At 37.5% G+C, this 72,089-nt stretch overlaps 1 protein-coding gene across 3 annotated transcripts; it reads right to left on the bottom strand.

Moving 5' to 3' along the window:
• Positions 1 to 12,059: 12,059 nt before the first annotated feature.
• On the bottom strand, positions 12,060 to 48,991 carry ZBTB10 (zinc finger and BTB domain containing 10). 3 transcript variants are annotated; one of them, XM_021688211.2, is made up of 6 exons: positions 46,982 to 47,959; positions 35,952 to 36,837; positions 22,376 to 22,474; positions 17,768 to 17,944; positions 17,384 to 17,556; positions 12,060 to 17,122 (listed from the first exon to the last, which is right to left on the bottom strand). In XM_021688211.2, the coding sequence occupies exons 1-6, from the start codon at positions 47,957 to 47,959 to the stop codon at positions 16,817 to 16,819; spliced, it is 2,619 nt and encodes an 872-aa protein (XP_021543886.1). In that variant the 3' UTR covers positions 12,060 to 16,816. The 3 variants fall into 3 exon arrangements, with proteins under 3 accessions (XP_021543886.1, XP_021543888.1, XP_021543887.1); XM_021688213.1 differs by lacking the exon at positions 46,982 to 47,959 and adding an exon at positions 48,893 to 48,991 and having other exon boundaries at positions 16,719 to 17,122; XM_021688212.1 differs by having other exon boundaries at positions 16,719 to 17,122; positions 17,768 to 17,872.
• Positions 48,992 to 72,089: the final 23,098 nt, after the last annotated feature.

Genomic DNA, 72,089 nt, shown 5'->3' with positions numbered 1-72,089 from the left:
TCATAGCACTATCCTGATGATAGTTATACAATAAATAAATTATGGGCCAGAAATTTATGGAAAGGTTTTAAGAAATTTTTTTTCTAACAGTAGGGCTAAGGAAGAACTTTATCTGTAACTCTTATTTCGTTTTTGTTTTTTTTTCAAAAAAATGATGGCCTTCTATTAATCCACCACATGGGACTATTCTGATATTACAGTATTTTAACTTTAGCTGTTAAAGGAACTTTTGGTATTGATATTAGGACTAGATCATAGTCATTCTACTAAATCATTAAGAAAAAAAAAATAACTATATTCAACTTAGAGTAGGGTATTTGCCATTGATACATATATATATATGTTTGTAAGTTAACATCCAAAAGGACTTTTTATTTCTGTGGAATATTTTTCATGCAGTTAGTATGTGGTAGCATCAGATAACTGCAGAGGTATGGTTGTTTACTTAAAACACACACACACACACACACACACACACCCCAAAACTTCAACTTTTAATGTTTAGGCTTAGATGCTTTAATAAAGTGACTTAGAGTTATGAAGGAGAGCAAGCTTTTGAAACACACATAACTAACCCTTTCTCGCCAAACCTTAAGTGCTACCAAACCCCATTTAATATAATCCTGATATCATCTCCAGTCTTAATTTATACTGTTTCTTTCTACATTTCTAAAGTCTTTTTTTTTTTTTAAAGATTTTTATTTATTTATTTGATAGAGAGAGAGATAGCGAGAGCAGGAACACAAGCAGGGGGAGTGGGAGAGGGAGAAACAGGCTTCCCGCTGAGCAGGGAGCCCAATGCGGGGCTTGATCCCAGGACCCTGGGATCATGACCTGAGCCGAAGGCAGACACTTAACGACTGAGCCACCCAGGCGCCCCATTTCTAAAGTCTTATCTTAGAATCACATAGTTCTTTTTAGCTGGCTTTTCTCTACTTCATGTGTGCTACCAATCCTAATAGTCTTTCGTGTGATTGAGTCGCTGGCTTTGGTTGACATTTTCAGCAAGCCCTGATCAGCTTCGCATAGGGCAGCTTACAATCGGCTATTCTATTTTCTCATTTGACAAAAGCAAAAACCAGGAGAAGAGAGGCTTGTGGAGCTCACTATATGCTGCAACCAGAGAACTTTCCAACACCCTCACCAGCAGAAGGTGGTTCTTTCAACTCTCTTCAGAGAAATTCCTAGTTGGTGGCACGAGGTGTCATGTGGACCAGTCACTCTGATTCATTCCCCATAGCACTGCTCAGTGATTTCTACTTTTACAAATAACTGGAAAGAGAATGCATCGGAAATGGCTTTTAGGAAGAAATACTTTATTCATATAGAGAACATTTAAGACATAATACTCAAACAATTTTATGAACAAGAATTTAATGGGTTGCATGATAATGGTCATAGGAAGATCATTCCAATATACTAATGTGTTTGCTGAATGAATGTTAAATAATTTCACAAAAGGAATTTCCATCCATTTAAGAAAATCTGGATTTCAATACCTGTTTACAACAACAAAAAAGTGACTTAAGATTTCTTCGTGTATTGAAAGTTACAAATTACTTGCTACTAACTCTCCATATATACTGTATTGAAAAAAACTGGTTGAGATTGACAGGTAATTTCAGAGAGAAGTTAAATATAGCCTTGGGCCTCTTTGACCCTGTCTTGAGCACAGGAACTACTATGAGTCATTTAAAAAGTATTGCACCTAACGGGAAAAACTTTAATTGAGCCCAGCTTTCCCTGGTACGAATGGGCACAGCTCAGGAACTATTGGTTACCTCCTGGCAAGACCAACTGAAAGATCAGCTGGGGGTTGGGTGTGTATGTGTGTTCCTTTTTTAAGTGTTTGGGCATTCACCCAGTCCTGTGGCTATGACATTCCTGGGCTGGGCACGCTGGTAGTGGAAATAGTGAAGGTTATTCAAACCACTAAATTCTCTACAATATGGAAACTGGCAGACTCACCCCCAAGCATAAGTTCTCCACCCTCTCCCTCCACCTCCATCCCACATTTAAAACATTAGTTCTCAGAATATTAATTACTTTAGGTCTTTATTTCCGTAGGCACTCAAAGAGAAGCTTAAAAAATCCTAACTGTTCTAATTATGAGGATTGTATATAGTGCTTATAATGATCAATTTACACATTTATCCAAGTTATAAATATATAAATACAGAAATAAAAATCCTCTATTAGAAGTTGATAAAAATGAGGATGATATAATTAGGGATTTGTTCATAAATAGGTTGATCATGAAAAATTAACATGTGGATCAAAGATAATTTGGTGTTTTTCAACTACCAATATTCAAGCTGCCATTGGCAACACTTTCAGACTTTGGAGGAGACTTTTTCTAATCACAAGTGTGAGGTCACAGATAGCTCACCTTACAGTGGGTAAATAGGTCTTGAGTGCCAACACCAATGGATCAGGAGTGACTACCCATAGCACCTCATGGGGAATTCTAAGGCTGTGTTGGTGATCCGTGAGAAATATGGTTTTTAGCCACTGTCCCTGTCAGCCTCAAGTATGGGAGAGTGGGCCGGGGGGGAGGGGGGGATGGGGGCACACTGACCTTACATTTACCATTCCTGACTTAAACTAAGACGTTAATCAGCGCACCAAGATTTGAGTCCAAAGTCTGTCACCTGTTAGCCGTGACTCCTTGGGCAAACTAAAATCCTTAAGCCTCAGTTTCCTCATTTGTAAATAGGGATAATAAAATGCTTAATCTTATGGGTTATTTTAAGGATTAATGGATTAATGTTAGATAATAATTAAAGCAGGGTCTGGCATATGATAAGCACTCTATAAATAAAAGCTACTATTACTATTATTATCCATGAATATTTTAAGATTAAGTTGGCAGTTACAAATTTTTTTTTAAAAACACTAGGCCTTGAAAGCATAAGGAATCAGATAAAAGTGAATCTGTTGTAGAGGGTTGGCTGAAGGCCCAGGGCCCCACCTACTCTACACCAGCTAGCCCCACACCCAGAGAGGCATCTTCAAAGAACCCCTACAATCCTAGAGCACAGTTTGAAAATCCCTGAAGAAGGTTATTTAGAAGTGAAAACAATGCTTGTCTTTTGAGGTTTGCTCTGCATTTGTTAGCCAGTTAGGCTTAACTAAGAAAGGTCATAGTCAGGGCAAAATGGTAAAATTTAAGGTAGAGAGAAACACACTAGGCAGTAAATTTACATGGTTACCATTAGAATAAAAAAGTTTTAATTGACACTATTTTTGGCAAATAAAATTAAAATTCACTTCAGGTTCGTTTGAAGATGAAGTAGATCCTTAGCTTTTTATTTATATCTAAAACAGAGCTGGATATAGTTGAAAGAAGTTAGCCAAAGATCGATGAAGTTGTAAACAAGGAGCTAAAGTAGGGAACTCAGAGATGAGGGTAGAGAATGGGGGACTGCCCGTTACGCACAAATGCAGAAAGGGAAAATAAATGTTTAAACAACGCATTCACTTTGAAAATTCACATTATAAATAATTTTACTAGATTATTTATTTACAAAATGAATATTGTTACTAGCAATTATCTATATTTTCTCTTTAAGGATGGATTTTAAAATAGAAATGCCTTGACATATTTGAAGAGTTCATGCTAATTAGTCACTGTATATCTGGTAATTTGGATCACTGTAAAGAAAAAACAAAGGGTCTCTAATAGAGCTAAAGAAATATATCTGATCTGATAATAATGATCTCAAATACCAAATGGACACATTAAACGAAAACATTCTTTAATTACTCACCAAATTTACCTGCTCAAACATGTAAAATTCACATGAAACTCAATCGCTTATTCTGAAAACTGTCTAAATCTCATCTACAAATCATGAAACTTTTGCTTGAGGAATTCTCTTTCCAATACCTCGTGAGGCTTATGTAAGTCCCTTCTCCAATGTCTACGAATGAGAGAGCCACAGAAATGAGTTACAGCTTTACTTCTTAGAAGCCTCGGAAAGCTTCCAACTCTGAAACTAAAATATTAAAGGGCTTAAATATATACCATATTCTCATTTTTCATCCCACAATGAAAATACTTTAAACATACTTCAATTATTACAATGGAATGCAATTATATAGCACATTAATCTTTAGTTTCAATTGCTTAAGGCTCTGCTTTACTGTCACGCTTAAGTTTGGCTTTCTGTTTGTACCTGTGGCTAAAAAATAAAACTGACACTTTTTTAAGATATACAAAATGCAATTGTCTTATTGATCGTCTTCAACAATGAATTATGTTAATAAAGGTGAGACTATAAGAAAAAAGATTCTAGGGGCGCCTGGGTGGCTCAGATGGTTAAGCGTCTGCCTTCGGCTCAGGTCATGATCCCAGGGTCCTGGGATCGAGTCCCGCATCGGGCTTCCTGCTCCTTGGGAGCCTGCTTCTCCCTCTGCCTCTCTCTCTCTCTCTCTCTCTCTCTGTCTCTCATGAATAAATAAATAAAATCTTTAAAAAAAAAAGAAAAAGAAAAAAGATTCTATTAAAAAGCAGGACATTAATGACAGTATGATATATTGGGAAAATGCTCAAATCAGATTTTTCAAGTTACTTCCTTTTGCAGAAAACAGACTTTTACAGTGCAAAACAAGCTAACTCAATTTTATTTTTCACTTGTGGAAAATATTACGCCTGCATCATTTATGCTCAGTTTCCCCAAAATGGCCATTCGGAGGTCCAGATTAGAGTCACAGTAATACTATAAAGTGCTTACATTAAACCTAAAAGTTGTAACAAATTGGTATATCAGTGAGTGATAAATGCTTAGAGTGAAAACATATCCATAAATGGCTGAAAATGGCAATGACATTCATCACCCACACGTAGGCAAAATGTCCTCGGATTCTCAAATCTAGGATTTTTGCTGAGACAAAGATGAAGGATATGATGTAACTTTCAAATAGCATGGGGTAACATGTGATAAACTTCACAAAACGTGTTTTTGGTAATTTTTTATGGAATTTCCTGATTCGTATTTTTAAAGTTGTGCACACATTGAGAAAAAATATTATGCTATGGAGCATTCAGCAATTTTTAGGATTTAATGGCTACCCTAATAAGGACAATAGTCCCATTCTTCCATCTTCGTGACATAAATGCAGTAGGACTGTCCTCATAAATTTTTTCAAAATAAGTATAAAAATTAAAGCAGCCATAATTATAAATCTATCCTGTTGCTTAAGGAGAGGAGTAGTCTGGGCCAGAGGGACCTGAAGTTTTATAAGAATTCAATAAAAATGAAAAATTTCTCACCTCTTTTAGACTATGATCTAAAATGCAATTAAAGGAAAAAGTAACCCTCATCTTCCTTGTAATAGATGTTCTAAAGGGAGTTGAATCATTAAATTTACACATATTAAAATTATACGGCATTTAAAATCAGTTAATTATGAAATTCTTAAAAGCCTAGGATTAAGCAACATTTAAATTTTTATATCAAGCTGCAAACTTAATCTTACCCTGGAGAAGCAAGTTTAATGTTACATTAAATGTTCTATACCAGTGCCAGCAAATTAATATTCTACTTTATAAGAAATATTTTTGGATGCTTTTCTTTAAAATCTCTTTTTGGTTTTTTATATTATTTAATTCTTAGCCTTAAGAGTGAGACATTAAACTGGAAAAGGGTGAGCAGTATGGGTTTCTGATACTATATTTACAGGACTGAAGACATACAATATTGTTTTCTAGGAATGGAAAAAAAATTTTTTAAGATTTTACTTATTTGAGAGAGAGAGAACAGGGGTGGGGAGGGAGGGACAAGCAGACTTGGCACAGAGCCCTACGTGGGGCTCAATCCCACGACCCTCAGATCAGGACCCCAGCAGGAATCAGGAGTTGGGAGGCTCAACCGGGTGAGCCCCTGAGGCGCCCCTAGGAATGGAAAAATTTTAAGTCCCTAAGTACTCCTCAAATATACTATACTCACCCCTCCCCCCTTCCAGTTTCCACTGTTATGTAGACTATTACATGGAAGGATGAGAATCTGTGTGGCATTAAGAGATGAATAATCGGATTTCAACTCGACTCAGTTTAGAGAATAGAGAAGCATCTCAAGCTAATAGGACCTGCAATGTGAGGTAATGAGCTAGAGATGAACATTTATGGAATGAAATCAAGCAGAGGCTGGGTAAACATGTGTAGAGTAGTTGTTTCTAAGGTTACTTCAGTTCAGATTCTATTGATCCCTATAATTAACAGAGATACATACATGTTGATACGATAGCTAGATACCACCTCACCAAATAAAGTGTTAACCTGATTATTTGCATTAAGTATCTCCAGAGAAACCAGATTATAGTTTTAATAAAGGTGACTTTATTAAACCCCATATAGTAGAATGTAAATCTAAATAGACTCTTGAGGTCATCCAAGAGAAATTAAAGAACTGTGACCCAAATTAGGATTTGAGTGAAAGTCCTTTGTGTTTCAAACAACAATGCATGGTGTCATTTAAACAAGTATTTGTAAACTCTGAACAGAGGTCAGTGGTGAGAGTCCCCAAGGCTTGTCGTTGTGATCATTTGGGCTGAATAAGAACACCAAGGGGAAGAACACTGGGTGAGTGCCCGGCATAGAATTAAGGCAATACCAATACTTATGGGGCCAAGTAAGAAGAGAGTTGTATGAAGGAAATTAGTCCTTAACAGAACCAAACACTGCAGAGATGAGGATTTTGCAACTAGTCATTAGTGGCCCTTATGAGGATAGTTTCAAATACTGAAGTTGGGGCGCCTGGGTGGCTCAGTTGGTTAAGCGTCTGCCTTCGGCTCAGATCATGATCCTGGAGTCCCGGGATCGAGTCCCGCATCGGGCTCCCTGCTCGGCGGGGAGTCTGCTTCTCCCTCTGACCCTCCTCCCTCTCATGCTCTCTCTCTCTCATTCTCTCTCTCTCAAATAAATAAATAAAATCTTCAAATACTGAAGTTGCAGTCGAGATTGCAGTGGGTTCAGTGAATGGACTGCCCAGACAGCAACCCTGCTGCATTCTTAAGTGACTATGTTCTTCTCAGAGTTGTATCATATGTCCTTCCCGAATATATCTGATGCTCCTGATGGGATAGTATCTTACTAGAAGAGTGACAAAACTTTCTCTAAATTCCTTAGAATCAGACCTCTGTTGATTAACTTGGGCCTTAATAATAAGAAAAAAATTCTTGAAACTATTTTAAGTCAACGTTGAAACTTTTTTTTAAAGATTTTATTAGAGAGAGAGACTGCGCACAAGCAGGGGGAGGGGCAGAGGGAGAGGGAGAAGCAGATTCCGTGCTGAGCAAGGAGCCAGAACTCAGAGCAGTCCCAGGACCCCCGGACCATGACCTGAGCTGAAGGCAGACGCTTAACTGAGCCACCCAGGTGCCCCTGAAACTTTTAAATAGAAATTTTGACTATGAAGAGTTGTGTTCAATACTTGGTTCATTTGACATGTATTTAGTAAAACCCTACTATTTGCAGGAAACTGAGGAACACAAGACCACAAGGCTATCCTCAATAGGGCTTACAATGGGGAATTAGTGTCTGAAACAATGACAGATTTCCGGTTCAGTTTGGTAGTCTTTAGTCTTGGGAATATTTCCTCAGGCGCTTGATGGAAAGTATTTTTCAGGTCAGATTTTTTGGCTCATTTACTCACAAGCTTAGCATTTTCAAGCTATGTCCAAGATGACTGACAAGTCTAATTTACTGACATCTTTTATGAATGGAGATACTGAAGACTCCCAAATAGTTTACATTCTAAAGGTTATGGAAAGTCAATATTGTAGAACATGATTAAGGTTGAGGCCTGATGTAAAATAATCTTTTAACATGGGATAAAGTGGCAATAAAAGGGTCTAGATTAGAAAAGTATGTATTTTTATCAGCAAGTGGCATTTCCTCTTATTAAACACTGAATGTATTTCTGAATTGGATGTATTCTTTAATTCTCTTATTTAGGAACCAGGGAATGGGGTTGGGGGAGGACACCTCTGTACTGGGATATGGTATTTCACTGAGTTCCTAAACAGGTCTTACTGTCTAATCAGAGCCAAGATGGTAAGGTTTTTATCCTTCTCAGCTAAAATGGTGCCACCAAAGTGTTACATCTTGTTGCTACTCCAGGTCTGTAATTCTGGAAAGAAAATAATTGATATTAAGAAGGCACATCATTCTTTAATGTATATATTGCAAGGACAGAGAGAGTAAGTGAGAGTGAGAGAGAACGAATACATGTGGAGTGGAGTGAGAACTTATAGATCAGGGGTCAGCAAAGTGCAGCCTGGTGCCTAATCTTGGAAGTAAAGCTTTATCAGAACACAGCCACACGGTTCATTTACATACTGTCTATGGCTGCTTTCATGATACAACTGCAAAGGTGACTAGTTGTAATGGAGACCTTATGGCCCACAAAGCCAAAAATATTTACTATCTGGCCCTATAACGAAAAAGCTTGCTGACTCCTACAGTTAGAAGCCTGACCAAAAAGCAAACTGTAAAATACAAGGCAAACATGTGCGAAGTAAGATTGGAATTTTGAACACTTGATTAGATATTTGATGTTGAGACTTAGGTGTAAATATACTATGCTCAAGAAAAAAAGGCGCATCAAAATTGAGTCTGATACTTAGGCTGTTACTTTCCTTACTAATTAACTTGGAGTGGGGGCAGGGGGACTATAGAAGCTTGTGATTTCATCCTTTGAGAAAAGGTGATGTTCTTCCCCTAAGGCCAAAAATAAGTGGACTGAACATTAACCCCAAGGGCTTGCAATTGTACTGAACTGCTTTACTGGATAGGAAAACAACTCTAGGTCCAAGTAACTTCCTTATCCCCCTCCACCCCCAAATAGGAGGTAGACTCTGTTAAGGTGTCAGTTTCCCTGAGTACCTAAATGAATCTTCTGAAGAGCTCGTCTAATCTTACAGACTTGTCCAATATAGTTCTTGTCCTATAGAACTAGGAGGCACCTAGAAAGTATGATATTCCTATCCCAGAAAAAGATAAATAGCGGATATAAACATTTTCGTTTGCTGTATAAGGTCCATGCAAATATTTTCAAAGTAAAAGCATTTTCTCCTTCTATTATGTTGGGGACAATGCAAAGTGCCGTGTATGCATTTTCTTAATCTGTGCCATTTTATATTTTTAGTTATCCTATCCATCCACAATTCCCAATCATTCCTGCTTTTCAAAACCACTGAAATGAAGGGCCTATTTGTTCCCTGCTTGCTTAATTTTGAATCTCTTTCCTTGGCAAATGGCTTGTAATAATTGAGAACAGAATAGAGTGTGAAGTCATTATCCATCACAGGTAACCATTTTCTCACAAACGAGTCTTCGATATTTATCTGTTGAATACATACATAACCAAAGAGAGGAGTCCATAGGCTAAAAGGGGAGCTCACATTTTGAGTACAGAGTAAGTCACCAGTAGGAACAAAGAAGGGCCAGAAAATAGACGGGGTGCCAATTAAGAGTCAGCTGCCTTCAGAAGGCACAAGTAAGAGCCAAAGTTTAGAATGCCTCCCAAAAACTGCCTGAAATCTAATGTAGGATTCTAACAAACATTTTTTAAGTCTATGAAATGACAAAATCCTAAAAGGAGGCAAATTTAAGACTACCAATAAAAGAAAATCCATACCAATGCATAAAAAACTGTTTCAAATCTCCGTTGCCTTGGGTGACGGTAATTCCCTGGACTAGTACTCTTGGTGGACAAGGACTCAGTCCGTAGACTTACCCTTCTTTGGAATGACCTCACTGATTTAATGCTTTAGGTGACAATTACTTGAAAAATTACTGTGGTAAAATGTACTTCGGAGACTTTACCCACGTTGTCTATGTGAATGCCAACATCCCAGTTTAGGGATCCAGGTTTTAGCAAGAACAGGGAAGAAGGTGAGGGTGACGTAAGTACTAAGCTCCATCTTCCACACGAACACACATTTGTCTTTCATATGGTATAAATGCCCACTCAGCATGCCTCTCTAACATATACAAAACTCATTATTAGCGACAAAAGCATCAGATCTAAATGATCTTTACTGATGCATTGTTGTACTCTCCATCAAGGTATAAACTCCAATAGGGTTTTCTCTAGGTTTTCACATCCTCCTTATATACACTGAATATTAGACACTTAAGATTTTAGTGGTGACAAGCCAGCCATTATTTTCAAACAAGTATTTTGCAGCAAATGGCTAATACTTAAGCTTGTCAGTATTCCAAGTTAAGCAGATGGTGTAGGTTAAAAAAACCCTAAGGCTACTTGCATTGAGATCTCTGTAGTCATATTTGTTATAGCTTGGGTTTGGTCATTATGTCTTCAGATATGGGCACCTAGGGGTGTGGGGGGGGGAAAAGTCCCAAGGGATCCCACATAACCCTGTGCTTGGCAACACAAACTGCTTGTAAACCCAATTAGCTTGTTAACTATATGCCATTAGATACTAGTAAGCAAAATCCTAAAAAAGTTGCTGACATATTTTAATCATCACTTAGTAAACAATCTTGAGCTCAGATTTGCGCCAGGAATTGCACCTGACTATACTTTGTAGTCCCTAATTTCAGTTTTCGCAAATCTTAAATCACTTATCCAACGAGTTTTAGATACAGGTAAAAGACTGAAATGAAGTTCAGAAGTCCTGGATCCCAAAACGGACTGTAAAATCATTGTAACCTCTCTAGGAGTCAGTTCTTTTTCTCCCTCAAAATCTTAACGTGAAACATTCTACAATTATCTTGCAGTATTTTGTGTTTTCCTACTGAGTTGACTGTTGAGACGTGTGCCAAGAAGATTGTCTTTTGCTTATCTTTCACTAGTATTCTAAAACATACTTAACTATGCTTGGAAGATTAGTAATTTCTTATTGCCAAACTTTGGTTGTGTTGGAAAAAAGAAGTTACCTGGCCGGCAGGCAGAAGGTAGTATCACCAGCATGTAAAGGCACCAGCAGTCGGCCAGGCTGTTTTTTATTCACTTTAATTCAACTGTATAGATTTCTTGTGGTTCATTTATTTCCTTCTTTAGTTCAAAATTCAGAAAAGTTTACAACAAAGACTGTGATCCGAAGGACCTTTAATTTTCTCATCGAACCATGGATCCAGTCATTTAATTTCCTACACCAGCTTCCAAATACTGGTCCGTGATGATTTGCAAAGTGAAAAAGAAAAAAGCTCAAACAGCACTTTTTTCTATATAGTTAAGCATGATTTCTAAATGTCCACTGAGTCCTTTTTGGTGTCATGAGATATTTATGCGTGACTTTATCAATGTTTTTGCTAAGCAAAACAAAAAGCTGGTCAACTACAATGGTCCAAAAGCTTCTAAGCAAAAAATGAAACAAAACAAAAAAACACCTACAGACAGAAATGTTTGGTCAATATTACCTTAGCCAAAATATTACCTTAGTCACTATTACCTTAGCCAATATTACCTTTGTCAGGTAATCTTTCACTTTCTCTAGAACATCTCAAACACTAGGATATTTCTTTCTTTCTTTCTGAAGCAATCACATTTAATCTTCTGGTAATTATTAAAAGCTGCTTTTTAATCTTGAGCCAAGTGGTCCCAGTCTTAACCTCTCAAAACCATACAGTATACCTAATTATTCTGCCAGAGCTCTTTTACGATTTTAAGACACCAGGCCTGTGTGTTACATGGGCAGCCTTCTCCAAACAAAACTCTCATTTCCTTTGGAGAGTAATATCTAGTCATTTGTACGATTTCCTTTGTTCTATTACTTACAAAACCCAGTAAGTATGTTTTCTCTGTATTATTAAAGTTTCAAAGACTTGAAACATGTATTTACTTGTAATTCATTAGTCTGCTAATATGCAGTAAATATGGGATGAAGTAGTTTACCTTTGCTTTTCAAACCACTTCCAAAATTATGCACACATGTAAATTAGAGGGGAAGTATCTTAATGTTTTCTAAAACCTGTAGAGAATTCCCACAAGTAATAAAGATGAATAGATGAAATGCTGATTACAAATCACTGTTATCTATTAAAACAGCTCTCCAAGCATCACTAGGAGGTAGTTTGAGTCATTCTATAATTCAAACTTGTAAACCTTAAGTACAAAGGTATCTGAATTATACGTAAGTCAAAGTTTACAAAGATGTTCCCCTACCCCAATTAGTCTAAATTAGTACACTTTTAATGCAAAGAAATCTGAATTAAATGTCAGAGTCAACAAAATTCACAAAGCCAGAAGCAAGTTTAGTGCTCACAAGTTTATATTTTTAGGTTTGATAAAGATTCTTGTGTATTTTCTAAATACACAGACAAAACAGTTGTGGAAGTTTACATACATGTCTTAGGACACTTATACTAGGTAGGTAAATTACATTTAAAAAAATTGGTCTTCGTAAAAGATCTTCCCAAAGAGCTTTTACAAACAGCAGGCAGAAGAAAGCGTTTTTATGTTTACAGTGTTTAAAATGCCGATTCTCCCATTTCATAATGGCCTCAACCATCCCTCTTCTCCTCAACCCAAAATTTTGTTCTCAATAGCCAGTGTACTCCAAATTAAGTACCCAATGTCCTAAAATTCAGGGCTAGAAAACATCTATTAAAGTGTGCTTATCCCTAACACATTTTAATCTATCTAGAACGGTTCAACTTCACTTGAAAGCAGGGATACAGCAGGAAAAAAATTTTCCACTTTAAATCCTAAAAGTGACTACGAAAAAACACCTGTTAGTTCTAAGCACATATATTATGTACCATAGTTAAGTTTAAGGATCTGGGTGACTGAACGGCACAAAAACTGGGGTTCACGTCTAGTTCTTCACTTTAAAACCATCCTTTTAAAAATAAAAATGCCACAGCCAATCAATAGCATGTGCTACACTGAGGTCAGGTATCTTATTTATAGCCAGGTGACAAAACTGCTTCATTAGGAGGAAAAGAGTGATAAGGGTATTTGGGGAAGGAAAGATTAGACACTCAAATTCCTAACATAGATGGTTTACAGGGAAAATAGGTCTCCATACAAACTCCTTTAAAGCCCTGAAATTCTACAAAGTTGTTTAATGAGGCAGTTAATAGAGCCCCCCCTAAAAAGAGGATGGGCTTCATTCAAAATCAAATCTGGTCAAAACCCAGCTCTACCACTTAGTAGCTGTGTTATATCGGGCAAGTTATATTATGCAAATTTCTTGGAGCCTTTCTCTTCCATAAAATGGAGACAATAGCACCTACCTTATTGGGAATTAAGAGAAAATAATGTAAAGCTCAATGACACATGTAGGCACTAAAAAAAAAAAAGTTAGCTTTTGGAATTATTCAGAAAAATAAACTCTATGTTGACGAAATCCTAAAAATATACATAAAGCTTACCAAAGTTTTAAAATTTATGACTTTTTTTAAAACTCCTCTTCCACCACACTTTCCCCTGTCATCTTCAGGCCTTTTACACTTTATTGTATGACTATAGATTTCCCAACCCTGATCCTTTCATTTTCTGTTTTCTCCCCCTTTCCTCTTGGTTTGCATCTATTATTAAACTAAGATGTATTAGGCCTCTATTATGTACCAGTGTTGGAAGTACTTTACGTGAATTCACTCAATTCTATCTCCCTCTTCTCCATCAGGATGGCTCTACCAAAACCAGCTAGTGTTTTCCCCCCAAATTTCAAAGCTATTTATTAGTGTTCAGTTTCCCCTTCCTACAGTTTTTTTAAGCTCTTAATTGCTAGGGCACTAAAATTAGCAACATATCTAGTGAATATGAAAAATGAGGGCCAGGAACAATGACAAAGCAGGGACCATATGGAAGTAACTGTCTCTGAGAACCCTAAGAAAGAATACATGATCTTAATTTATAGGAGAGGGTCTGTTACTAGAGTGAATAGGAAAGAAACAGTTTATATTTTTCCTCTTCATTAAAATTACAGCTCTAAAATATGTTTCATTTAAAATATAAGTTACAAGAGAAAAATTCAGCAAATGTGTAACACATAATTCTGCCAGGGCTCCACAGACAAAATTATGAGTATTCCATTGTCACCTCTGAGACCAATCATAAGTTCTTAGTATCTATCAACTTCCTGAAATTGTACTGTAAGTCAGAAAAAGAATATACTTAAAAAAAAAAAAAAAAAAAAGAAACGTCCAGTAGTATACCTTAGTACTAAAACTATTTTTTTAAAAAAAGACCTAGAAGGGAAAAGGCAGTCCCTCGAGATCATGAAACAAATAAGTTAGGCAGTCAGCAAGTAGAAAAATCTGTCAATTCTGTTTCTGGTAAAATGTTTACTTTAAAGAAGAAATTTTTATATAGGCTGAGGCTAATATATTCAAGAGTATAAACATTCCTTTGGATTACCTTTCTAAAAACAAACTTTTAAAGTATATTTCAGTTGACTAAAAATATAGCCAAATCTGTCACAATACAACATAAAAGGTAATGGACAATTATAGAATATTTTAAATTAACAGTAACAAGCCATCTACATCAAACCTTGTTTCCAACTAAAACCAAACAAAAGCACAACAATCCCGTAGTGTACCAAGTGTGTATTCAATTTACTGTATGCAATCTAACAAAAATTTGGTCATAATTTACCAGATATACATAAATGATTTAAGTAGTAAAAGAAAATTCAGTTTAAAGAGAGTAAGTTCATATCTTGAGGAAAAGTAAAAGTACATTAAGAATGTAAAGCCAAGTCCAGTTTCTATGCAATAAGTGAACTGTAGTCTAATAAAGCAGATTTAGGTGATTTTCAGATATATATCTTTTCTCTTTAATATATATTTATATATAGACAGATCTACCAATTGTAAACTATGGTTTATTTTAAAGGAGGGGGATAAATGGGATGAAAGAAATCTTTATACTATACTTACATATTCACAAAGCAGAACATTTTACGTTTAAAATACTTTTTCATTCATAGTATCTTTGCCCAACTAACGTCTACTTTGGACCCCACCAGAATTACATTATACTCATTTGTCTAGAACACTGAGAAATAAGATGTACTCTTCAGTCTTAAACAAAAATCAAACCAAACTATTCATGTCAGTTTTACAGTTATGTAGAAACTACAATAAAGTTCAGATGACAAAATATGTATCTAACCATGTCACTGTACTTTTTATCTTTGATTTATCCAAGCAGAAACATCAATGTCTAACATTAAACCATTATACTACCGAAATTGGAGACAATGAGAAAGCTTGTCTCTTAAAAAAAAAAAAAAAATCAACCTTTCAACTTTGATCAGATGGAGCACCAAAGGATTATGTCTGTCAAAGTGTACTTAGCAATTTTTTCCACACAAATAGCATAATTTAATGTGACCTGATATAAAATAGGAAAATATACTCAATTTCTATTTAAAAGAAAGCTGAAAATATGATATCCCTCAATCTTATATAATATACAATATGTTCCTGATAAATGACATGCATGTTAATATTAATTATGTGAAATGCTGCTGTGAGTTTATCAGCTAATTCATCTGTCAGACTAAATAAATCTGACAATTTCAATTTAATATATCACCCCTTGTACCTTGAAGAATTTAGTTAACAGAGTAATTGTAAAGCCTCTCAATATTTTATTTGTAAGATTTTTGCAGACTGTTGAATCATGGTGACTACCAGAAAGACTATAAGATGTAGTAAAATGTTGAGGAATTGAAAAAATAATTATCATAATTTCAAAACACTCAATATCCCAGTAAGTATCAAACAAAAGAGAATGCACTTTTTGTGTTTTTTTTTAATGATAAAAAGGGCACAGGAGTAAAAACCTGATATTTCACTTATATCGCATAACAAGCTAACCAAACTGGACATGGAGGTCAAATTAGGAAACAAATCATTTTACTTATTGTTTCTATGACTTTTCTTTTGATTAGATTTCTGTCTTTTCAAATAGGACTGAGGTATAGTACACTGGCAAAAATAAAGAGGCAAACAAGAATAGTGCCAAAGTAACAGATACCCAAAACCGAATACCATGTCAGAAAACGTCATGTAATAACCATTTATCAGATTAGAGCAGCAGGAGGAAGTTACTTCTAAATCATAATCATTTTAGTGGTATTTGTCAACTTCGCCATGTTAACTTTGCAACATCATTTCTTCATTTGTGAAGTAGTAAAATTCATGTCAAAAAGGAAAGGGGGAATGGAGGAAGTCAGTTCATTCCAATAAATTACCTCTCCAGTTCTTATAAACATGCCCATCAGCACAAAATTGAGAAATAATATCTAAGACTAGAAGAGACTTGGTTTAAGTTATGAAGCAAATTAAAATGGAAAAATACAGAAAAGTAGAACCAATGGGGTTGAAAAGGCCCCTCACTGAAAATCTGTATTAAAAAAAATAAAATTAATAAAAATAAAAATAGAAACAAAACTCTACTAGTACAAACTAGCCTGAGTGGTTTGATGGACAGGGTAATTGGGTCAGCTGTCACTGTAGTCTTAAAAATGGATTTTCTTCATTCATGTTAAAGTGGCACATGAACGTAAGCTCTTTAAGGATAGGTACAATATATTCGTAGGACCCAAGTAGTTACTGTATATCCTATAAATAAAAAATATTTTTACTTTGATAACTGACTGAAGATGTGGGGACTCCATGTAATCCAACCACAAGGTTGTTTGCTGTACAGTCCTGTGCAAATATAAAAAAAATTTTTTTTTTGCTATAAGGCTTTTTGACCCTACAGTTTTCACAGCAACATAACTACCATCCAGCATGTACCATATTTTGCAAGCCTTCAAGTTCAACAATTCAAATTGTCGATTCATATTATGTCCAAATGCAGCATCCTTGAGGAGTATAGGTCAGTTAATCATCTAGAGACATACAAACATCTCCTGATTCATCCCATCGAGATGGATCATTCTGATCTTCTCCATCATCAACCAGCTCTTCATCAGCTTCTCCTACTTCATTCTCTTCATATTCTTCATCCCGAGGGAAATCTGTATCCTGTCCCTGATCTACACCTTCTTGCCCTCCTGGCTGTGATTTATCTGCACAGTCTACACAAACACCATAGCGTCGAGATCCATGTCTTATTCCAACACTGGCTGCTAACATGAAGATCTTCTTACACACCATACATTTGTATTTTTTATCCTTTTTATGCACCTAATTAAAGGGGGGAAAAATCCAATATAAGGACAGTATAGACAATAATGCATTTCAACCATTCAATTAAACCACCCATTTAATAATGAGTGAATGATACCCTTGTTTTTCTGTATAAAGTTCAGTTCATAAATCACATAATTTGTTTAAAGCAATTTAATAATCAACCTTCCCTAAATTTCAGGTAACAGTGTTAAAATACCTTAAACTTCACTGACATATATTTTATCTCAAAGATCAGTTATATTTAAAGTTACTTACCAGGGAATGTCTTTTCACATGTTCTCTGCGAGTAAACAGTTTTCCACAAATATCACAGCTAAATGATCTGACTCCCGTATGAATGAGCAAATGCCTTTTTAGTGTTCGTCTGTATTTGGCTACATAGCTACAATGAGGGCATTTTAACTTGTTCATGATTAGAGATGATTCACCTTTGAGAATAAAAAAAAACCAAAACAAACACACACAAAAGCAATTATATACTGAACAGAAAACTTGCTATCAAAAGCTTGTCTATCCCTAAGAACAGGGATTATTATAGGACTACCAGTAACTTAATTTTTTAAAACTCAGAACATGGAAGCTTTTAACTGTGAAAAATCATTTTAAAATTTCTGTAGAATTTAGTTGACTAATACTTGCCATTTTCCCAAGTTTCTTGTTTTGGCCAAGATTCAGGCAATAATCCATACTTGAAATCATTTGAAGCACCTGGTATCAATCCATACTTGAAATCATTTGAAGTACCTGGTAGCAATCCATACTTAAAATCACTTGAAGGGCCAGGCATCAGGCCATACTTGAAATCATGTGAAGTACCTAATACAATTGAAAAGTGATTTTGATGTAATGATGGTAATGAAAATCTGTCTATTAGAATAAAAAAAAACCCAGAAAATAAATTTATTATATCTTATGAGCATTATGATAGAATAGCTTATTATAAATAGCTAGATAAAAATCTCTACAGTGTAGTCTGAAACCGAAATGTCTTCATACTTCATTTAATAGTGCATGGAGACCACATGAAACTACTCTTTTATACTGTACTTCAAAGATATTCAAAACAGAACTCTCTTAACTGTCACCCTGAAGCCCAGCTCTGGAACAGGATAGTCTCCTTATTGTCTCCAATCACATAATCTTGTTTCAAGACTTATCAGTATAGAAAAATGGACTAAGAATGAAGAATATAAACCTCTCTTTCTAACTCCATCCTTAAATGAAAATCCGAAAGTAGAATCAAAATAGTCAATGTCCCTTAAGGAATTTGTGCCTAAGGATCTTCAGACTAGCTAAGATAAGAATTACCTCCTCTGGATAGCGTTCCCTCCCCCGCCCTTATTTTTTTTTTTAAGATTTTATTTTTAAGTAATCTCTACACCCAATGTGAGGCTCCAACTTACAACACTGAGATCGAGTTGCATGCTCCATCATAAGCCAGCCAGATGCCTCCTAGACAGGATTCCTTCTTGAATATGTATGTCTTTACCTGGCTCCAGGAATCCTTTGGCAATGTAAACATACCCAGTGTTCTCCATAGCTAGCTATTGCCACCCTGATCCGATCGACCATTAACTCTTGCCTCTGGATTATTTTCAATAGCCATCAGAGTTTGTCTCATACTGTTGCCCTCTTAGAGTTTGCTCTCAACACAGCCATTATAGATTCTTTCAGAACTTTAAGTGAGAGCCTGGCACTCAAAAGCCTGCAAGGACTACCCATCTCACTCATATAAAAACCAAAGACTTACAATTATCTTACACAGCCTTACCTAATCTAGCCCTTGATCTAACCACCCGCTTGGGTTCCTCTATTTCAGCCGTACTGGCTTTTGTACTGTTCCTCCATGGGAAAATGGCTCCCTCTGCAAGACCTTTGCACTCTTTCCTCTGCATGAACACTCCTTTCCAGGCTATATGCTAGCTTACTTGTGCAGTAATTTGTTAATTTTCCTTCCATGAAAACCATGGATTTTACAAAAGAATGCTTGCCAAACTGGGTATTCTAAAAATTCATTTTCCTCCATCTATCTGCCATATATACTACTTCCCTAAAAATTAAAATAACCTAGTATTCCTCTTTGGTGAAAGTATCAATACCCAACAATGCAAAAAGGTCCCTAAGGTATTTAAAAATTTCATTACTAATAATGTAAATTATTTTATACTTGGAATATATTCACCCATTTTTTAAATGTCAGGAAAGCCTGCTGTTTCCATAATTACATAATTAAACTATAATGTATTTTTGTTTGAGGGAAAGTTTTCAGAATCCTAAACTGGGACACCATTTTTGGGGGGGGGGGGGGGGGGGCAGGGCAGGGGATGGAAATTAGAATGGGGGTGGTAGCCTGTGAACATGAATCTATCAATTTTCAGCTTTACATTTCTAAATAAAGTTTGAGCTTTGACTCGTAGTTCTTGATCAAATCAGTGCAAAAAAAGCAGCTCTGAGAGCAAGGACTGTGCCTGTTTTACTCACCTTTGTATTTTTTTTTTTTAGGAATTTATTTATTTGAGAGAGAGAATGAGATAGAGAGCATGAGGGGGGGAGGGTCAGAGAGAGAGGCAGACTCCCTGCTGAGCTGGGAGCCCGACGTGGGACTCGATCCCGGGACTCCAGGATCATGACCTGAGCCGAAGGCAGTCGCTTAACCAACTGAGCCACCCAGGCGCCCTCACCTTTGTATTTCTAATGTCCAAAGCTTACAACAACCCTTCAATTATTTCTTGAATAAATGTATCTTAGCAAATACCAACATGTATATATTTTTGATTTGCTCAAAATACTTGCAAACTATTATCAGAAATCATGTTAGGTATGTTAATAACCTCAAGTTAGTACTTTCATTACACGTAAGAACAAACTAGCCCTAAAATAATTTATAGGGGCACCTGGGTGGCTCAGTTGGTTAAGCGTCTGCCTTCAGCTCAGGTCATGATCTCAGAGTCCTGGGATGGAGCCCCACATCAGGCTCCCTGCACAGTGGGGAGTCTGCTTCTCCCTCGCCCTCTGTCCCTCCCCCCCACACAGGCTTGCTCTCTCTCACTCTCAAAAAAATCTTTAAAAAAATTTATAAACCGGTAACCCAAAATTCAGAATTAGAACACTTGAAATTCCATGTTTCAAAAAATAATTTATAAATTGATGACCCAAGATTCAGAATTAAGTTTTTAATACTTGAAATTCTGTTTCTCTCGATAACCTAAAGATTAATAAAAAGCATCCATGAAGACAGGAGACACCATATATCTAGAATATCAAAATGATAATTCAAATTAAGAAAGCCTCATCCCAAACTTCTCTCATCTGGCCAAATTAGAGGTTACTTATAGAAGTATATGAGCAAATTAACAAAAGGTAGTGCTTCTGTAATTCAATCACTGAAAGATCTTTAAGGTCATTCAAGATCTACTTGAAAATTGTGCTCACTGCGCTCAGTAATATCCTTCAGGGTGCATTTTTCCATAATGGCAAACTAAGAAGAAAGCATTCTTTTGAAGACAAAGGCTGATCTCAGTTGCAAAAACAAAAATGGATCAAAATGTCCCCTAAAGAGAAATGACTCTAAATTAAGAGTTTACTTTTTTGAAAAGGAGATGTATTATATGAACCATTCTCCAATGAAGATGTTTATGTGCAGAATTGAAAAATTTACATATGAATTCACATACCCTGTCTAAACCCATTCTTCAACCAGATTTCTAAACCAAATATAAAATACCTTGTACTATTAGTGATTTTTTGTACAAGGAAAAAGTCTTCAAAATTCAACCCATATGATCTGTAAATGGCTAATTTCAAAACTTTCTGTAAACTCTTTTCAGTTAGGAGAAACCACCTTAAGGCAATTTCTTTTCTTCAAAATTACATGGCTTAACTTTGGTCAGTGCATACTATACTCAGAAACCTGTGAAAGCTTTATGTAAGAGTACCCCTAGCTGTCCCCCTCCCCATCAGTTTTTTAAACAATTCCAAAGCTATGAGAAGTTGAAATCAATGAACATCTATATCCCTTTGTGTACCTTTGACAGATGTTTGTTTTGCCACGTGTGCTCTCTATAAACACACATACCCACCTTTTATGTATTATATATATAATTTGGAAACTTGCACATCATTGCTTCCCCCTCAATATAGCACGTACCTTCTAGAACTTTCTCCTACATAACCACAGTACCTTTATCACACCCAAGAAATTTAAAATTGTCTATTTAATCCATACTATACATTCAAATTCCCAACTGTTCCCCAAATGCCCCTTTAGTCATTTTAGAACCCTGATGTCATCAAGATTGACAATGCATTTAGTTGGTTTGCTTGAATCTAGTGGTTCCTCTGCTTGTTTTTCATGGCATTAACATTTTAAAATCCAGAGTAGCTGGATTTGTGTAGATCAGTCTGATGTTCTCCCCCCCTCATGATTAGATTTGGGTTAAACATTTGGCAAGAATATTACGTAGGGTTGTGTGCTGGCTAGTGCATTCCGACAAGAGGCATGGTGTTTCTGCTTCTTTTATTATAAAGCAATCTTTCCTCTTTGTAACTGAAGTAATCTGTGAGATGATATGGAGACCATGTGAATATGCTATTACAACAGCCTTTTGCCCAATCATTGTGAGATAAGCCCATTAACAGTGGCTTAACATCCACGGATAATCTTCAATTATTTCCTGTGGGGTATTTTTTCAATTGTCATTCTGTATTTATTAGCTTGGCATTCTTCTCTAAAGAAAGCTTTTTCCCTTCCTAATTTATTTATACTCATGTTGTTCTCTGGAATATTTATGGATTCTCTGCCTCTATGTGTAGGAGGATACTCCTCCCAAAGTACGAAATATTACTATTTAGAATTAACATTTTCTATCACCATTACCAACCATACTATTATTTTACATCAATGCTAATTAAAATACATTAATCAACCATTTGGATAATTACCATTTTCATTCTATGTATATACTAGCAAGAAGCCACCAGCTCTATTAACTTAATTACTTGATATTTAAGATTTTAAAAGCTCTAAATAAATGGCTCCCTCAGACAATAATAAACACCCATCCATTTGTATTTACCAGGCTTCCGAAGTGTTATCATAAACATAGCTACCACGGATTGAAAGTATTTACATAGAATACTCTCTTTTAAAGGAAAGAAACTGCAATAGGTCCTTAAATATGTACACAAACACTTCCCAATCTTCAAATCCTCTTTAACATACTCTTACTAAAATCCTACTGTACCTACCAGCATCACCTCCATCCTGACTGGAGCCGGCTTCAGCCAATAAATTTGTATTCACATTCCTATCACAATCTGGCCCTGAGAGTAGAGCACCATCCAGATCTGAAAAGGAGATGTAGAATAATCTGTTATTTACAACCACACTATAGCTATCACCAACCACTCCCTTCTTGGTATTGTTTCTTATGCTGACTAAATAGAAAGATATCTGCGAATTATAATATCTACTATGTGCTTAATACTACACTAAGGCACAAAATCATAAGACAACTACAAGAACAAGTGCACACTCAACAGTAAGAACAAGTGCACACTCAACAGTAAGAACAGTGTACTAAATAGGAATAAGCTTTAAGAGGCAGAGTGAATTAGGTTACTGGCTATGTGAGCATGTGCCTCAGTTTCCTCATATGCTGCCAACCAGATCATAGATATTAAATTAGATAATGCAAGTCAAGTGTTACAAATTATGGCATTTGGCACCCAATGACAGCTGCTACTGTTAGTACTAAGTACTGGTTGTGTAAAACATTACTGTTTCTGTATGGATTCAGAAGTGAAAAGGACCAATTAAAAAACTATAGTAGTAAAGGAAGACTTTGAAGGAGCTAATTCCTTCATCTTGAAATATGGAAAGGATGTAGAGAGGCAGCTTAAAAGAAAAGACATACTAATGAGATGAATACTGGTTCTAATCTGTTAATTTCTTTTAAATCTATTCCATCCCTTCCATTTTTCTACCACTGCCTTAATTCAGTTACCCACCACCGTTCTCTTATATTAGTGAATTACTGAAATAGTTTCTTGGTCTCCTTGCTTCAAAATATAATGCTCGTACTTCTGTTCATAATGCCAGAGAGATTTTCCTAAAACAGAAAGCCTAAATTGCTCCCTTACCTTAAAATCTTCAGTGGTTCACCAGAGCTTTTTCAAACACCTTAGTTTAGAATATAAGGTCCTAATGTTCGAGTTCCTACTAGCACTAGTGAATCCAGCATCATCCCACTGATACTATCTACTCTCCCAAATTAAATCTGAAGACAGGGCACCTTAGGTAGCTCAGTCTTAAGCGTCTGCCTTCAACTCAGGTCACGATCCCAGGGTCTTGGGATCAAGTCCCATGTTGGGGCTCCCTGCTCGGTGGGGGATCTGCTTCTCCCTCTGCCCCTCCTCCCACTCGTCCAATCTCTCTCTCAAATAAATCTTTAAAGTATTTGAAGACATTTAAAAAATGCCACTTTTTATGGACAATCTGTCCTCTGTCATTTAAGACTCATCTTTGATATCGCCATCCCGTACTGCTCTGGCTTCCCCCAACACTCAAGATAAAAAAAAGAAAAAAAAAGAAAAACACAAATTCCTCTCTACATAAGCAGGTAACTGATTCAAAAAAATTGATGGTGGGCAAATAAAACTGTGGTACATTTATAGAACAGAATACCACCCCATAATGGTTCTAGTGCATAGTTATAAAACCCCAAATCACTGAATAGATCTAGTACTTATGTTCTAAGAGGCTAGTAGGATTATGTAATTGCATAATGAAGGAGAGAAAGAATAGGAAAAAAAATAAAATGATCCTCAAGCAGGCATAGTTAGGTCATATAGAGCACTGCACGCCATAGTAAAGATTTCAGCCTTTACTCTAAAAGCAGTAGAAGGATTTTAAACAAGGCATTAATCTCATTCACCTTTTAAAAAGACTATTCCTGGTATTGTATGAATGAATTAAAGGAGGGCAAAAGGAGATATAGGGAGATTAAGTTAGTAAGCTATTTTAGAAATCCAGATGAGAACAGACGGTGGCCTTGACTTGGTTGATGGCAGTAGCAAATGGAGGAAAGTAGTTTGTGGAAGAACCAACAGTGCTTTGTGAGACTGAATATGGGAGAGGCAGGGTTTGAAGGTAATGAGGGAAGTTTCCATCCTATACTAATGGCAGTTAGGGGTCTCTGGCAGAGAACCAGTTTAGGACCAGTTTTAGGTAGTTTTGAGTACTGAGTCTGAGATACCTAAGAAAGAGGAGTTTAATACGTCTGGAGTGGGAACAGTGGGTTAAATGGGTAAACTCTAGATACTGCCTGGGACCAATTCTCAGCTCTGCCACATCCTAGCTGTGTGACAGTTGTGAAGCAGGTTATTTTACTTCTCTAATAAAGTGGTTCTCAAAGTGTCGTTCCCAAATTAGCATGGGCATTATCCAGGAACTTGCTAGAAATGTAGAATTTCAGGCTCATCCCAACCTACTGAATCAGATACTATGGAGGTGAGGCCCAGAAATCTGTATTTTATAAAGCCCTCTAGGTGATTCTGATGCTTACTAAAGATTGAGAAAGGTTTTATTATACAAGTAGAGAAATTATCAGGAAAAGAGCTATGTACTTTTCATTTATTATTGTCCAAGGACCAAATGACATAAATGAAAAGTGCTTAGGGTGCCTGGGTGGCTCAGTCATTAATCGTCTGCCTTCGGCTCAGGTCATGATCCCACGGTCCTGGGATCGAGTCCCACATCGGGCTCCCTGCTCGGCGGGAAGCCTGCTTCTCCCTCTCCCACTCCCCCTGCTTGTGTTCCCTCTCTCGCTGTGTCTCTCTCTGTCAAATAAATAAAATCTTTAAAAAAAAAAAAAAGTGCTTAACTCTTTGCTTGCCTGGGATATAACAAACACTCAAAATTTTAACTTTTTTTTTTTTTCATTTAAGCTCCCAAGTGGAGAAATTAACACCAAAGGCTATACAGATACGATGCTTAGGCTGGTGATAAAAATGAGTTGTCAGACTATACTGGTAAATAAGGTAATGGAAGTAAGTAGATAAGACCATGAAGAAAAAACTATGACTGATATGTTGAGGAATCCTAGCATTTTAATCAACTAGAAAATGATACAGATTTTAGGAAGAGTTATTTCAAGAACTAGTCCACTATGACAATGCTGCCAAAAATTTAAGGTAAGGACTGAAACATACATTACTTTCATTCCACAAATACTGAACACCTAGGAGGTTACCGGTGATCTTAGAGCAAGTGACTCTGGTAGATCAGTCGGACAAGGAGAAAAAAAGAGTGGCCTGTGTTATGAATGGAAGATGATGAATTATAATCTATAATACAATTTGAGAAATTTGGTTGCAAAAGGGAAGACATAGAGTTTAAGAGTTTGTTTTTTTAAAGGTGAAACTAATAAACCTTTAAATGCTGAAATGAAGTCACTAAGAAAGGGAGAAGTTAGAAGTATTGAAATTCAAAGAGAAGGATTCTGGAATCCTGAAGCAAATGTTTAGGTATTTAGGAGAGAGAGCAAAGACAATATATAGACAGAAGTTTGAAAACAGGTACTTAAGGACATTCATCTACCAGCTTTTATTTTCTCTGTAAGGTGAAATAGTAAAAAGTGAGATTATTGCCTAGAGTAAATGGGCTGGAAGTCAGGAGAATGAACAAGTACTTCATGTGGAGAAGAGCAATAGTAAATAAGACTCCTCTACCTGTCCCCTGAGAGGTGGGATACTGGCTAGGTTTTATTTTCCCAGCATTCATCACAATGCTTGACAAAACACTTTTTTTTTTTTTTTAAAGATTTCATTTATTTGAGAGACAGACGGAGGGGAGAGCACAGAGGGAGAAACGGACTCCCCACTGAGCAGAGAGCCTGATGTGGGCTTTGATCCCAGGATCCCGAGATCATGACCTGAGCTGAAGGCAGAGACTTAACCAACTGAGCCATCCAGGCACCCTGACAAAACGCTTTTCAAACAAGTGTTGTTAAATGTTGGTTTGAGTATTTCTCCCTCTGCAACCTCTGTTACTAGTTTACTTAATGGTATTTAAAGAATAATTTCTCAGTTTTCTGGTGTATAGTAACACTAAAATATAACCACTAACTGAAAATGATTAACTGAAATTTAGTGGCGTTATTTTCCTATGAAAAGCTGAATGTATTTCAGTAATAAATTTAAATCAATATTCAAACAACTGTACTAGGTTTCCCAGTATCTTTTTTTAAAAAAATTGTGGGGGCACCTGGGTGGCTCAGTTGGTTAAGCATCTGCCTTTGGCTCAGGTCATGATCCAGGAGACCTGGGATTGAGTCCTGCATCAAGCTCCCTGCTCAGCAGGGAGTAAGCTTCTCCCCCTGCACCTCTCATCCAGCTTGTACTCTCTCGCTTGCTCTCTAATAAAATCTTAAAAAAAAAAAAAAAAAGTCATTATTCTGGAGTGTACAGTCTGTTCAGAGGGCACGTCTTAAAATTCTGCCAAGTGGGTTTGTAAATACAGACAGGGTGTTTCTATTTATATAACATTCTATAGTGATTTGTTGAAGGCTTCCTCAGCTAGTTCTTAAAATAGACATTTCCTGTCTCCTACCCTACCGCTCTTAAGTATTAGAATTTAATTTGTGATCTTTAATCCTACACTAAGCACAGAACACCTCAACCTGAAAGCTTAACAGATGACAAATATATTCTTCCTGTGTACAGTGTTTCTTCTCGAACGCTTTGAAAGGTTATTACTTGGATCTTGATATCAAAAACAAATTTCAGAAGAGGTGAGCTCTTCTAGGTTGACAATAAGCTTTCAAAAATAGCACACTTAACCCAGGAATCAATACATATCACTGCTTGTACCTTATTTGAAATCAGCCAAACTGCTTAGCAACTCATTTTTTAATCAGTTGATGTTAAGTGGGATAGAAGTGAGGCAACCAACCATTCACTTGAAACAGAAATGAATTTTTTTCACTAGGAAGTGAAAGCAGTAACTCTTGGTCATCATCTTTTTCTCTAAATTATAGGATTAAAAAATAAACTCTACTATACTTGGTTTTTGACATTCGTGACCTTCCTATGGAAATCCTTCACTTCATTTAAACTTAGCAAAAAGGGCTAAGATATCTCTGCAAACAAAACATATTTCTGAAGAGCTATTAAAACAGTTTCAGGGGCGCCTGAGTGGCTCAGTCGTTTAAGAGTCTGCCTTCGGCTCAGGTCATGATCCCAGGGTCCTGGGATGGAGTCCCACATCGGGCTCCCTGCTCTGCGGGAAGCCTGCTTCTCCCTCTCCCACTCCCCCTGCTTGTGTTCCCTCTCTCGCTGTCTCTCTCTCTAGTCAGAAAATAAAATCTAAAGTTTCAGGAGATAAAAAAAACAAACAAAACCAAAACAACAACAAAAACCCACAATCTGTAATGCTAGAAATAAAAGAGTGAAGAAGTAGACCCATCCTTAACTTACTCTCCTAGTGGTATTTCATATACTTCTTTGCTAAATGAACAAAAATAAACCTTACACTCTGGGTTAAACCAACATTCACTTTAGTAACTTCTTTATTTAATAAAACTATTTCCAAAATCTTAAGTATACCTAGATATCAGCTATTTTTGTTCTTCATAGTTAATACATTTTTGTCTATCCCAAAGCAATCTTCTCTTCAGGTTCATTTTAAAATAATTCTGATTAACCATGTTTTTAAAAAAAACATTCATGAATTTTAAAAAATCAGATTAACAAGCAATGGAAAGAAAATGAGATTAAAACGAATGATAAAGTAAATCTCAGTTTCTACTCTTCAAAATTTTAACAATCAACTTTATTTTTCTCACATAAAGAGTAGCAATGTTTGCCCACTTCACAAAGCTGCTATGAAAAGTGACATCATTAAGTGAAAATACTGAGTAAAATGTAAAGTGGAATATAAATCTAAGTGTCATTAAGTGAGGTTAATCTTGGTGCCTGTGGTTACAGGTTTCTCTGGGACCTTGGCAGGTTAGCAATGCTTCCAAATCATCTGGTAAGGGAGTAGTACAGCACCTGCTTCTAAGTGCTAAACAAAATTAAGTTTGGAAGAAGGTTTCCCTGACCATTTTCTTTTGGTTCTCAAAATTCCAAACATGAGGCAGGTGCAGACTAACTTAGATTTTCTTAAAAGACAAATATTCTTGAGAAGAACGAAATGAGAGAAGACATCAAAAATCAAGGTTTTAGAAATAAAAACTCAGATCTTTCCCCACTTTCATTTTCACATATATCAACATCAAGTTTCTCTTCTCTGAAGACAGTTTCAGAACTATTTTGTTTTTTCATAAACAGGTACAATTTTTCCTTATTCACTGTGATCAGGTTTTTTCCACTTTTCATTGGAGTAAATTCACTTACAAATTTATTCTATAAACCAACCCTTGAAAGTTCCTGTAACAGCCTGGAGACTCAACATATAGTAGTTTCCATTCACAACCCACTGACTCAAGTGACTGCCCATCTTAGACTAAGCTCTACTGTTTCTTCCTTGCACTACTCAAACAAGGTTGTTATTTCTGCTCACACTAGTCCTTACAAAAAGGTCTACCCAGATCACTCCGCACTCCAATCCATGAACACCCTTCAAATGTTTTTACCTAAAGGCAAATATAAATGGACCTAATCTCTAGTTAAAAACCTCCTATTGCCTCAGTATGTAAAATAAAATCCACAAATTTACCACATAGAACAAAGAGAATCACAACCTGGCTCTAACCTATCTACCCAACCTCATTTCCCCATTGCATTCTTTCTATTCTTTTACCTACTTAACCTGATTTCTTGCCACCTGGTGGTCAGTGAATGCCCTTCTCTCTCCTGCCAAACTCCTACACAAGATCCAATTCTTATTACTGCCCTCTCTATATAGCTTTCTCCACATCTTCTGAGCAGTTAGGAACCTCCCATTGCACACCCTGCCGTACTTCTTATTTTAACATTTGTCACAACACACTGGGTATGTTTCTAGTCCACAGCAATCCTATTATGAACAAGTTCCAGGCAAGGAACTCCTCAATCTTGACATCAACATCATCTGGCAAGATGCTTACTTTTTGGGGGATTTAAATAAAAATTTAATTACCAAATTTCCTATTATGATGTCGAAAGCTATTCTGGTATCCCAGGAAAAGTAATATTCTCTGGAAAGTAAAACTATGGATGAAGATTTAAGACCATGTGGTCACACCAGAATATTAAGACTATGTCAGAAATCAAAATTTCAGTTTTATAGATCTCTCAGGGATCGAAAGCGTTTAGAGAACATGATACTTTGAGCAGGCAGAACTCAAAAAATGCTTTTATAACTGATCCATAAGGCTTCTTCAACACCTAATCTGGCCACACAGATTGTTTCTTTAGGGTTTCTAACTGGTAGGTTAATAAATACGTGCAGCCATCTCTTGGGATGAATATAGGAGATAGGGCAGGAAAGGAACACTAGGCAGAGGAAAAGTAAAGAAGGGAAAAGAAGATGGCAGAATATTCCTACTACCTACTATCATCCTCTTAAGATTAAACACTGCAAGATTCTTATGTATTAGCGTATTTTACAGCCCATGAACTACTGGTGGACCTTTATTTTTTAAAAATGAACATCACAGAGGGAGGGAAAAAAGAAACAAGATGAAACCACAGAGGGAGACGAACCATAAGAGACTCGCATCTCAGGAAGCAAGCTGAGGGTTGCTGGAGTGGAGGGTGGTGGGAGGCATGGGGTGGCTGGGTGATGGGACATTGCGGAAGGTATGTGCTATGGTGAGTGCCGTGATTTGTGTAAGAGTGATGAATCACAGGGCGCCTAGGTGGCTCAGTCGTTAAGCGTCTGCCTTCGGCTCAGGTCATGATCCCAGGGTCCTGGGATCGAGTCCCACATCGGGCTCCCTGTTCGGCGGGAAGCCTGCTTCTCCCTCTCTCACTCCCCCTGCTTGTGTTCCTGCTCTTGCTATCTCTCTGTCAAATAAATAAAATCTTTAAGAAAAAAAAAAAAGTGATGAATCACAGACCTGTACCCCTGAAACAAACAATACATTATATATTAAAAAAAATCAAAAAATAAACAAAATGAACATCAGGCCTCAAACTACCATTTAACACCCAATTTTCAGTTTCTGAAAAAGAGTAACTTAACATTGTAGCTCATCCTTCATAACATTCAACCAAAAGGATTCCTGGAAGGTAGAGAACATCTGGAACCCCCTAAGATAAAACAACAACAATAACAAAACAAAAACACTAATGCAGACCCATAAATCTATCTGAAATGCTTAGAGTAAGACGTAGGATGCAACAATTTTCAGATTTCAGAAAAGTAAGCGGGGGGGGGGGGGGTCTAGGGCAGCATCCTATAATCAGAACAGTATTTTGGCAACAAAACATGAATATTCACATTTAAAGAAATGCGTAAAAGATATAAATAGCTGGTTTTGCTGCCGAGTATTGGGTTTTGTTGCCAAAATGATTAAGAAAAAGCTTTGGGTAGTTTTTACTGATTTCAAGATATCAGAATTACAAAATTTTTCTTTCTTCCCATTAGAGGCATTATGTGGGATACACTCAAGGCTGGTTATGGTCAAGTAAAACTGAGTCCAAAGCCTACATCTCCTTAAACAAAGCTAAGTTCCATGATTTTTAAACGTATTTTAAATAGTTTATACAGTAAATTTATATGGCATGGTCAAAATATTAAGTCTCAAATGTTATGGCCAGTTTTCAAAATCATAAAAATTTAATCATTTAGAAAGCATTTTAAGATTCTGCAAGATCTGAAAGTAATGCCAAATATCAATTATCATCCAAAACATAGAAAAGCAGAAGTGCTGGTTAGTAGGTAACTCCAAAGAGTTCACTACAGAGTAATTCATTACCTCAAATGACTCATTAGAGTATCTTAAAGATATTTAGCTTGAGCATTCTGTTCTCAAGATTGTCTTCTAAATAATCAAATTATGTGCACTTTTTACCCAAAAGGCAAATATACAAATTGAAACTGTAAAGCTGAAACCTGATTTCAACTCTACTTACAAGGGATTAATAAAAATTTACAAATGTTTTAATACTGTTCTCCCCAGAAGTACGTATGAAAGAAAGGAACTTTTAGATTTAAAGAACTCTAAATTATATTCTTTGGTCAAATAAAAAATCACCTTGCATCTGAATCTTTGTATGACATTAAGAAAAAAATCATCTACATAGAATTATATCAGCTTGTATTAAAGACAGAAAATCAATTATATACTGCTTCATTTACTAGAAAATGTTTTTGAGGAAATTGTTTTATACTACATGTTATCAACTATATAAAAACCCCACTGAAAAAATTCCTTTCAAAATTCAGTACCAGAGAAGTTTGTCATCTTCCAGAACTGGCATCTTTCCTCCTCCTGAGAGGCTGCTTATTATCTTAGAGCCAATTAAAAGCTTAATTAGGGCAACTATATTAACACTCTCGACTAGCACACTTAACTTCTTTATTGCTTTATGTTATTTGTTTTGCTGATGTTTCTTGTCAGTCATTTCAAAAACGTCTGTTCAAAATGAAGTATGTATGCATTCATAAATTAAAGGTTATGTGTACACATGCAGAGCAGTTATTTATAATGGGTGCAACCTGCTATTGTGACTGAAATAACAGAAAAATCTAGATTCAGAAAATCATGTTCCTTATAATCCCAGAGCATCAAAAGATCAACAGTAAGATTAACATGTGACTTGCTCCGATTAAAAACAATAGCATGTGTGAACACACTCTGTAAAACAATTTTAGGTATTATATTTACTCCTACAATTTAATTCCTAATCTCAGATTTTTATATACTTTATTTGGCTGATATTTATTTTCTGGTTGTGTATCAGCAAGACAAGGATTTGAAATTTTTATAGTACCAGAGCAACTCATTAATGACTACCTTTATAATTATCCCATAAACTCCAGTAAGACAGTAAAAAGGACAGAAGTTTGTACCTTTCCTAAGTTCTATTTCAAGTATCCTCATATATCAAAAATGATTTGAAGCAAATTGCAGTAGTGAGTCAAATAATGGATACACTAGTTTAAGATATATATATATTTAAAAAGAACCCATGTAAATCCCTGATATTGGGGCACCTGAGTGGCTCAGATGGTTAAGCGTCTGCCTTCGGCTCAGGTCATGACCTCAGGATCCTGGGATGAGTCCCACATCTCAAGGTTGTCTTCTAAATACTCAAATTATGTGCGCTTTTTACCCAAAAGGCAAATATACAAATTGAAACTGTGAAGGTGAAACCTGATTTCAACTCTACTTATAAGGGATTAATAAAAATTTACAAATATTTTAATACTGTTTCTCCAGAAGTACATATGAAATCAGGGAGCCTGCTTCTCCCTCTGCCTGCCACTCCCCCTGCTTGTACTCTCCCTCTCTCTGGCAAATAAATAAAATCTTAAAAAAATAGATAAATAAATCCCTATTTCTGGTATACCTTCTTATCTCAGTATCTTACAACACTTCTCTATGAGGCACTGGAACACGAGCTTCAACAGTACGTGGCAAGGAGATATTATTTAGAGCTGTGGTTTACAGACTATAGGCTTAAGAGTCTAGGGAACTCAGTTCTCAAAGGGATCTACAAGTCCAAATATGCCAAGCACTGCTCATAGACCGTAAAACTAACTTATTATGACTTTTCAGATATTTATGTACATAACTTTAAATTCATTTAAAAGCATTTATTTCACTGAACATTTTCAGTATTTTCTCAATAAGTAGAAATCAAAGTGTAACCAATGATGGTGCAGTTCATAAAAATGTTCTGAGGTTTTAAAAGGGACCAATTTTTTTTTAAAAGACTGAGTCTACCAGTTCATTAATTACAAGGTTTTAATGTGAGACGGTCTTAAACATGAAACCTGCCTCTATTTTTACTAGCTGAGTGACCTTGAGCCAGGCCTCAACCTTGATAAACACAGACCCACTGTGTTCTATATTGGTCAGAATTTGCCTCCAGAGTTGTAGTTAATTCTGTACACCAAAATTTCTGGGTGGGGAAAAAAAAAAAAACACGTCTATGACTGTAAGAAAGATGGTAAAGGCACTTGGAATTCATAAGGAATTCACTTAGTTTAATAAATTATCTATAGTTACCTGAAGGGTTGGTTATCAGGTAGATTAGAGAGATTAGAGGTTAGGCTCAGATTATACTACTCAAAATGACAGGTTCATGAAGTTAAAAAGAATGAATTTTGGCTCAATATACAATAACTTCTTTTCTAGAATCCAGTAGAAAGCACGCTACACTGGAAAACTGATTTTAAATAATCTCAAGTCTCCCAATTTTAAGGGGATCTATAATGACCATGACAGTTGTGCTTTTGTCATTTAATTTTCATAATAATTCCTTTAAAAAAAGTACCACACTTTAAAGATGAAGAAACTGAAGACAGGAGTTTAATTTAATTTGGTCACGGTCACACAGTAGGTAAGTACAGAGCTCATTTTCAGATCATGACTCAATTTGGGATCTTTCCTCTTTGTCAGTGGATCTCAACCTTCACTCACAGTGTAATCACCTACAGAGCTTATAAAAATTCCAACAACCAGGCGACATCCCAGAACCAATTAACTCAATCCCTACTGGAAAGACCCAAGCACCAAGGACTGCACAATATGCAGCGAAGAAAGATTAAGACCCACTGCTCTATACCAGGGGTTGGCAATAAAGCCTTACTGAAGCATATCCATGATCATCTGTGTATACCTAATACTGCTTTCATGTTACAATTAAGTAACTGACTTTATGACCAGCAAAGCCTAAAATATTTACTGTGGTCCTTTACAGTAAAAATTTGCCAAACTCTGGCTCTGCATCATATTATGTCCTAATCATAATATTCTTATAAAACCCCCATTTCCTGCCATTCAGTGAGGCTGGATTCAGAGGCACTGAGAAGTTGCAAAAAGTTTAACAGGTGGAATATAGCGTATCACTGATAAAATCAAATGTCAATTAAGCAAGGTTCAGAAACCAAAGTGATACCCATAACATAATACAATTTTTGTAAGATGTAAGAGATAAATTGAAAGCATATTAGACTACCAAAAATTTATGATACACCTATTCCATTGATACAAACTCAGCTGAGGGGGTGCTTGCCAAAATAATAGCTAGTAATGTTACTTTTTAAAGTATGCATTGTGGGGGCGCCTGGGTGACTCAGTCGGGTCCTGGGATCGAGCCCCATGTCGGGCTCCCTGCTCAACAGGGAGCCTGCTTCTCCCTCTTCCTCTGCCTGCTGCTCTCCCTGCTTGTGCTCTCACTGTCAAATAAATAAATAAATGTTTTAAAAAAAAAGTTTGTAAAGTATGCAACATGGTTCAATAGTAGTGCTTTTCTTTTAATCACTCCAATTATATGTGGCATTAAGAATGGGTTAGCTGTGATTAGTTTTGCCAACTACTACCCCCAAAACCTGTTTATGCCTTACATGGTGTTGTGTGTGTATTTTAAAAAACACCACAGGGTTCCCACCATACTATTAAACTATTTATCTCTATAGCAGAAAGACAATGTAGCTCATTTCTGAGAATTACTTCAAGGTCTTCTGTATTAAAAATTAAGCCAAAATAACGTGATGCTAAGAAAGTCTACCCTATTTTAATACTTTAAAGAAACTGCCTCTGAGATTTAATTATTAAACAGTAGACAAGTATGAGGGAAAAGATCAGTAAATCATATTCATTATGCAGATATGATTTTCACCTAAGTAAATCTGAAAACCAATGAAAACTAAATCCATACCTAAAAAGCCAGACAAACCATTTCATAGGTTTACTATGGCATTCTGCCCTTTAGAACTAAAAACAATGATTCTTTTTAACCAAGTACTCCATCCCCAGATAATCACCATGATGTAAATCAGACACTGAATAATTACAGAGCTTTGAGACAGCAAAACAAACATTGAATCATTTACGACAGTGGTAGACATATACCTCAAGTCTGGGGTCTGCACAGGAAAACCTCAAATCCACTACTTCTTCAAATATAATTAAATTAGGCAAAGGCAATTAAAGTTTCAAATCTTTCTATTTATACTCTGTAACAATGGTCCCCCATCCCATTAAAATCCGTTAAAAAAAAGGTCCACAGCACAAATGTGATATGCTAAGATTTTGTATATATCCTTTTAGTTATATAGTGAGGAGAAAGGTCTGAGTCCTCTCTCTTAATGAATGAAAATGAAAATGAGGGCACAGTGGGACAAATTTGAAACATTTCAGCTTCTGTAAGATTTACGGTGAGAATAGAATAGTAGCTCTAAACAAATTGGAATAATCCCACTGTCATTTGCAAAATTCTAAAAAACACTTAAATGTTTAATTACCAAATAAAAAAAATTGGGAATAAAAAATGTTAATTAGGTCTCATAAATGTTCTGAAATGACAAACTATGTATTACAACTAAGATTTTAACTAAGATTACATTATCTTGTATCTTTTCCAGCACTGCGTGCAAAAGTGATCAGAGATGCCAAAGATCCAGAAGTCAAAGAACTATAAATGAAGAAGAGTCCACACACCACATATAAGATTAACACAAACTTTGAGAAACTCAGAGAAAAAACATACCAAAATTATATTATTAATTTTCTAAGATAAACACTCAAATTTAGTATTTATTACTTTTTTTGTGTATTACTTTTATAGTTTAAGAAACACCTTAAAAACATACTTCAAGATTATGATATCCAACCGTAATTAATTAGAATGAAAACTGAAATATCTTTGTATATAAAATATTTACCTGGTTCTTCCTTGATGAATGATAAATCTTCTTCTGGATAGGCAACAGGTGGCTGCATCACTGAGCAATCTTCTAAATTTGTTTCATTAGGTGGTATATTATAAATAAATCTCTTTGTAGTTTGGTTTTTCCTCCTTGTTTTGCCAGTCTCTTGAATTCCCTGGGAGCCCATATTATTCCAAATAAACACTTTTGTTTGACCTTGAGATTCATTTTCAGCCAATTCTGGTGAACCATCCTGGACCCAACTACTGTCATTCATTTGGTAGTTTTCTATTTGGCCCTCGTCGACGTTACAACCATCATTTTCAATTTTTACATTACTTGCCAAATTGGTAAGATTCCGTGTTGCCCAAAAACTGGCAATTTTTTGATCCCGTGATGAAGACAGACCATCTCTATTAACTGGTTTTCTGTTATTATAGTCCACAACTACAGACTCTGGAGCTTCCGATTTAATGCTTATATTTAAGGCATCTTTAATGAAATTTCGGCAAGTTTGAACAACTTCACTCATTTGAAGATAGCTGGCCACTGTCATCACTTCAATGGCATTTTGGCTTGTGAGCACCAGGTTACCAGAATACAAGAAGTCCAAGATGACTGAAAAACCTTGAACTGCAGCAATATCTAAATGGGTAGTATTGTTTTGGTTAGGGCTTTCTTTGTTTGAAAAGCAATATAAAGTCTTAAAGAAACGGCTGCCTGCAACCAGGATGTTCTTATGAGCTTTAAAGATTTTTCCGCTCACCACAATGCTGACATCGCAAAGAATACCTTTCTTTCTTTGTTCATTTAGTTGTCGAAGAAGTTGATAGCAATAAGAGTTCTCATTTGGCCTGCTATTAAAGTCACAGTACCCCTCTTCTGATGGTATTTCTGTCTCCTGTAATTGGATGGAAAACATTAATATTAAATTATTTACTTTAAAAAAATCCCCAAATGAAACAAAGTATCAATTTAACTTTTTTAAAAAGCGCTAATCAAATACACTAATTTGTTAGCAATCATGATGTACTGAGACTGTAGTGTTCACAATCCCAAATATTGGGAGAAGAAGTGTGAAGAGCTTGGTGCAAGCTACTATTATTATTAAGAAAAGTCAAACAAAGGGCGCCTGGGCAGCTCAATCATTATTCATCTGCCATGGGCTCAGGTCATGATCCCAGGGTCCAGGGATGAACCCCACATTGGGCTCCCTGCTCCGCGGGAAGCCTGCTTCTCCCTCTCCCACTCCCCCTGCTTGTGTACCCTCCCTCTCTCGCTGTGTCTGTCAAATAAATAAATAAAATCTTAAAAAAAAAAAAAGTCAAACATCTGAATTAAGGATCAGCAGGATTTCATTTAAAGAATAACATGTGTCATGTATAAGCCAAGGACATGGATTAAGAATTATTTAAAATTAAAATAGCAGTTACTTTCCTATGAAAAGAAACTTTCATATATAGGAATCTAGTTTGCCTTATCTCTGATAGGAATGCAGCAGCCTTTCTGATTGAACTTAAAATATCCAAGTTACAATGTTGGGTAGCTCAGCCTATTTAACACTACTAAAAGTAAATTTTAAGTCTTGGCAAACATCCAAATAGTTTAGGTCAATGAAATTAATTAAATCTAAAGATAAAGCTTAAGACCCTGATAGGAAAATGTGTTTCAACTATAGGATATCCAGCTATATAATTTCCCAATCAACTTTCAAAATGCCTTATCTTTTTAGGGGCATAAATGGTAAATGTAAGATAAAATTCCTGAACTAAAAATTCTTTTATGTATTATTTTATTTTAAAAGATTTTATTTTTTTAAGTAATCTCTAAACCCCATGTGGGGGCTTGAACTTACAAACCCGAGATCAACAGTCACATGCTCTACCAGCTGAGCCAGCCAGGAACCATGGAACTCAAAATTCTTAAAAGTTCATAATTTTCTTTCTTATCAATCTGAAAAGTGTTCACTATCTGTTTAGCATCACTTAAGTTATGGTAATTCCTATAAAACACAGCACACTTTAATAACAGCTGTTAGATAACTGAAGTAATCATTTTTTCCAATCAAAGAAGTTCTTAGGGCGCCTGGGTGGCTCAGATGGTTGGGCGTCTGCCTTCGGCTCTGGTCATGATCTCAGGGTCCTGGGATCGAGTCCCGCATCGGGCTCCCTGCTCCTTGGGAGCCTGTTTCTCCCTCTGCCTTTCTCTCTCGCTCTGTCTCTCATGAATAAAAAATAAAAAAAAAATAAAAATAAAGAAGTTCTTAGATATTTCTGGTAGAAAAGATGGCTGAAAATGCTGACCCTAAAGTATTAAAAATTCATACTTTCTTTGCATAAAATATTAATTTAAATACAGACCATTTCTGTAAAATAATGACACACATCTATGACTATATGAGCACGGGGGAAAACATGGGAAAATACATACTAGATCGTAAACATGCTAGGAAAACTGATATGCTTGGATAAGAGAAAAGAGGAAGGCAGAATAGAAAAAAAGAAAAAAATAGAAAGGTGTTGGGAACACAGTTAAGACTGCGAAAGAATTTTCATGGATATAATATTTTAGTGGTGAGATTCCTAAACAATCCCACAACTCTATTTTATCTTACATGGGTATGGCTAAATTACAAAAATAATTAGGTTTAAGTCTGAGTACTGAACACAGAAGACCATACATAAAATAATTTCAATTCCCTTGAAACTAAACCAGGTCAGTAGTCCATTTAAGAATTTTTGTGTTGCTTTTAAGTATGAGAATTCAAATGAAAGAACCAAAATATTAGAATTCTAGGCCCCTTCAGTATTCCCACGGGGTAATGAACAGTACAGATAACCTTGCAAATCTGGGGTATATGATCACTACAGAAGAAGGATGCATGGGAAGTAGGATTTTCCTTTTCATTTCCAACAGACTCTTGGCAGTCTATTACCTTCTCAGTGCCTCACACACATAATGCCCTTATACTGTTAACACCCTCTCCCCCACACACCCAATCTTCATCAAAAACATTATCAGCCAAGGTTTGAGGGAAGTAAGCAAAACAAATTCACCAGTAAGTCCCAAATTTTTGCTTTTGAAGGTGTGGAGGGAAGGAAGTGACATAAAAAAAAAAAAAGACACTGTTTTAACCTTAGAGCTTGTACATAAACCAGTACGTTGTCAAATTTCAAACAATTTACAAAAGGGACTGAAAACATATGAATATATAAAGAACTAAATCAATACTAAAAACAACGCTACAGTAAATGATTTTCTATAAAAGCATCAGACCTTTTACTTGATGTCCCTTTTATGAGACTATTTGGATAAGACTTTTTACTCATTTGCTTCTGCTTTCCACTCACTAAAGAAACATCCAAAGTTAAAGAACCTTCCATTAACGCAGCCTGAAACTAAGCTTTCCTATGCATGCCATACCTGCCTAGCAAAACTCATTTGGTTCAAAGTTCTGATGTTGCAATAACAGTATAAATACTTGAAGAAGCAAAAATTTTAAGCACTGATCAAAATTTAGCAGCACATCATGAAGTATTTGTGGAAGCAGTGAATTAGCATTTGCAAATCAAGAACCCACCTAGAGTTTATACATCTGGCAGTTCAAACCTTTAAGGAGGAGGCTGTGTCTAACTGTACAGTCATTTTAGGCGATGGTCACTGTGTTCTGCATTTTCTGGGCCAGTCCCAATTTCTGAAGTTCTCAGCCATTATCAGACCAAATGTCCTAATTTTTAAAAATAACTCAGACAAAAGCCTATCCACCAAAATATTTGCCCATTCTATTTTAACACAAAATATACAAATCACACACAACTATTCAACCACTATTTTTTTCTCATTAATGTTTTACAAGAATAGTAATGTTCCTTGCTTTTATAAGCACCACCAATTTCTTTTTCACTACTTATTAGAGCATTGTGCCTTGTTTCTGTAGCACCTATTAAATATGCTCTTCACAATGAAGGCTTTCCAAGTCAAGAGTATGTGTACTCTCAAAGGGGAGTATTATTTGGGCACTTGGGCAAATCAGAGCTTAAATAAGCACACAGCATTAAAACAAATTGCTGGTATTATTTGCTGAGCTAAATAAATTAAGAAAATCTTAGTACTAAACATAAAAATCTTAAAGTAGTTCCCTAAGGAACTCATGCCATCTCTGTCTCTGGTTCCTTCTTTAACATTCTAAATGCCCACTCTGAGTATACGGATAACATGAGTTCATTGGTATGTAAAAATCTACCGTTGAAAAGATTAAGTATTTCTAGAATACTTTTCAGATGCTGGGAAACTTTTCTGTTCCTTTTCCCAAAATGGAAAACACAATTTAGCCCAGACAATAGTCTAAAATGGCTAAATAAGATTTTAAGAAAACGGACATTCAGGGATGCCTCGGTGGCTCAGTGGGTTAAGCATCTGCCATCAGCTAAGGTCATGATCCCAGGGTCCTCAGTCCCGCATTGGGCTCCATGCTCAGTGGGGAGTCTGCTTCTCCCTCTGCTTGTATGTGCACAAGCTCTCTCTGACAAATAAAATATTTAAAAAATTAAAAAAAAAAAAGGAATTCAGACATCAAAAAAAAAATCAGAAAATTTATTACATTAAAGATTCTGTAGGGGTGCCTGGGTGGCTCAGTCGTTAAGCGTCTGCCTTCCGCTCAGGTGATCAAGCCACATCGGGCTCCCTGCTCCGCGGGAATCCTGCTTCTCCCTCTCCCACTCCCCCTGCTTGTGTTCCCTCTCTCGCTGTCTCTCTCTCTCTCTGTCAAATAAATAAATGAAGTCTTTAAAAAAAAAAAAAGATTCTGTAAATGTGAAAAGTTTTCAAGTTTTTTATTTGTGAAGATGCCCGTAAGTAAAATTATAATTTTAGATCTGGAAGAAACCTTAGAATTAACTCTTCTAAAATTAAAAAAATATAGGGGGCGCCTGGGTGGCTCAGTCGTTAAGCATCTGCCTTCATCTCAGGTCATGATGCCAGGGTCCTAGGATAGAGCCCCATGTCGGGCTCCCTGCTCAGCGGGAAGCCTACTTCTCCCTCTCCCACTCCCCCTGCTTGTGTTCCCTCTCTCGCTGTGTCTCTGTCAAATAAGTAAATAAAATCTTTAAAAAAAGAATAAAAAATAAAATTAAGAAAATATAAAAAAGAAAAATGCATCTTTACCTTTACTTCCAGAGAATCTAAAAATATAAATATTTTACTCATAGGAAGAAGCTGCTAAAAGTTTGAAAAATCCTGACTTCACTGAATTATTTAATAAGCATAAAGTGAATGCCTACTTTAGACAAGTTCTACAACGGGGGACCCAAAATGAGTAAGTATAGTTCCCAACTTGAAGATCACTGGTGGGCAAGACTCTTAAGGTACTGAAGAGTGTAACAAAGGTGTTAGGAGAGCAGAGAGGAGGTCTATCTATCTAGTCCAGTTATTTTTGGTGCTGGTGGGCAGGGGGAATGCTTTTTAGAAGACCTGAGCAGAGCCTTAGAGGATGAAAAAATGGAATGGGATGGATGAGCATTCCAAGCAAATAAACAACATTAAAAAGAAAACAAGATGGTCTTACAGCATCCTAACAATTCCAGATTTATTAAAGAACTTCAAGGTGATCCCCCAGAAGCCCAAGAAATGCAAATATGCACTTGTGAACATTTCTAGAGGCAAGTGTCTATAGCTTCCATCAGTTATGGAGAGATTCAAATTCCCCCCCCCCAACAAGATTAAAAACCACTGTGATAGGTGCCTTACAGAGCTTTAGAAGCAGTGATCTGACTGGATTAGAAGATATAAGAGATAGTTGTGACAGCAAAGTAGGGAATTAATATCAGCGAACTAACAGATACACTGTGACCCCAAGGAAGGTACTCTTAATAGTGCAACATACTTGCAAGAAACCAGGACCTTAACTAACCTAAGATGGAAAATGTTAATGGGGGGAGGGGTGATGAGTCAGAACCCGGAAAAATATCTGGAAGATAAAAATTAACAGAATTTGACTGATCAACTAGATGTTGTGGGGGTACTGTAGGGTCAGTCTTCTGTACTCTAGCTTGGGGGGCTAGATAATGCCACCAACTGGCAGAGAACCCAAGACCACCACACAATCTCCCCCACCCTTATGAAAGGAGAGTTGGAGAGAACTTAATTGCAAACAGTTGAGTTCATGTGTAGTCAATCCACAAAGTATAAGAAAATATTTAGCTAAAAAAATCAACAATTAGTATTTACTTTCCCTATCCAGAATTATAATCCTTTCAATAAATGGATTAGCAGAAAAAGGCATTTCCAATATAAAACATCAAAGTGTAAACTGAAAGCATTAAAAACAAAAATCTTAGGGCGCCTGGGTGGCTCAATCAGTTAAGCATCTGCCTTCGGCTCAGGTCATGGTCCTGGGTTCCTGGGTTCCCTGCTTGCAGGGAGCCTGCTTCTCCCTCTCCTCCCCACTCGTACTCTCTCAAATAAATAAAATAAAATCTAAAAAAAAAAAAAAAAAAAAACTTTACTACTTTTGTTGCAGCAGCCCACTGGAACACTATATTGAAAGAAAAAAACATTCCACTTCCAAATCCGAATTTTTTAAGAAAATGGAAATTCTAATTCTATAGGTCAGTAGTGAAAATCTTCAGGTGATCTTAACCTCCAGCCAATTTTAGGTACCAAAGATATGCTTTATTACCAGCTCTCTTCTCAAAACACACACACTACCCAGGTGTCTCTGAACGGCAACATATTTCTTCATGATCCTCCCATTTAAAACTGCTAAAGAGTTTGCCCATTTGTTAACAGAATAAAATACAATCATTTTAGCATGACAAAAGACCCTCCATAGTCTATTACCTATTCAGACTTGATTTTTCATCCTGTTAGCAACCAAATTATCCACTTCTCAGACACATCTATTTTATTTTGTTAATGCTGCTTCCAATTGCAGTTCTTTGAATGCCCTCCCCTCACCGTTCAACACCTATTCATTTAACACGATGAAGTTCAAGAGCCAATTATATAAGCTTCTCACAACTTTCACCAGTAGAACTGATGACTTCCTTTAGTGTTTTCACTGTAACCTGAACATATTTCTAACATGGTACCTATCATTTTATTATGTCTGCCTCTTCTTACTAGACTACAAGTTCCTTGAGGGCAGAAAAAATGTCTGATTTGTAAGTTTTATCTCCAGTGCTCTGGATCTACCTAATGTAAGTTTATAAAGAGGAAGAAGCCAATCCTAGATACACTATATAGTGAAAGACACTACTAAAAAGTCAAAAACACAAGGGAAATGAACCAGCTTAATAAATCAAACATAATGTTAGAACCTATATATTATACAAAATGCCTATTTAATGGTCCAGAGGTTGGTTGGTTATTTATTTACGTAGGCTCCACACCCAGCATGGAGTCTTGAACTCATAACCCTGAGATCAAGAGCCTGACACTTAACCTACTGAGCCACCCAGGTGCCCCTCATCTTTAATACTTCTTAGGGAAAGGTTTTTCAGACTATCTCCCTGAATTGTTAAAAACCTTTAAACCTTATCTTTGTCAAATGCAAAGACAGCTTCTAGACCATCTCACTTTTGCTTTAGTTATGACCTCAACATATTCTCACTGGTAATGTCAATCAGATCACTGACCTAAGTTCAGTATTTACTTTCTATAAAGATTAATGAAAATTATAGTAATACATTTGACTGTGTGTTTTAGACTTAGTAAACTGGAGAGAGTTATGTAAACTGGAAAGAGTTGACAGAATGTGATTTAGGCTATGAAAATTTCACAATTGGGTAGAAAGTGATCTCAACCAAGATACAGCAGTAACCACTATTATTAAAGCAGTTTTAAAGTCCTCTGGGCCAAATGGTCAAATCCTGTATAAGCTAATCATTGAACTTTCCTTGATGAAGACAGTTATTACTCAAAATAAAAACTGTATGTTGCCCCTTACATCCTTATAGAGAATATAGGAAACTGTATGTTGCCCGTTACATCCTTAGAAAGAATATAGGGATCTTTCTGAAATAGAAGGCTCAGAACAGATTCTGAGCGCATATTTTGACTCTCCCATGAACAATCTTAACCAACACCCAATTAGCAGAACAGCAAGCTTTTTAGGAATGTGTTATAATTCTTTGGTCACCATGATTTAATGAAAAGGAACTTTTCTTACTTTCAGAAAGCATAAGAAAGAAAAGTTAACACTTAGTGATTTGGCCCACCTCCTCTCAAAAAAAAATCTCTTTTAAAAAAAAGCGGGGAGGAGTTGAGGGGAATAAAGGGCATGAACTACCCTTAGCCTCAAAGTGAATTCTTGCCTGAAGAACTACAGAACTCTCATTTCATCATTTTTAAGGCAGGATAAAGCTAATGCAAGATATTCTTACGAAGCGGTGAAAAAATCTGCATGTATGAGAAAGTCTCAGAATGTTTAAAGAACTGGATGGCCAAAGTCTCTGAAGGTATGAAAAGGAAAACTGGTTTATTCTCTAGAATCAGGATTGATCCCAAGAGATAAAGTGGTTTCCAAATTGTGAAAATTGGTTAACAACTGAGACACATGAGGTACCCAGGCTACCAAAAAAAACTTGCCACTGGTGATAAATATACACAATGATGATAATAAATAATGGCTAGCATTCGCTAAGTGATTACATGCTGGCACATATACTTTGAATATACAAGGGAACTAGAAGTTAAACTCCTTTGCCTGCCAAGAAAGTAGAGGATTAGGATTCAGGTCCCCCTAACCTTAAACCCAAGAATGCTCTTACAGATTGTGTTATACTGCCTCCTACCGGTAGTCAAAGGCTACAGGGCAAAGAAAAAAAAAAATGAGTTCTGCCCATATGAATCAGTTCTTGAAAAGGTCACTCATATCAACAAGACAAAGATATGCTGGTGGTACCTGGGGTCAACAGCAAGGTTAACACCCCAAACTAACGTTGCAACAAAAATAGAGAAGTTAGGATCAATTCAGAGTGGAAACATCCAAAATCCAATCAAGGAAACCAATACATATCCTTAGACACACGACTTATTAAATTGTATTGTCCTCAGCCTAATGAAAGAATGTCCTAAGAGAAAGATGGTGTGCACATTATGTCTTAAAAAGGGGACTCTTGTAGGGGGCAAAGGGAAAAGGAGGGGTAATTCAGAGATCAAGTTTAGAAAAGGTTTTACCTAGGGAATGAATTCCCTGATCCAGATAATGCCTAGGGGAGAAGAACACACCACACTGACTAGTCTATCATAAGGTTAGACAACTAATTCCCCTTCCTCTGATTTCAGGTTCACTAAGCAGCTAATTATATTTTGCATTCCCACTCAGATTTGCCTACAGGGACAGACTATGCTGATAAGAATAACTGGCCCACTGTATATTAAGAATATTCCTTCTAATTGTCTTTTTATAATTTTCTAAATAACCAACCTACCATTATTTGGAAAAGTAGACTTTCATTTTCACAAGCCCCCACCTCCATCATCTTACAACATATTACTTAACTCTCTAAAGCCCCCGACTCTGCATCTATAAAATAAAGATTACTTTGCAGAGTAAGGTAAAGTGTGCTTGGCATACAGAACACAAGTAAATGTTAATTATATTTCACTCCATTACCCAAGGTCACAAAGCTAGTAACTGTAGAAAGCTGAGACCTGAATCCAGATTTACTCCAAAACCCATTCGTTTTCCTTTACAACATTCCCTGTAGGCTCTAGTCTCAGTTGTCATCAAGGACTAAGACTTAGAACAATTTACTTAACCTTTTCGGACTGTACATCTTTAAGTGACCTTCCTTCTAGGGCTTAGGCAACTCAAATTTGTGCAAAAACTATTACCATTCTCCACTGGGAAAAATAACCCTATGCTTTAAAGTTAACTTCTGAGAAACTACTGTACTATGGGGTTATTGGATAGCACCTAATTAACTCCAGCATAAGTGTTTTGAACAGCAAGATCACGCCAATAAACATATAGAGGGACTAATATCTAAAAGCTGACTTTCTAAAATCAGTGACTGGCTACCAAAACAAAAGAATGAATTCCATCTTCCACACAGGTTGTCTGAAAGACTTAAAACAAGAACTGCTCAACATCATCTCTTTTGGCTTGAAAAAGGATTACCAAAATGGTAAGCCTACTATCTTTAAACTGGAAATATTAAAACAAGAAATAACAACTAACATATAGCTTACCTGTTTTGTAACTAAGGACTTATACTTTCAAGGACTTTAGTAAATACATTCTCTACCAGCCTACTACCTGATAGAAATAACATCACAAGAAACATCCTTAACATGCGAAGTTTAAAGTAAACCTCATTTACAAGAAACTTTTTTAAAAAGGGAGGATTATAGAAAATCTCTGCACAAGAATCTGGGTAGAAGGAAACAAGTAAAACTCCAGTAGTTTACCAAAGCATGCCTCTGGTAAGAGAAAATTCAACAGAAAGTTCAAGGGAGAGAAATTTAGTAAAATCATTCACAGGAGTGTTATCCAAATAGCTTCCTCTACATTTACATACTGCTCTCAGATTTCACATTATCCTGACCTGATAATAAAGAAATTTTCTCAGCTGAATGTTTTCCTGAAAGGGTTAGCGTCAACGGTTAAGGAAATTGTTTAATTCATTCTTCAAAGAGTCGCCAGATTTGACTTCCATCAGCATGCTGAAAAGACTGAAACATAAGGCAGCTTTTCTAAAATCACAGCTAGTAAAATTTTTGACCGTAAAGTCCACTTTTTAGGGTTTAAAACCTTCAACCTCACTTTCTTAAACTTTTTAAAAATTCTGATGGGTAAAAGGAGGAATCATAAAAAAATAAATTCAGCGCTACGATTAGAAAATTGTCATTCCATCCCCCACCCCCCAACACAGATAACTTTTGAAAACTTGTTCTCAGGCTTTCTAAACCCCCACGCATCAGCTCCCTTCAATTCCACAACTGGAACGATGCCTTCCTCACCCAAGAAAAGTGGTGGTGTTTTTTGGCTGATAAATCTTTCCTTAAAAGATCTGAAAAAGTAGGAGCAGGATATACTGTACCTGGGCGTTGGCTTCGTGGAGTTTGTGCTCATTAGAGACGTGGTGTCTCAGAAGAAGGGTTTTCTTGTAGTTTCGGGTCCCTCGCGAGAGCTCATCGTGCCCCACTTGAGGAAGGTCCCCGCTTCCCCCGTCCTCTGGGGTCTTTTGGCACCAGCCACAGGACATAAGGCCAGTATCCTTGGAATACCGCAGCCAGGGAAAATCTTTGAGCCAAGAGGTCTGGAAGGAGCACTGTAGCTTCTGCATCAGGGACTTGGGCCGCGCGAGCGGGAAGTGCTGGACAGTCTCTCCTTCGCCAGCTCCCACACCGCTGCCCTCCACTTCGTCCCCGCCATCGCCGCCCGACCGCCTGCTGCTGCTGCAGCTGCCGCCTTCCGCCCCGCTGCCGTCGCCCAGGCTCGCCCCCTCCTCCTCGTCCTCGGTGCTGTCGCTCAGGGACGCGCCGTCCTGCATCAACTCCTTCCCCTCCAGCGCGTCCAGCTCCAGATCCACAGCCGCTGGCCCTCGCCCATTGAAATGCCTCAGGGGCCACGCCGAGGTCTCGGGGCGGCCGCGGCTACTGCCATTGTTGCCGAGACCCCCGCCGCCGCCGCCTCCTCGGAAGGCCAGAGTCCGACGGTTCCTCTCCGCTAGCAGGGGGCCCCCCGCGCCACCGCCGCCCAGCGAGGTGGGGCCGCCCGCGTCTTGGGGGAGCAGCAACTCCTTGGTTTCCTCGGCGGCAGCGGCCGCCCCAGCGGAGGCCTCCAGGTCTTGGGGCTCCAGGCCCTCCAATTCCACTTCCTCGTCGGCCCCCCGCCCATTGAGCTGCTGAGGCGCTAGCGGCTGGGGCTGTCTTGGCTGGGGCTGCTGAGGCCAAGCCGAGGCCTCCCCGCCAGCGTTATTGTTCGTGGAGCTGCCGCCGCCGCCGCCGCCACTGGCGGTGACCAACCCGCCTCCTCGGAACGCCAGCGTCCTGCGGTTCATTTCACTGAACGACATGGCGCGCGCCGCCGCCGCCGCCGCCCGGTGCCCCGGCTCGCGCCCGGCCTCGGGCCGCGTCCCGCGCGCTCCCCGCCGCTCCCCCTCGGCGTCGCCCCCGCCCCCACCCCCGGCGTTCCGGTCTCGCGGGGCTCGGCCTCGCCCTCCCGCCCGGCCGCCGGGCTCGCGCTCGCTCCCGGGGCTGCCTCACGCGTCCACCGCCGCCCGCCGGGCCGCCGCCTCCGGCCGCCTCCTCGTCCTCCACCCCCGCCCCGCTGTGCTCCCGACAGCGTCCCGCGCGGAGAAGGGGGCGGGCGGCGGAGAGGTGAGCAGCGAGCCGGGGGCGCGTGGGGCCTTCGAAGTTGAGAGGCGGAGTGCGGGGAGACCCTCCGCTGCCCCCTCTTTAAAGCCGCGCGCACACACCGACCCTCCAAACAGATATCCTTCCTCCGGTGCGCCGAGGAGTCCCGACGCCGCCGCCGACTTCCCAGGCGCTGAAGGCGAGAGGCACGTTAAACTGCTGGGCTCCGCCACATTACGAACCGACAATAAAGCCGGCGGAGCGTTTCCGTCCGACCAGGCCCTGGCGGAGGTCGAATGGCAAATGAACAACGGACCGTGCGCCCACAATGCACCGGGGTAGCAGTAACCGCTGGAGGGGGAAAGGGTGGGGGCCGGGCTGGGGGAGGGGGGCTGGGCTTGGGGCTGGGCTGGGGTGGGGTGGGGGCGCCAGGGGACCGGGAAAGGGGCTGGGCCGCGCCTCCGGCCTGGGGGCGGGGGTGCGGCCGGGGGGGGAAGGAAGTCGGCCGAGGGGCGGGGGACAAAAGGCCGAGCGGCTGGCTGGGGGTCTCGAGGAGGGGGCGGGCGTGTGCGGCCGGGGCCGGGCTACGCGGAGGACAAACAGCTGGCGAGTGTCAGGGTCTGGCCGCCTCCCCGCTGCCCGCACGCACCTACCCGCGCCCGGGACGCACATTTTCCTTCTCTCGCCACGAGTTCACCTGGGACTTTGGAAATAACTGTGCGGTGGGGGCTGCTGCGCTCCAGCCTTGTCATTTGCTAGGGGTGGGTGGCGGTGCCCAAGGAAGTGAACTTATTTTGTTCCTTCACAAAGACTGGACCAGGCGGTGCCTTTCACACAAGGAGGTTACAACCACCGACACCTCCTCGTCTGCAGCATTGTGTGTGCCAGGCAGCACCTCAGGCCCAAGGCAATAATCATTTCACAGAAAATGCACCGCCCCGAGTGTCTTATTGCTGTGATGAAATGGAAATTTAAATAAAAGGTCGAACACGTGCGTTCACTGGGAAGTATTGACATGGGTGTTACATCACCACCAGCCAATCAGATAACTCCAGTCGTGTTTATACTTCTACAACCACCTTGTGAGTATTACAGTATGTCATAACGTTATAAATATTAGGCAGGGTTTTCCCCAGGAGCGGGGAGGAGTCTGCTTATACGGACGTTGTGTGCGACTCCAAGGATTGTGTATCTAAAGACAAGAATTAGTTATTAAGATTTATTTTTTAATTGTTTACATTACATATGGAATTTAGAATGATTAGAAGAACAGATTGAGCTAGAAATGAAACTCATAATCTTGGTCGAGTTTTCCAACTTAGAGCCCTTATACTCCTATTCTTGAAATTTTAAATAAGCTAAATTTTAAAGTGTTTAGACTCGTTTTACTATTTTAAAATGTGAAATAAATCTTATTTTTTATTCAAACCTATTTCAGGTTTAAAAAAGATCTTCTCAAACTATGGCGAGGCTTTTTAACTTTAAAGAAATTTATTAATATTAAAAGTTTAATCACAAACTAATATGAAATATATTCAAGATAAACTCTTGAAAAAGGGAAAAAGGACATTTATATGGCAGGGTACACTTTTTATATTAAATACGTTTGGATGTGCATAGAAAAAATTGGAAATATGCACAAACTCTACACTTACAGATTATTGTTAGAGGCTTTAATCGTCTGCATTATGTATTAATGGAAAATTATATATGTTTAATAAAGAACATGTATTACAGCTTTTAGGCCCTCTAGTTTTATGATTCTGTTCTCTTGAAATTTCTATTTTTAAAATAAGAAAAATATTATACCTTTGAATATGTAATGAGTATGGAATATGGTATGTTTCTGAAGATTAACTTTAAAAAACAGATTTTCTCAGACATATTATAAAATACCATTAGTATTAATATTTTTCAATGGATAAGCACATGCATGCACATCGAGACTCATATATACTGTTGATTGTATTATGCAAAGCAACTTCCACTTAATTCACTATAATTTTAGTGTCTGTAGAAATAAACAGTATTATATATCAAACAAAAAGTGTTAGTTGTATCTTATAGACGAAATATGATTTTAATGTAAAGAATGATGCTGATAACCTACCACAAAAAGGCTTTGGCTTTGAGTTATTTTTCCAGTAATAATCATATTGTCATCTGCCTACCAGTGATCAACAGCTTGAAATTCTGATAAAGATCCTCACTTGGTATGGTTTGTGGTTTTTTTTTTTTTTTCTTCTTTGTGTCCTGCTTTGTTTTAATTGTTGGGAAATCTAAGACCGTAGAATCATGACACTGACCTAATTTGTACCTTGGAGAAGAAAGGATTCTGCCTGCCTGGGCACATATAATATGTGCTTCCATGTGATATATAGAAGAATGTTATAATAGTACTGTACTTTGTCCTTAATGCATTTTTTCAATTCCAGGCACTTTGCAAATAAATGCATTATTTATTGTATTTTAACCACCACTGCCACCCCCATAAAAAGAAGAATTACTGAAGTTAATTGCTTATCTAGGATTAAAGTAATGGTAAGTGAAAATGGACTTAATTTTTATTTCAACTTTACAAATTGTTTTCATTCCCAAACTGTTAAATGTGTATCTTTGCTTCTTTTCATCTTATATGTCTAGTACCTAATAGGCACTATGTAAGTTTATGCTAGTATTATTATTTTTGCTTTCTGGTAGCACCAGAGTCACCAGAAGTGTTTGAATACCTAATGGTGTGAATTGTGTCAGGACTGTGTTTTTCTCAGACATATATCTTACCTTATATTTTGTAAAATTCACCTTGTTTTCTGTCTGGAATTATATTTAAACATGGATTAATTAGGAATGAATACTAGATTCAAATGGTACAAATAAATGACTTAAATCTGGGACTACTGAACTTCCAACAACCAAATAGTGTGACTGTGTGGTGTGTGTATGTATTTATATATATATATATTTTTAAAGATTTATTTATTTATTTGACAGAGAGAGAGAAACAGCATGAGAGGGGATAGGGTCAGAGGGAGAAGCAGGCTCCCTGCCGAGCCGGGAGCCCGATGCGGGACTTGATCCCAGGACTCCGGGATCATGACCTGGGCCGAAGGCAGTCGCTTAACCAACTGAGCCACCCAGGTGCCCTTGTATTTATATTTTTATCATTTATTCTGTATAAATATATATTCAGTTGTCTTTCTCTGAATCCTAAGGTAGATGGAATCAGAAGCAAAGTAGAAGATAGTACTCAAAAATGTCTCAAAACAGCCCTACGAGGGGACTTTGAGTAACAGAAGGGGATCTCCTGTTCCGTAAATGGAGTTTTTAAGAATTCCCCCACCCCTTCCAGTCTCCTGCTAACAAGCAGGGATCTGTTCTCCCCTTAGCCCCTACATTTGCTGTTGGGGGTTCTACCATATTTAAGGGGATTCCCCCTTATGCTTACCAGGGGAACCCCTCAAGAATGGGGCATTCCCCATGGGGCGCCTGGGTGGCTCAGTTGTTAAGCGTCTGCCTTCGGCTCAGGTCATGATCCCAGGATCCTGGGATCAAGTCCCACATCGGGCTCCCTGCTCTGTGGGAGGCCTGCTTCTCCCTCTCCCACTCCCCCTGCTTGTGTTCCTGCTCTCGCTGTGTCTCTCTCTGTCAAATAAATAAAATCTTTAAAAAAAAAAAAAAAAAGAATGGGGCATTCCCCAACCAATTTATCCCCTAATTTCACTTTAGGCTATGTAAAAGTGCTGTAGGTTACCTTGATACCGGCCTACTAGAACTGCTGTGAGGCAGAGATCCTATACCTTGGTCAGCTGATCTTTGTTAGCCAAACGTGACTGTCCTTTACTGCCTTGGTAGGGACACTTTGCCTCTTTAGTTTCTAGGGTCAATGGCCTATGATTCTGTCTGTGGGATTGACGCGTGTCATCCACCAGAATGAAGTACCTGAGAATGGTAACTGTGTGTTATTCACTCTTATAATCCCCTACCCCAATCCCAGCTTGGCACATAGTAGGCAGTTAGGAAATGTTTGTTGAATAATTTATCTTTCCTTGCAATGTGTTTTGCTAGGCAATTTTTTCTTCTGTTTCTTCTTTTTTCTTTCCTTACTAAGTAAAAGGCATTATTTTTTAAAGTACTGAACTAATGTTTCCACTGAATTTACGTTAAAAAAATAATCATGTATATACAATGGAATATTATTCTGTCCTAAAAAAAGAAGGAAATCTTGCCATTTGCAACAACATGGATAAAACTGGAGGACATTATGGTAAGTGAAATAAGCCAGACACAGAAGGAAAAATACTGCATGATACTACTTTTATGAGGTATTCAGTCAAACTCTTAGAAGCAGAAAGTGGAGTAATGGTTGCCAGGCATTGGGGTGGGGGTGAAAATGAGAGGTGTTAGTCAAAGGGTACAAAGTTTCAGCTATGCAAGGTGAATAGTGTTAGACATCTACTGTATAGCATCATGCCTATATTTAACAATACTGTACTGTATAAAAGTTTGCTAAGAATGTAGGTCTTAAGTGTCCTTCACAAAAAGGTAATAACAAAGTGGGCAGTAGAAAACTTTTTTTTTTTTTAATTTATTTATTTGACAGAGAGAGACACAGAGAGAGAGAGGGAACACAAGCAGGGGGAGTGGGAGAGGGAGAAGCAGGCTTCCCGTGGAGCAGAGAGCCCAATGAGGGGCTCCATCCCAGGACCCTGGGATCATGACCTGAGCTGAAGGCAGATGCTTAACAACTGAGCTACGCAGGCGCCCCAGCAGTAGAAAACTTTTGAAGGTGATGGATATGTTCATAGCATAGATAGTGGTGATGGTTTCACAGGTGTATACGTATCTCCATATTCATCAAATATAGATAATAGTATTAACACCATTTTCTATGTAGCTTACAGTGAATTACAGTTTGCACACTGCCTTTAAATTAAATCAAGGTAGGTATTATTATCCTCATTTAACAGATGAGGAAACTCAAGTACAAAAGGGTTAACCAGCTTGCTCAAGATTATTGGATGAGGCAGAAGTTACATTTGTAAGGTTGAAGACAGTCTCTAGTCTAAGGCATCCTTCCCTACTAAAACACACATGATACACTATATCTGCATAATTATAGGCTACACTCAATTTTAAACTTTTTTCATACTTTAAACATGCTCATAGGAGAAAAAAATTAAAAAGATCACTCATTTTTTCTGGTAACAAAACTAACCACTATTGTGTAAATATAGTCATCTTTTTCTGTGCCTAGCTAAAATGGTTTTTTGGTGTTTATGAACTGGATCTTAGCATATTTGTGCTTCTAGTTATTAATATGTTTTAATATGAGTAAATATTTTTAGTGTCATTTTAATGGCTATGGATATACCTTAATTTATTTAACTGGTCTTCTATTGTTGGATTTATCATTGTTTACAGTTTTTTTGGTCATTATAAACAATTCTTTAGTGAATATTCTTGAAACTAAAACTTTGTGTCTATTATTTCTTTTGGATAAATCCTAAAAGGGGAATTTCTTGCAAGAGGAATAAACATTTTCATAAAGTCATTAGTATCATTTGATTGCCCTCCAGAAATGCTCTCAAAAGTGTGAAAAGTACCAAAAGAAAATACAATTAGGGAAGTGTTTTTTTGGTGTTTTTTTTAAGATTTTATTTATTTGACAGACACAGGGAGAGGGAACACAAGCAGGGGGAGTGGGAGAGGGAGAAGCAGGCTTTCTGCTGAGCAGGGAGCCCTATATGACTTGGGACTTGATCCCAGGACCCTGGGATCATGATCTGAGCCCTGAGCCAAAGGCAGACGCTTAAACTGAGCCACCCAGGCGCCCCCAGTTAGGGAAGTATTTTTATAATATTGGGCCATGAAAGACCTAGTTCTAACTAGAACATATAAACAAGAGCTTTAAAGAAAAAGCTCTAGGGGCGCCTGGGTGGCTCAGCCGTTAAGCGTCTGCCTTCGGCTCAGGTCATGATCCCAGGGTCCTGGGATCGGGCCCCGCATCGGGCCCCGCATCAGGCTCCCTGCTCCGCGGGAAGCCTGCTTCTCCCTCTCCCACTCCCCCTGCTTGTGTTCCCTCTCTCGCTGTGTCTCTGTCTGTCAAATAAATAAATAAAATCTTAAAAAAAAAAAAGAAAAGAAAGAAAAAAAAAGAAAAAGCTCTAACAGAATTGCCTATATAAAATTATAAAACAAAAGTTTTTCTTTTTTTTCTTTTTTAAGATTTTATTTATTTGACAGAGAGACAGCGAGAGAGGGAAACAAGCAGGGGAGTGGGAGAGGGAGAAGCAGGCTTCCCGCCGAGCAAGAAGCCCGATGCGGGGCTCGATCCCAGAATCCTGGGATCATGACCTGAACCAAAGGCAGATGCTTAAAGACTGAGCCACCCAGGCTCCCGAAAACAAAAGTTTTTAAAACAAAAATTTTTCAGAGACATAATAAAGTTTTTTTTTTTTTAGGTGTACTAGGAAAAAGAAATCTGGGCTATATGTGACAAAGGCTTAATATCACTAATATACAAAGAGCTCTTGTAAATCAATAGGTCAAACACATATCTAGTAGAAGAAAAAAATGTGCAAAAGACGTAGAAAACTATATAAGAAGGAATACAAATGACTAGTAAACATATCAGAAGGTATGTAGACTTGGCTAGTAATCAGAGCAGTGTGCATAAAAAACACCAGTGTGGGGGAAAAAAACACCAGTGGATAAGTGATTTTTTAATCCATCAGGGGTGTAGTAAAGTAAATATAATTGGGAATGTAGAATAACTTATCTGGTAGGCTGTTTGGCTGTATGTATCAAAATAGAAAAAAATATATATGTATCTTTTTACCCAGCAATTTCCTTTCTAGAAATTTATCCTAGACAGGTATATTAAGATGTCTGTGCAAGGACATTAATTGTAGCACTGTGTATAAGCCTAAAAAACTTGAGCTTTCATCAGTATGGGGTTATTTACATACATGATGGTACATGCTTATAATGAATTATTGACCGACCATTAAAAAGGTTGATGTGGCATTTTATGAGTCCAGGGCTTAGTGTTGAGTTAAAAAAAGCAATAATTAACATATATAATAGGAATAATCAATTCAGTCATTAATGTTTATTGATAGCAATGGTCCCTAGAATATATACATAACTTCATATGTGAATACTAGCATGGAAAGTAGTTTAAAAGGATAGTCACAGAATGGGGACGATAATTCTCTCAGTAGTTGAATTTCAGTTTTGAAAAAAATTTCTTGACACATTTTCTGTACTGCTGTGTATTGAGAATATAATTTATATTGGGTATATAATCCCAAAAAATCAATAAAGCTATTTTCATTTTGGGAGAAAAAGTTAACTTTGATAATCAATGACGTGCTTTTTCCCAGAACTTCTGGGAAGGAGTACTACTCATTCTTCTTTTTCTCCACACACTGTGAACCCATTTTGCCTTGCCCCTAAAAAATAAACATAAAAGATTTAAAAGACAAAAACCAGTGTTTCTTTTCTTAGAAAATCCCAATCTCTTTAAAACCTGAAGTTTCAAAGTCTCAAGTTTACATGCAAATGTTCAGAGAAGCATCTATCTCAGTACACCATACATTCTCGCCCTGCCCTCTAATCCATTCCTACAGGGAAGCCAGTAATCTTTTCAGAATGCAGATCTGATCCTATCACCCCACCCACACTCATGCTTAAAACCCTACAAAGGTCTCAATTATTTTCTGTTGGTCTACATATCAAAACACTTTCTAAACACTGGCCTGTAGAGTCCAGCAAGGTCTGGCTGACTTTCATACTCTAGCTCCATCTCATGCCTGGTTTCCCCCTGCTGCTGACACTCGTCCTGAAGCTAGCCTTTTTCTTTCCTTCATGTTTCCTTTGATACCTACCTGCCTGGCCTTTGTGCAGGCAGTTTCCAGTCAGAAATGTTTTTCCCTCCTTTCTCCTAATTAATTCACAGTCATCCTTAGATCACTTCCTCAGGGCAGCTTTTCCTAACCACCCACACCCACCAATATTCAAATATCCTGTTGCAGATTTTCCTAGCATTTTTTAGTTCTCCTTCACAGTACTTGTCATAATTGCAGTTTTTAAACATGTGTAATTATTTGATTATTGCATGCTCCTTCAATAAACCAAAACTCCATGAGGGCAAGGAGTATTTCTGGCTTTGCTCAATATTGTATTTCCATCATCTAGAAACAGTGACTGTGACATCACAGACAATCAGTAAGGATTGGTCAAATGAATCAATATATGAATGCACAAATTTGCAAACACTAGGTATACACAATCTTGGACGTCAACAAAAGACTAAAACGTAGATCAGAATAAATTGATCAGAGCAGAATAAACAAGTAGAGCAGAAATACCACAGGTGTTAACTATTGATAATATTTGCATGTTATACAATGTAAGGCATTTCTATAAAGTGTATGGTTGTAGGAAGATTGTTTTGAAGTTTTTAAGAACTAAAGCTAGTGAATAAAAATAATTCCAATTACAACTGCTATACTAGGTCATTAAAAATACACACAAATGAAATGTTTCTTAACTGTGAAGTTATGGTTTTATTTATTTATTTTTAAAGATTTTATTTATTTATTTGTCAGAGGGCACAAACAGGGGGAGCCTCCGGCAGGCAGAGGGAGAAGCAGGCTCCCCGCTGAGCAAGGATCCCAATGCGGGACTCGATCCCAGGCCCCTGGGATCATGACCTGAGCTGAAGGCAGACGCTTGACCAACTGAGCCACCCAGGAGTCCCTGTGAAGTTATGGTTTTAATTAAAAATATTTGAAAATTCAGGGGTGCTTTGACTGGCTTAGTAGAGTATGTGACTCTTGATATCAGGGTTGTGAGTTCAAGCCCCATGTTGAGTGTGGAGCCTACTTAAAATTTTAAAAAAATTAAAAATTAGGTGAGTAGCATTTAAAAAATATTTGAAAATTCAGAATTTAATGATAGCTAACCATTTTGTGGTTGCGGTTTCTCTGCGTTTTAATTACTCACAAATAGGAGTTAGCTCACTATTCTCTGAGAAAGATGAAGTAAAAAATAAAATGACTTCTTCGTATATGTGAGTTGTACAAAAATAGATTATTTTTACAATATGAATTTTTTATATTGGCTGTAAAGAATGAGAACGATGAAGTAGGGGTAGAGGTTTAATATTCATTTTTATTGAAAACTCAGTTACTGGAATGCCTGAGTGGCTCAGTCGGTTAAGTGCCTGCCTTTGGCTCAGGTCATGATCCCAGGTGGGATCGAGCCCCATATCTGGCTCCCTGCTCAGCAGGGAGCCTGCTTCTCCCTCTCCCTCTGCCTGCCTCTCTGCCTACTTGTGCTCTCGCTCTATCTCTCTGTCAAATAAATAAATAATCTTAAAAAAAAAAGAGACTCAGTTACTAAAACCACAGATACATTACCAATTTTTATAGGAGATGCATCTCAAATATTTAGTTTACAGATACTGTTTGGTTCACAAATTGATTTTCCTGACAGGTTGATTAACTAGGCTCTGATCAGTAGCCACAAATTTCATGCTAATCCTCTTTCCTAAGTTTACAAATGCAAACCAGTTACCTTCAGAAGGACCATGTGAGAAAACAGGGAAGGGAGAAAGATGTCAGGGCCATAAAGGTACAGTGCTATGAAGAAATGTCCTAAAGCAGGGCCTTCTTTTTTTTTTTTAAGAATTTATTTTATTTATTTGACAGAGAGAGACACAGAGAGAGAGGGAACACAAGCAGGGGGGTGGGAGAGGGAGAAGCAGGCTTCCCACGGAGCAGGGAGCCCGATGCAGGGCTCGATCCCAGGGTCTGAGCCAAGGCAGCAGCTCAAGGACTGAGCCACCCAGGCTTTCTACACAACTTCATGCAATAATTTCATAGGGGGCTTAAATTCCGAATAAGTTAACTGCCCCCAGAATCTGGAGGTAATGTTAAAGTCAGAAAATACCACACTTTGGGGGCGCCTGGGTGGCTCAGTTGGTTAAGTGGCTGCCTTCTGCTCAGGTCATGATCCCAGAGTTCTGGGATCAAGCCCCAGCGTCAGGCTCCCTGCTCAGTGGGGAGTCTGCTTCTCCCTCTCCCTCTGCCCCTCCCCCTGCTTGTGCTCTCTCAAATAAATAAATAAAATCTTAAAAAAGAAAATATCACACTTTGAAACTAAAGCTAATGGAATTTGTATACTTTCAGGTCTAGCCCGGTGCTCTTCAAACTGGGGTATACTCAGCTCTGGAGGTATACCAGGAATTTCTAAGAGATGTGTGAGCAGCACATAGATAGTTTTTAAGAGAATTAGTGGTTAGGTTTTCAACTTCCATATGCCCTGTCTTTCCAAAACTGAGCTGCTAAAGAACCCGCCTCCCCTTGCCCAATCTTACTTTTTTCCCGTCACCAAAAAGAGGCACACCTTTCACCCACTCCTAATCTTAACTGTGTTAACATTGCCCCAGGATGGAAAAGGGGCACCAGAGACAGAAGTAAAATGTCCCTAATTACTTGGTAGCTACACTTTTGCAGATGGTTTTCAGCTTTTCCTTTCAACGAAACTGAAGAAGGACTTAACCAAAGTGTCAGTTAATCATTAAAAATAATTTTCAACAATAGATCACTAAGGGTTTTTTGCACATAACTTGGAAGGAGTTTAAAGAATTTTGTGACGTAGCTAAAACAAACTCCTTCTATTCCCATCATTCATAATTTTTCATGAACAAATAGTCTCAGCACGTCTTCAAAAGAAGAAGAAAAGGAATAAAATGTATGATGAACCCTTTCTCAGCCTAGCAAACAAATTCTGACCACATTAATTAGTTGAAGAAACTTAGCTAATTAAGAAATGTATTTTCAATAAATGTTTATATCATGCTTAAGATCAATATATTTATGTTGCTTTGACCAAATGTGCACTAGTAATTATAATGGTAGCTCATTTCAGGATATTTTTAGGACATATAAGGTCCAGAAATTTTTGAAATTAAATTTCAATTGATAATGGACTTCTGAGTATAAATGTCATATTATAAAACTCTGGAAGTGGAATGGAAGTAAAAAGGAATAATATAAATATTTCAACTGTTTGTTCATATATTTTTAAATGAATAATGGTGGGTATTAAATAATTATGGTATATAGATTCCATTGGATGGATTTTCTAAGATATTTTATTTTGTATTGTCAATATTTATAACATGCCAGAAATGACATTCATTACAACAATTTGAACTTACAATAAAATATCTCAGATGCTACCTTAAAAATGTATAAAAGGGTACATAGTATTTCAGAATTATTTTGGGGAGGACACTGATCTATTTTTCACCAGTTGATAGTGAAATGAAAAAAAAAAAACTAGAAAAATTTTCATGAAGTTAAATTTGTTCAATTTAAAAAATTATTATTTTAAATTATATCCTTTCTCATGGTTTAGACTAAGATATATTTTGAAATTATGATGTTAATGGACCGTAGCTTTATTTTTAATGTTCTTTTCTTCATTGTTGCCTAAAATGTTTTTAAAAAGTTATTTTTACTAACTCACAAAATTCAAAACCCTGAGAGAACCACTGGTCTAATAGAATGTAAAGAGGAATGTTTATTTTATAAAACAGAATATTCTGAAATTACTGAGGAATGGAGATAGCCAATTTACTATCTAGTTTAGTGGACATAGCCAACAAGCACTTTAAAGACATTTTTTGAGTTTCTGCTCTGTACTGAACATCAGGATTTAGTAGATAGGTAAGATTGTCCCAACCCCCAAGAAACTCACCTTTCAGTGAGGGAGAGGAATATGTAAATTAATAATTATAATGGTTAAGTGTTGATAGAGATATGTAAAATTGCTGTGGAAACATGGAGGATAAAATGACTATTGCTGGTTTTAAAAGTTGAATTGCTAGGGAACATAGATTAAAATAGGAATTTGGCCAAAATAAAAGGATATTTATCCTAAAAGTAAGGCCATTTTGGGGTGCCTGGGTGGCTCAGTTGTTGGGCGTCTGCCTTCCGCTCAGGTCATGGTCCCAGGGTCCTGGGATCGAGCCCCAGGTGGGGCTCCCTGCTCAGCGGGAAGCCTGCTCCTCCCTTTCCTACTCCCCCTGCTTGTGTTCCCTCTCTCACTGTGTCTCTCTCTGTCAAATAAAGAAAATCTTAAAAAAAAAAAAAAAAAAAGGCCATTTTAAGTTCAGTGTGTTTAGACTCTCAGACTGCTCGAGGTGAGATTTGTAAAGAAAGAATGGGGAAACATCAATAAAGAGTTTGGTTTTTATCCTGAAAGTGATGGAAAGACTGAAGGACTTTTTAAGCAGGGAAATGAGTAAATCAGACACTTCTTAATAACATCTAATTCCTAATTATATGCTCGTTCAACCATTTGATCTTTAATTTGGCTTCCTATGTAGATTCACCCACTAGGAAGAAATTCTCTTAGTAAACATAAACAAGGTAGGTTACCCTGCCAGGTAAATGTTCTACTAAAAAATAATGAATTGCCAAACTCTTCTGAATTGGTTTGAGATAGTGTCCAAAATCTAATGTATTTTAAATATAGTGAACAAGCCCAGTTTTGGGATGCTCCAGCCTGAGTTGCAGATCTGAGACAATATTATTGAGATCAGCGAATTGTTTCTACTTCTCGAAGTCCCGCCTGAAAAGCTAGTGGGACTTCTAAAGACTTTCTCGATCATAACCTAAAGATTACATACCCAACAGCCTCTCAGGTCTATTGAGAATTCACTAGTCATGATGAAAATAATTTCGTAAAAGATGATAATGATAATTTAAAAATCCTTAATGCAACGTCCAGAAATGAAGGTGAAGCTCTTCCAAGTATATTCGTGATCAACCAACATAAAATTTGCCTCAACCTTTGGGATATTACTCCTGCGACAAGAACCATAAAGAGTGGTTGTGCCATCATACCTCTGTTTTCAAAAGGAGTGGACTAGACAGTGTGGGTGGAGAAGGAAAAAAATTCATAAGCACCTTTGGATAAACTGCTCAAAGTCGTTGCACTACTTACAAGGGCTCAGCAGAGGCTTCTGCATGAACAAGAACAGTCGACATGAGTGCGGTAAGTTGTTTTCTTTTTGGTGAAATGAGAATCAATTCATTCATTTTGGCTTGATAAGTTTTTTGACTGCTCTGAGATCTATTCCCCCAGGCCAGTCACAGTCGGTGTTGTACTGTGCAAAGGTATTATGCCTCACTGGTCAGTGGAACCATTAGGCTCACTGAACAAGTACAATTCAGGTCCAGCCTACTTTTTTTCTTCTGTTTAAGTAACCTGACCTAACAACCGTGGGATTCTGTTGTTGACTCTTAAATATTTCAGGATTTTCAGGTTTGCTCAAGAGACACAAATGGTCAATTCGTGATTCAGGGACTTCTTCCTGCTCATGTGCTCAATGTCACATTAGTTAATACACACGTGTGCAAAGCTATCCACAAGTGATGGGCTTATGGTTTTACTGTAGAGGACTTCAGTTTTCATTTTTCCAGACTTGGGAAAATTACCGAGTATCTCTAGACCCTGGTTTTCTCATTTCTAAAATGGAGCTAATAGGGCGCCTGGGTGGCTCAGTTGGTTAAGCGACTGCCTTCGGCTCAGGTCATGATCCTGGAGTCCCTGGATCGAGTCCCGCATCGGGCTCCCTGCTTGGCAGGGAGCCTGCTTCTCCCTCTGACCCTCCCCCCTCTCATGTGCTCTCTGTCTCTCTCATTCTCTCTGTCTCAAATAAATAAATAAAATCTTTAAAAAAATAAATAAAAAATAAAATGGAGCTAATAATAGAAAGGTAGTAACCTTCTATGTCTGTTGTGAAAATTCCATGAAATTATATATGTAAAGCATTTAGCTCAGTGCCTGGCAAATATAAGCCAACAAATTAATTTATTCAATTCTTCAAATACTACATGCGGGTAGTAGAGATAAGCACTAGAGATAAAATAGCAAGAATAGACAGTTCTTGCTCTCATGATGCTTACAATCTCATGGAGGAGGGTGACAATCAAATAATCACAAAAACAAATGTAAAGAAGAGAGAGAAGAAAGAGAAAAACGTGGTTTTGGAGCTTATAATAGGAAGATGAGATTTGGTTTTTGAGGGTGATTTTCAAACCTGAAAATTCTCTGGGAAAGTGGCATCTGAAAGATGATGAAGAGTTAACTTGGTGACGAGAAGAGAGATGGCTTTCCAGCCTGTGCAGAGGCCTGCAGAAGAATGGGTCATCTCAGGTTTGAATGATAGGAAACAAGCACCAGTGGCCAGAGCAGTTGAGGGGGAGGGAGCAGGATGTGAGAAAAGGTGGGTTTGAGAAGAAGTGGATGTGATCCATTGAATAGCAGTTTTAAGTTTGTCTTTTTGATAAGAGCAATGGGAACCTGCTAAAGGACTTTTGAATTCAGTAGGAAGAAGGGACAGCATGAAGTACCATGAACAGATTTGGATTTTCAGTTCATCTTGGCTGCAGATAACAGATAAGATGAGGACCAAAGGAAATAGAAGTTTATAAGAGATGATAAAAACTTGGACTAGATTAATAATGGTAGAGGTGGAGAGAACTGCACAAATTTAAGAGATAATCTGGGAGGGAAAGTTTATATAAGTTGGTGAGGGATTGGATATGGGGATTAAAAAAGAGCGAAGTGGACTCTTAAGTGTCCGACAGCAGTCACTAAAACAGGTAACATCAGAAGAGCAAAGTTTGGGGGTAAAGTTATGAATTCATGTTTGGAAATTTCATTTTGAGTTTTTTTTTGACATAGCAAGAGCAGGAACACAAGCAGGGGGAGTGGGAGAGGGAGAAGCAGGCTTCCCGCAGAGCAGGGAGCCCGATGTGGGACTTGATCCCAGGACCCTGGGATCATGACCTGAGCCGAAGGCAGACGCTTAACAACTGAGCCACCCAGGCGCCCTCATTTTGAGTTTCTTTTGAGATATTTGTGAGCACGTTAAGTAGGCTACAGCTCATAGGTTATATGTCTCATAAATATATGTGTATATACACATGCACATGCATATATGTCATCTGTGGATAGGTGGTGACTTTTTCACCTGTAAAATGGGCACACTACTCCTGCCTCACAGGAGTGTTGTAAGAAATGAGTTGGAGAGGATGCACATAAAGTGCCTAAGTATGTATCCATAATTGTGCCAGGCCAAGAGATGGAAGAAAGGGCACTGGGTCCAGTAGTGGCAAAGTGATATGGAAATGTCTGAGGAAATGATGCAAGCAGTGTCAGATAAGCAGCAGCTGGAGTCAAGTGTGATAAACACAAGAGTCTGGTATATACCACTTCTGAAGGTTGATCTCTAGATTCTGTCAGCAAGCTACCTAGATGTTTTCTAAATGAGCAATTACTGAATCTGGAGTCTGGAAAGGCTCTTACTAATACAAACTATGACATTAAAGTATTCAAGGCAAGTTTTCATGGAAATTCATGAGCATTTATTGAGGGTCACGAATCCACTGTGGTAAGGTCAATGAAAAATTTCTGGAACTGAAGAGTAGAAGTTGAACACAGAAAGAAGGGGGAAGGTGTGTTCTAGGAGGAGTGAAGAGTACTAAGACTCACAGATCTGTAAAAGCACAGTGGGATGAAAGGAGTGAAATTATCTTGGAATTAATAACATTTGGGGAATGACAAGGGATGATATTGGATAGGTTAAGGGCCCACATGATGGAAAGCAAGTAAATGATGGGATCTATCAGAAAATTGTAAGCAGGGAAATGTTTGGACTTGCTTGTAGATAGAAAGGTTCAGACCATCATATAGACCAGAGAATGGAATTGAAGACTGAGAGACAGAGTTATCAGTTATGATGCTATTGCAGTAGAACAGGAAAAGGTTAGAAGCTTGATGTCCAGGAGGCATTTGGAAAGTAGTCTGGATTGGACATATATATCGTATATATACTATACTGAACTATACTATAGTATACTATATACTGCATATATAGTATATATACTATATACTATATATACTATATACTCTATATATATTATGTACTGTATATATACTATATACTGTATATATACTATACATATACTATATACACGCTATACTATACCATAGTATATACTGTGTACCGTAGAATACTATACACTGTACATGTACTATTTATACAGTATAATATATATTATATATAAATATCCCCAAACATATATGTGGTTGGGGATTATCAGTTATAATAGGTAATTTAAATCAGTGTAAATGAAATAAATTAAGGACAAACTGAAAAGAGAAAGAATTTAAAAACGACCCTGTGAAACAGTATCATTTAAGGAACAGGTGTAATAAGAGGATCCTGAGGTCTCTTATCCAATAATCCTCATTCTTAAAAGTTCTTCCTTATGTCTAACTTAGATATTTCATGCTGTAATCAAAGTCTATTTCTTCTATCCACTCTCCAGTTGAGATAGAAAGCAACTGTTCATCATCTTGTATATAACAACCCTTCCTATGCTTGAATACTGTTATTAAGAAACCTGGTAGTCTTCTCTAACTTAGGCTAAATAATTTCTAGCTCCCATTTTCCCAACCCTTTAATCATCTCTGTGACTCTCTGTTGAATCCCTTCCACTTTCTCCACATCCCTCTTTAACTTGTGGAGTCCGTTGCTGGACGATGGACTTTTGAGATTCACTTTGAGGATCATGGAAGAATTTTCTTAAATTTTTTATATGGTAACTTCTTGCATCCCAGTGCTATGCTCGGATTTGCTCCATGTCCAATACAGGATCTCTAGTAAACCAGTTATTTTGGCTCTTTATGCCTAACTGGCTAAATTTTTGTATTTATTGTTAACATTAAATCTCTGTTAATTGTGACATTTTGAAGAGATCATTCTCAATACGGTGACTGAATGAAATACGTTTCCTCCCCCCCCATTGGAAATATTTATCTGTATTTAGACTTCATAAAATTTACAGCTGAAAAAGCAGAGTCAAATACCTGCATTTTGAGTGAAATACGTTTATCTGCCCTGGTCTCAGTTTGGGTAGGAGGTAGAAGCTTTGTACTCCCATGTACTTGCATAGGATGACATAGATTAAGCATGTGTTCTTTCCCATCTCCCCTTTCTTGTTTATTTTTTTTTTAAAGATCTTATTTATTTATTAGAGAGCGAGCACAAGCAGGGGAGAGCGTCAGGCAGAGGGAGAAGCAGACTCCCCACAGAGTAGGGAGCCTGATGCGGGGCTCGATCCCAGGACCCCCGGATCACGACCCGAGCCGAAGGCAGATGCCCAACCAACTGAGCCACCCGGGTGCCCCTCCCCTTTCTTGTTTAAATTGTAGAATCAGATTAAAGTGTGAATGTGAAGGAACCTCACTTATTCCACATATCTGTCCCCCATACTCCACTGTGAGCTCCTTAAAGGAGGAACATAGTTCTGGTTATCTTTATATTCTCAGTTCACTTTTTTATCTCAAGGAAAATTACATTTGATGCCTGCCTTAAATCAAGTGTGGGAAAGGAAGGTCTTGACCAGCAATGGCAGTTAAGTTCCATCTTGCTTGTCAGCTTCAGTTGATTGGTAGCAATTTAATTATTGCTGAGCAATGTGATTAGAAGGATTCCGCAGCAGAGTCCTAGATCATCAAAAAATATTGTGGCAAATTAGAATTGTCAAAAATTAGAACTCTGAATTGCCATAGCAATTGTTTACCTTGGTTGGACATCGGACATAGGAGAGGAGGCATAGGTAGTCCATATTTGCTGTTAAGAAAAAACAGGAGTTATGCCTTCATTCCTATACACTGCCTTGGTCCCATACAAGTAAAGGACTACTCCTATGAGAAAGAAAATAGCACTTTGTTCAGTTTATAGATCATAGTGAAAACAACAGAAGATCTCAGAGGTCATGGCCCTACTTAAAAAAAAAAATTATCCACCCACTCATTTTGCCCAATTGCATAAGGTCTATCTTTAGTAGCTCTTGGACATTGTGTCAGTGCTAATCTGCATGGTTGCCACACATGATTCTGAAATGTCATTATAAGAGTTTTATTCATGGTTCTTTCCTTGAAGCTGCTCAGAAAATAGTTTTGATTTAACTTAAAAGTCAACAAAAGTAATAGTTTTTTTTAACTAATCAAAGAACTCAGCTACTACTTTAAAAGTTCCACAAGAAATCTTATGGTACTGGGGCGCCTGGGTGGCTCAGTCGTTCAGCGTCTGCCTTTGGCTCAGGTCATGATCCCAGGGTCCTGGGATCAAGCCCCGCATCAGGCTCCCTGCCCGGCGGGAAGCCTGCTTCTCCCTCTCCCACTCCCCCTGCTTGTGTTCCCTCTCTAGCTGTCTCTCTGTCAAATAAATAAATAAAATCTTTAAAAAAAAAAAAAAAGAAATCTTATGGTACTATTGCTAATTGTTACTTTGATAGCATGTTGTCAAATGATGTATTAATAGACAAAGAATTGAATCACTAAAAATTTAGTAATATCTTTGCCAGACAGGTAGAGTTTGATAAAAAAAAAAAACTGAACTAAGAACAAACTGACGAATTAGTATGTTGGAGGGTATCGTTGAGCCCCTGGAATGTAAGAAATAGTCCTGAAGAACTGTCAATACATTTAATTTTAGATATTTTGTTTGCTTGTCTTTGTTGCTGTTCTGTGCTTCTTCACTTAACATGAGCCTCCGTGTCTAGACTCAGAAGACAACCTCAAAGATTCATAAATTAATGATGAATCAAGTAGATTGATCCAGTCATGGTAGGTATTGGAGCTAAAGTCTACAGTTAATCATGGAGATAAGCACTCTAAAAGTATAACTTCACAGTGCACTGAGAGGGAAAAATTCTCTACAGTCTTTCTGAGTTGCTTGACCTGTTGACATGATTTTAACTATCACTTGGTAATGGCATCAAGTCTACAGCTGTACCTCAAAACTTTCTGCAGAGTTGCTGATTGGCTGCTACATCAGTGTTTCAGTTACACCTCAGACTCAACAAATCTAAAATTACTGAAGTCATCAATTCCTCTGAAGACTACTCCTTCTCCTGTAGTCTCTATTGTACTTGGTATGGTGCTATGCTTCATAACTGTCTTTGACTCTTCCATTTTCTGTATGTCCCACATTCAATCAATCACTGGCTCTTACACATTTTATCTTCTAATTAGTTCTTGAATCCTTTTCCTACTCCCCACATCTCCTATCACTGTCTACTTTAGGCTCTCATCTTCTTTCATCCTGAATACTACATCCTCTTAACTAGTCTTCTAGTCTCTGGTCTTGCCCTGTCATTATCTTACCCTTTTGTCTCCCTATTTAAACATTTCAGTGAATCATCATTGCTTATGAGATAAAGTTCAAGCTCCTTAACATGGAATTCAATAATTCTATGATCTGGCCTCCATCTGACTTTCTGTTTTAATCTCTTATCATTTCCCTCCACTTCTTATCTTTCACTTTGCTCTCTAACAGTCGTGCTATTTCTATCTGGAACACCTTCCTTTCTACCCTCTTTCTCATCATCTGATTAATTACTAATTATTATTTAATGAAGCCTACCTCAGTTATCATCTCTTCCTAGAAAGTGTTTTCTACCTACCTACCTGCACACACACACACACACACACACACCCTTGTGCCTTTGTTAATATCCAGGACCCCTACCTATCTTTGCCCTTACCACATTATATTAACATGCCTAGGTATGGATTTGTCTGTACCACCACACTATGAATTCCCTAAAGGAACATCATGTCATATTTACTTTTGTATCCATAACAGACTAACATAGTGTCTTACACTGGCAATCTTTCTATAGATGCTGATTGAAAAAATGACAGTGTATCATTATTAGTGCATGCAGCAGAACACAATTAGAAGCAGTATATCATCAACTTGAATTTGCAACAGATTATATTGACATGGAGAATATAAAATAAAGTGACTAAGCAAGGATAATAACTCTTGTTTGTACTTTTAAATCCCCTAGAAATCACTGAAACCTATAATTCAAATGAATATAGCAAATATGAATAATTATTCATCTTTAATGCCAAATTATCATAAATGACTAAGTAATATATTTAAAGGTTGCTAACCAAATCAGAACTATTAAATAACACACTTCTAAATGAAAGTATTTAAACCAAAAAACCCCCATTTTCCTGGTGAAATACAAGCCCCTCTTACAAGGGAAATCTGCAAAAATGTATTAGTGTTTTTTTAATTAATTAATTAAATTTTTTTTGAGAAAGCCTAAGAAATTTTATTTGAATACACATGCATTACTGCTAGTCAAAGCACAGGACAATTAGAATCATCAGTATTGGGCGCCTGGGTGGCTCAGTTGGTTAAGCGACTGCCTTCGGCTCAGGTCATGATCCCGGAGCCCTGGGATCAAGTCCCACATTGGGCTCCCGGCTCAGTGGGGAGCCTACTTCTCCCTCTGACCCTCTCCCCTCTCATGTTGTTTCTCTCTCTCTCTCTCAAATAAATAAATAAATAAAATCTTAAAAAAAAATCATCAGTATTACAAAATTAAAAAGAATGGCTGGTTATGCCCTTTTCTTTCCTTCATTGCTAGGCTTCAATAAAATACATCATTTGAGTTCTAAAAGTATATATTTTTTTCCTCCCAATAATTCTATTTACATTTTGAATGAAAAATTTTAAATACAGTCATAATATTTTTATTTTCCCTACATTATCTCCTAGGCCCCCCTTCCCCCTGCAAAAAGAACCAAGATTCTAAAATAAAATGAACAATTTTATTTGATTTTATGAACAATTTCTTGTTTATGGGGGTCTTGGAATCCAGGCCTTCCCTTGCCTGGTTAACTTTCCCTGTTTATTCCCCAGGTTAATTATTTTCCCTGACAGCATGTTTTATGGTTGTGTGTGTTTGTTAAATTGTCTACAAATGTACTTGTGCAACAGGTTTATTGAAAAACATTAAATATTACAAGACAACTGTAATTTTTTTTAAAGACAACTGCAATTTTAAGGTCAGTTTAGTTTCAGTTTTGAAACCTTTACTGATATTTTTGTTTTGAAAAAAGAAATCATGAAAATACTTCTTTGCTTATTTTGGAGTACCTGGTGAATTTTAACAATTCATTCTTTGAATGTTTTGGTTATTGTGCATTCTGTTTTTACTAGAAAATACGTTCTTCATATTTTGCTCACAGAAAATTACGCAAGCATATGACCATGACTAAAATACCTATCTGCCCAGTCTTCAGTTGATTAGTAGGGATGTTGGATGAATGTTAGTGCCTTCAGAGATTTCAGTGAGAAGATACTAAGAAGTTGCAGGGGCCACGGTTGCTCCGTTAGAGCTCTTTATCATCCCAATTAATTTTTACCATAGATAAATTTAAAATGAGATCATTTAATATAAAATTTAGTTTTCATGTCTAAGGGACAATCTGAGTCAAAGGTGCCTCTTTCGTGAACTCATATGAAACAAACAAGATGCTCTCTGTCTTCTGAAATATGTGCAATTATGCCTTTTGTGCTTCTTTCTAAAGGACCTGTGCCTACTTTCTGAAGCATATCAGTGTTTTAACACTCATTCTCTTTTCAGTTCAATAAAGTAAAAAATCTTTAGGGATTCAAGAATTTCACATAAGTGTATGTTTTTTTAAATTAACTTTTACAGTCAGAATAATAGTTCCATGTCTATCAAAGGTTCTTAATAGATATGTGTTGAATGAGTAAACAAAGCAACCAATCAATGACATGGAAAGGATGACGTGCTTTAAAATTTTCTGTGTCATCTTTTAAATATGTTATTGTGGACATCTACTGTTTTGTCTACCAAGTGATTGTTCTTCTCAGATAGCCCCTCCCTTGATTCCTAACAGAGCTGCCAGGTTCCCATGTGACACTGCTGGACAGAGTGGTGTGCACTTGAAACAAGCTGGACCAGTAAATCCCAGACTTTTTGAACTTTTGATCTAGAAAATAACGTCAGTCACTTCATAATGGTTGAAATTATGAGACATAAAGTCTGGCTGGTGTTAGTGGTAGCTTAGTAGTCTGAAATGTGGGCTCTGAACTTAAGGAAGTTTCCCATGGCCAAAGGTGGGACAATATGGGCATCAATAAAAATAGGAAATGCAATGGATTGAAACAATCAAATATGTTAGAATCTATGAGTTCATAACACTACCAAAAAATACTAATTGCGTACTTTTGCTAGGGAATCAACTCATTATTTTGAACACTAGTTAATAAAGGAAAAGAATTGAGGATTTATGTTGCCTTCCTTAGATTTGCTATACATTAAGACAGTTAAATAGTTAATGAAGAAAATTTTAATCTATAAACTATTCCAGCTCATAAACAGAGAAGGAATGATAGAACAGATTACACTCAACTGCAGGCCCCATAAATGGTCTATGCAATACAATATCCACTAGCCATCCATGTTTTTTGAGAGCTTGAAATGGGGCTGGTCCAAAGTGATATGTGTTATAAGCAGTGGTATGCTGGTAAATGTTTAATAACTGGCTCTCTGAGATGGAAAAAAAAAATCTGCTTTGTGATATTTGCTGTGGTATAAATACTACCACCACAGCCAATTTTTAGCTACCAGTGGGATGTCCTGAATGTAGAGTTGGGATGAGATGCTTACAGTCAGCTTTCATGGGCCAGTGCAAGCAGGTTCTAATGCCTACCAGCTATGAGTGGAAAAAATACACAGGACTTTGAAAAATTAGTGTGAAAATAAGAATATAAAATATCTCAATCATTTTAGTAACTGTTGAAATGTTAATATTTTGGATATATTGAGTTAAATATATTATTAAATTATTTTCACTTTTTAAAAATAGGGGTACTAGACCATTTAAAATTACACATGTAGCTCATATTATATTCATCTTGGGCAGTGCTGCTGTGGACAGTGATCATTACTAACTGCCAACATATCAGGTAGATAGATAACCAGTTATTATGTGACTCCTGATGGAAGTATATAACACCACCAATGAAGTAGTCCTTTTAAAGAACCAACCCTGTACAAGATCAATCCTTTAAGATAATTACTTGGTTAATAGGAAATACAGAAGGCAGAAGTACATGTTACATGACATCATAGGGCTATAGTCAGCAAAGTCAGGATGTAGGATATACTATAGGATCCAGTTTCTTCAACAAATATGTACATTACAAGGGAGGAAAAGAGAAATGGAGAGAGAACCTATACAGTAAAAGAGACTTAAGAAACTATCAACTGGGGGCACCTGGGTGGCTCAGATGGTTAAGCGTCTGCCTTCAGCTCAGGTCATGATCCCAGGGTTCTGCGATCGAGCCCCACATTGGGCTCCGTGCTCAGCGGGGAGTCTGCTTCTCCCTCTCCCACTCCCCCTGCTTGTGTTCCCTCTCTCGCTGTGTCTCTTTCTGTCGAGTAAATAAATAAAATCTTTAAAAAAAAAAAAAAAGCCCTATTATGAAATTTATGGGACAACTGGAAATTTGAACACTGACTGGATAGTTGATGATATGTAGGTTTCGTTGTTAATAGTTTAGGTGTAATAATGGCATTTTTATCATATTTTTTAAAAATCCTTATTTTTTTAGAGATAAATACTAAAATATTTATAGATCAAATGATACCATGTCTGGAATTGCTTCAAAATAATATGGGAGAGGATAAATGAGTGCGGCTATATATGAAACAAGATTAGTCTTGATTATTGTTGAAGCTTATCAAGGGTAATATGTCAACTGTCACATGTTTAAAATTTATCATAATCAAGTTTTTAGGAATTTGTAAACTAGTTAGGTATAAATGTATTTTCATCTTTTGTGTATATTTGAGCATTAGATCTCCTAGATACAGGAAAGTATTTGAGTGTTTAGAAGTATGAGAATCCTTTGTC

This window comes from Neomonachus schauinslandi, chromosome 4, assembly GCF_002201575.2.
Source record: "Neomonachus schauinslandi chromosome 4, ASM220157v2, whole genome shotgun sequence".
NCBI classification, from domain to species: Eukaryota; Metazoa; Chordata; class Mammalia; order Carnivora; family Phocidae; genus Neomonachus; species Neomonachus schauinslandi.
Note: the sequence above shows the minus strand (reverse complement) of the source record. Positions and strands in the feature narration are given on the sequence as shown.

Bases quoted from the DNA above. Each gene is read 5' to 3' on its own strand.
- ZBTB10 (XM_021688211.2), bottom strand. From the start codon at position 47,959: ATGTCGTTCAGTGAAATGAACCGCAGGACGCTGGCGTTCCGAGGAGGC. The intron at 36,838-46,981 runs GTACAGTATATC...ATCCAATTACAG, and splicing joins TCCACGAAGCCAACGCCCAG to GAGACAGAAATACCATCAGA. The intron at 22,475-35,951 runs GTAAATATTTTA...TCTCCTTTTCAG, and splicing joins ATTCATCAAGGAAGAACCAG to ATCTGGATGGTGCTCTACTC.